Here is a 72,089-nt window from a genome sequence, read left to right on the forward strand (position 1 = left end):
TTTGAAAAGTTGTATTTATTTGATTTGGTATCATTTGAGTTTAAGTAAATATCCTTTTGTGATTTATATTTCCAATTTTGTAATTCATTTTTGGGATGTGAATAGAAAGGTGACGTGTAGAATTTTTTTTTTTGGGAGGGGGGGGGATTGATGGCTGAGATGTTGATTGTCGAGCGTAAAAATCTACATTTTTGTTAGTGTGGTTTTATGGTGTTACATGAGAGTGCTATATTAAAGTATTGTATTTGGAAAAAGTGTACTAAGGATTTTTTGTGTGTTATATTAATTAGAGTGTTACGTTTGAGAAAATCACACGAAAGAGTCTTTTTGGAATGTTACATTGTTACATTTGAGAAAAATACACTAAAGAGTTTTTGTGTGTTACATTGATTGGAGTGTTATGTTTGAGAAAAATACACTAAGGAGTTTTTTTTGAAATGTTACATTATTAAATTTGAAAAAAGTATACAAAAGAGTTTTTTAGTGTGTTACATTGGAGTATTATGTTTTTTTAATTCACATTTGAAAAAAATACACTAAAGAGTTTTTGTGTACTGGATTAATTGAAGTGTTATGTTTGGAAAAAATACATTAAGGATTTTTTTGAAATGTTACATTGATGTGTTACGTTTTTTGAGTGTTACATTTAGGAAAATATATTAAAGAATTGTTTTGAAGTGTTACGTTTAGTAATTTCAACATTATAAAAAAATTCACATTTGTTCCTCAGCACATAACACGTGCATTTATACTTGATTGTTTATGTAATTTATATTAGAATGAGACTTTTGGATTCATAAGAAAAAATGAAAGACCAAACAATTTATAAGATTACTACTTAAAATTTATTGGTGCTTCACCTTATAAAAAAAAAAAGATATGTCTCCGTGTGTCATGCTTAAATAATTAAAATGAAAGTAAATGAAATTCTTACAAATACTATTGTCAAATATTTTATATAGGAAGAATTATCATTTTTTTTTTTGTAGTAGTAGTAACATTGTCAAAAAAATAAAATAATCTCAAGAATAAAAGAAAATTGATTTGTAAGTTAAAATTAACTAATTTGCTCAACTTGAATTGCGCAGAGTAGTGACATTGTCAAAAAAAAAAAAAAAACTCAAGAATAGAAGAAAATTGATTTGTAAGTTAAAATTAACTAATTTGCTCAACTTGAATTGAGCAGTGTTATAGCACATCAACTGATTTTAATTTAATTTAACAAGAACTCTCAAAATAATATATTGCACACAAGTATTAAATTTGACAGATCCACCATCTTATTTCATTTAAATCGAACATATCAAATAATTTTAATTTTGGTGGGGTTATTTGATAATGTTTTCAATTTTTAAAAATAAAAATAAAAACATTAACAAGCAACTTTTCAACAACTTTTTAAACATTAAAAATAAAAATAAAAACATTAAAAATTTATGATTTCTCACATTATTTTTAAAACAAATTAGAAGGCTTTATTTTCTTAAAAACACATTTCCATTCTTCTATGATAGTAGCGGAAATTTATGTGGTCACTCGATTTCTTCCATGAATCTCTTTGATAATTTTTATTTATTTTTTTTTTTCATGGTCATACCTTCGTTTTTTTTTTTTTAAATATGAAATATATATATATATATATTTAGAGAAAGCTAAAAATAAAAAACAATACGAGATCGGGTGAGTATCAAACTTGTATAACCCCGTCTAACCTGACGGATTTTGGACATGTTCGAAAGATGTATAGAGTCGGATGTAAGGATGGACATTGGCCCATTGGCTCACCCAGTTCGGCCCGACTATTTTTTAAGGATTTGGAAATGTTATTTTAACCCATAGGGCAGGGTTGAGCCAACATTTCCAACATGATATATTAATGAGTTTGTACTTGGGATGTATTACTTTCAACTCCGCTTGCTATTAAATTAATTAAGAATAATGTTTGAGAGCTCGAAATTCTTCCCCCCTAATCCCCCTAATGCCCAAAACGACGTCGTTTTGGGCATTTTTTTTTCCCCCCTTTTTCCTTCGTCTTCTTCATGCAGCTCTGAGACCAGAAGAGGGAGAGGGAGAGAAAGAGAGAGGGAGAGGGAGAGGCAGGTCGAAGCTCGTCGCCGTCGCAGGGAAGAGCTCGTCGCCGGGATGTCGCAACTCGTCATCCCCGTCGTCGTTTAGCCCAGCCCGATCGCCGCCCAGCCCAGCCCCGCCTCCGCCTCCGCCTCCTCCTCTCCTGTGATTATGGCCCCCTCCAGTTCCTCTCCTCCTCCTCCTCCTCCTCCTTCCTCATTCCTTCTCTTCTCCTTCTTCCTTCTTCTTTCTGATTTTCTGCTTCTGAAAAAAAAAAAAAAAAAAATTGGGGGATTCGAGGAGCTCATTTTCGAGCTCCCTAGCACGACCGATTAATTAATTAATTATAATATATTAAAATATATATTTTTATTGAGATCTATATTTTGTTTTTATTAATTTTATTAAAACTCACATTTGCGATTATGTGTAATTAAATTTATTTAAGAAATCTTTCAATTTATAATGATGTCAATATATTTATTTAAGAAATATAGTATATAATTGTGTGTGTCAATTTCCGATCACACTGCCAATCAAGCACTCGGTTGGAGAACACTAACAGAATAGATTAAGTTCGAACGACCTGTCACAGAAAGAAGAGATTCCGGCAGTGGTTCGTCCATCCAGGGGCACTCCGACAATCAAGTCAGTTATCTCTCAAAGATAACAAAAAGTGTTTAACTCACTATTCAGAGCATAAAAAGCATACCTTAGACTCATGGAGGTGCCTCTTTTATAGCCAACACTTACCTAATCTCAATAGAAGTCTAGCTTTAATGCACTTAGAATTATTGCTAATCTTGGACTCCAAGTAGTATTGGGATAAACTCTCTAAAATCTTATCTTTATCCAAACTAAATTCTTCTCCCCTTTTAGGACTCTTGTCCCTTATTCACTTATTCCGGATTCCGATTTTTTCGCAGATAACTTCGACCTAATCGAGATTACCTCAGCATCATGACTAGGACACGTTGCACCTCGGTTGACACTTCAATGACACCTCAACCACGTGTTGTCACCTAAAAATTATGTCCCCACAATAATTTAATTTAATTATAAAATATTAATTTTTTTTAAATATATAAGCCGATGAAAGAGTTTCAATTTATAATTATTTTTTAGATGAGACTTTAACAAATATACACCGTCAACATTAAGACCGGACCAAACGGACAGACAAAACCTCTTATTGTCTAATGCTGGCCCGGTCCGGCCCAGTCCAAACCCGACCCCTATCGGATGCGAGCCTGATTTTCGTTTAGAAACCGCCTTTCACATAAATTCCCGCGTTCTGGAGGCCTCGAAATTCAATCTCCCTCGTTCCTCTCTCTCTCTCTCTCTCTCTCTGTAGCATTTTTTCTTCTCATTTGCATCGATTTTTTCTTCTCTCTAGAATTTGTTCTGTTCTTCGAAGTATATCTCAACTTCATATCAATCTTCAATGATTTTTGATTCATTTATTTCTCATCGCATGCTCACTTCAATCTACTTTGAAGTTTTCGAAAACCCTATCCCTAGTTTATACCCTTCGAAGAGTTCCTTAGCAGCCTCCGTATCGAAACCAAACCCTAATAGACATCAGAAAATTCGGTTGCTGGATCTGAATATCACTCACCGCTTCAATAAATGTAAGTTTTTTCCTTGTATTTTGCTTTCATTTACGCAGTTCTGGAAGTTTTCCCGACCTCGAGAAACCCCAGTTTTCTTCAGATGTGAAATTCGCATGAATATAACAAACTTTGGGGTTTTTACTTTTGGGGGAACAGTAGGGTTTTCGAGCATTTTAGATTGTTTGTTTATGCTTGTTTGTGTGTGTTTTTTTTTGGATTTTGAAGTTTAAGAGACTCAAAGTTGAACCCTAGTTTCTGGAATTCGGGTCTCTGATTCAAGGTCTTCTGTCTTATAACTTCACATAGAGTAAGTGCTTACCCTATTTCTTGATTTAATTTCGTTACTTGTTTTCATCTTTCTCGCTCTTGCAATTGAATCGTTAATTGAAAAGGTAAAACAAAATTAAATAAATGAAATCGATAAATAAAATAGAAATTAAAAAGCAACTTCGAGAAACCCTAGTTTTGCTTGAGATGTGAAATTCGTATGAATGTAGAGTGCTTCGGGGTTTGTCATTTTGGGGGAAACGGTATGATTTTTAAATATTTTAGATTGTGTTCTTGCTTGTATGTGTTTTTTAATTTTTCTTTTTCAATTTTGAAGTTGAAGAGACTCAAAAGTTGAACCCTGGTTTCTGAATTTCGGGTCTGTGATTCGAAGACTTATGTTTTTTAACTTCATATAGTGCTACTGCTTACTCTATTTCTTGATGTAGTTTACTTGTTTTCATGTTTTGCACCCTTGCAGATGAATCATCAACTGAAAAAGTTTTGAAAAAAAGGGAAAGAATTAAGTAAATGAAATCTATGATAATAATAGAATTAAATTTCGATATGTGTAAGTTTACTTCCTTAGGAGGCTTCTCATTAGAAACTCCCTTTTGTTTATATAATATATAGATATGTGTCTAATAGCAACTCAAACACAGCATTAAAAAGAAAAGAAAAAAACCAAGACTGGATAACCTTGTTCCCGGATCCTATTAAGACTTTTCGTGAGAGTTAAATTGTTGAATTGTTGTGTAAGTTAACTTCTTTTTTCTTTTTCTTTTTCTTTTTCTTTGTTTGTTGTGCAGACTAGTTCTGGAATCAGTAAACCTGAGATGGCAGAGAACAGAAATGGAAATGGCCCACCTGCAAATGGGAGGGCTCCTGGGGCAGGGAATGCTTACACTATTGATTTAGAGGTCTTCAGCAGACGGCTGAAGGCCCTTTACTCCAACTGGCGTGAACACAAATCTGACCTCTGGGGATCTTCTGATGTCCTCGCAGTTCCTACACCTCCTCCATCAGAGGATCTGCGATACCTGAAATCCTCTGCTCTGAACATTTGGTTGCTTGGTTATGAGTTCCCAGATACGATAATGATATTTATGGACAAGCAGATCCATTTCTTGTGTAGCCAGAAGAAGGCTTCTTTGCTTGAAACTGTGAAAAGGTCTTCTAAGGAGGCTGTGGGTGTGGAAGTTGTAATGCATGTGAAGCCAAAGAATGATGATGGGACTGCACAAATGGATGCTATATTTCGTACCATCCGTGCTCAATCAAAGCTGGAAGGTCATGATAATCCTGTTGTTGGATATATAGCAAAAGAGATCCCAGAGGGTAAACTATTGGAGAAATGGGCTGAGAAGCTGAAGAATTCGAACCTTCAGCTTGGTGATATAACCAATGGGTTGTCTGACCTTTTTGCGGTTAAGGAGGGTCATGAGATCACAAATGTGAAAAAAGCTGCATATTTGACTGCTAGTGTGATGAAGAATTTTGTGGTTCCAAAACTAGAAAAGGTCATTGATGAGGAGAAAAAAGTCGCACATTCTTCAATAATGGATGACACTGAGAAGGCCATACTGGATCCTACTGGAGTTAAGGTGAAACTGAAGGCTGAAAATGTAGATATCTGTTACCCTCCAATCTTTCAGAGTGGTGGGAATTTTGATCTCAGACCTAGTGCATCAAGTGACGACGAGTATCTGTACTACGATTCTGCCAGTGTGATCATTTGTGCCATTGGATCTCGGTATAACAGCTACTGTTCAAATATTGCCAGGACTTTTCTAATTGATTCTACTCCAACACAGGGTAAGGCTTACGAGGTTCTACTCAAGGCTCATGAAGCAGCAATTGGTGCATTGAAACCTGGGAACAAAGTAAGTTCCGTGTATCAAGCAGCCCTATCTGTGGTTGAGAGGGATGCTCCTGATTTGGTTGCCAACCTCACAAAATCTGCTGGGACAGGAATTGGTTTGGAGTTCCGCGAGTCAGGCTTAAGTCTTGCTGCCAAGAATGAACGAGTGTTAAAACCAGGCATGGTTTTTAATGTCACACTTGGTTTCCAGAACTTACAAACACGAAGCAAGAATCTGAAGAGCCAGAATTACTCTCTGTTACTTGCAGACACTGTTATTGTTACTGAGAAGGGCCATGATGTGGCAACTATGTTGAGTTCCAAGGCTGTTAAGGATGTGGCTTATTCATTCAATGATGATGAGGAAGAAGAGGAACTGCCTAAGGTGAAAGCTGAGGCCAATGGTACTGAGTCCTTATATTCCAAGGCAACTCTCAGGTCAGACAATCACGAGATATCGAAGGAAGAGCTCCGAAGGCAGCACCAGGCAGAACTTGCTCGCCAGAAGACTGAAGAAACTGTCAGACGTCTTGCCGGTGGGGGGTCTGTAACTGGAGATAATCGTAATTCCACGAAGACTTCGAGTGAGCTAATCGCCTATAAGACTGTCAATGACCTGCCCCCTCCTAGGGAAATGATGATTCAAGTTGACCAGAAGAATGAGGCCATCCTCCTCCCTATATATGGCAGCATGGTCCCTTTTCATGTTGCCACAGTGAAGACTGTCTCCAGCCAGCAGGACACCAATCGAAACTGCTATATTCGCATCATATTTAATGTTCCTGGCACGCCGTTCAGTCCTCATGATGCAAACTCTTTGAAGAATCAAGGATCTATATATCTGAAAGAGGTCTCATTTCGCTCCAAGGACCCAAGGCACATAAGTGAAGTGGTACAGCTGATAAAAACACTTAGGCGGAATGTTGTAGCTAGGGAGTCTGAGAGAGCTGAGCGGGCAACTTTGGTTACTCAGGAGAAGCTTGTACTAGCAGGGAATAAATTTAGACCAATAAGGTTGACTGATGTTTGGATACGCCCCACTTTTGGGGGGCGTGCAAGAAAGATGCCTGGTTCACTAGAAGCTCACACAAATGGATTTCGGTATTCAACCTCAAGGCAAGATGAGCGTGTTGACCTTATGTATGGAAATATCAAACATGCATTCTTCCAGCCTGCAGAGAAGGAAATGATCACTCTTCTTCACTTTCATCTGCATAACCATATAATGGTTGGAAACAAGAAAACCAAGGATGTGCAGTTCTATACTGAGGTGATGGATGTGGTCCAGACTCTTGGAGGTGGAAAGAGATCTGCATATGACCCTGATGAAATCGAGGAAGAGCAACGGGAAAGGGACAGGAAGAACAAAATCAACATGGGTTTCCAGAACTTTGTGAATCGGGTGAATGATCTCTGGGGACAGCCCCAATTCAAAGTACTTGACCTCGAGTTTGATCAACCTTTAAGGGAACTTGGTTTCCATGGAGTTCCCTATAAGGCCTCGGCTTTCATTGTCCCTACGTCAAGCTGCTTGGTTGAATTGATAGAAACTCCTTGCCTTGTGGTCACTTTAAGCGAGATTGAGATCGTGAACTTGGAGAGAGTTGGTCTCGGGCAGAAGAATTTTGACATGGCTATTGTATTCAAGGACTTCAAGCGAGACGTTCTTCGAATTGATTCTATTCCTTCTACGTCACTTGATGGCATCAAGGAATGGCTCGACACAACAGACCTCAAGTATTATGAAAGCAGGCTGAATCTGAACTGGCGTCCCATATTGAAGACCATCACTGATGACCCACAAAGGTTCATAGAGGACGGGGGGTGGGAGTTCTTGAATTTGGAGGGTAGTGATTCGGATTCTGAGAACTCAGAGGAGTCAGACCAAGGTTATGAGCCATCAGATGCCGAGCCCGATTCAGAATCAGAAGATGAGGATTCTGACAGTGCATCGCTGGTAGAGTCTGAGGATGACGAGGAAGAGGACTCTGAGGATGAATCAGAGGAAGAAAAGGGCAAGACATGGGAAGAGCTGGAGAGGGAAGCAAGCAATGCAGACAAGGAGAATGGGGATGAATCAGACAGCGAAGAGGAGAGGAGAAAGAAAATGAAGGTTTTTGGGAAGTCTCGGGCTGGTCCTAGTAGTGCTGCCCCCAAGCGAGCAAAGAGGAGGTAGATTTTGAGGGTAGATCTCTTTTATTTTGTCATCATGGTTTTGCTGTGGTTTAAAAATTCAGCAAGAATTGCTGTGCATCTAGTGGTGGTTCTTTTACTTTGGATAGTCAAAACCTGTCTTGTTTTCTCATGATTTAGTTGCTCAGCAGGATATGCTTTAGATGATAGAAGTTGCTTGTAAATTGGTGGTTTGAGTTTTTTCTTTTTTTTGTTTAATTTAAAAATGACTTCTCTTTATTGTGGTGTGCTCATTTTTGTTTTCAAATTGATTTCTTTAGTTGAAGCTAATTTCATGCAAGTAATTACTTGATCATCTTCATGATAGAACTATGTCTTCATTTTGGAAGTTTATATGATTTTGGTCCCATTTTGGGTTCACTTTCTCAAATATTAATCTTTTTAATGTTTCTTGAGTAAACATATTTTGGATGGGGCTTCCCTCCAATGCAGATAGGGTCCAATTTAGATGATTTTAAGCCCATTTTGGGTTCATTTTGTTGATGTGAAATGTTTATTTTTTAGTCTCTCAAGTAAAAAAAAAATTATGTTAATTGAATATCGTGAATTGATCATAAATTTTTTATTTTTATTTTAAGTAGATGGTTTATTTTTAAAATTGTACATTTCATCTATTATTTTAAAAACAAATGTGATGTAAACAAATAACTATTGGTGTTCGATCAATTTACTTTTTGTATAGATAATCTACTCAAGATGTACTAAAAATGAACCGTTTGAAATTTAAAATGAGTCCAAAATAATCTAAAGTGGACCCTCGACTGGAGGAAAGCTGTGAACCATGGTTATCCATGAAGAGGGAAATACCTGGTTGAAATAGGTTTGTTGCAGTTTAGGCAGCCACCTAGCACTGTAGATTTGAGCACTTACTACTGTGTTTCCCAGATAACTTACTATTGCTTTGTCTGCTTTATTTCCAAACATCTTATTATTACGTCAATTCTAATTAAACTGTTATGACTCGAACTTGTTTCTAGAAGTTTGAATTATGATCAGCTAGTAATGATAGATTATTTTCGGCCTTTTAGACAAACACAAAATATTAATTAAATATCTGGGCTTAAAGCAGAAGCAAAAACAGAAATAACATTATTCATTGAACTGTGTTTACATAATAAACCTCAAAAAAATTAAACATTGCATCCAAACTTATAATACTAACAATAAGTTTAAACTTCTTATATACATACAAGACCAAACAAAAGACGAAACAAAATACAACAAAGCTTAACAAAAGCTTGGCTCTTTACAAGTCCAAGCTAATGCCTCATCTTGGAAGCACTCCACAATTGGCTTCATGAAAGGCGGACTCTCGAGGCAACCTCTACACCTAGTCTCCCAAATGCTCACCTACATAGATATAGAGAAACGGGTGAGTTAAAGCCCAATGAATAACATCAATATAAAGAGGTTAATGAATGAAATCCAAACATGTTACAAAACATATCTTGCATTTCCAAAACGAATCATGTATCGAATTCATAGCAAAGCAATTGCAATAAACAAAATCCATTATCGAAGCGTAATAAGTGATAACCTCCAATAGAGTAACAATGGGGCCAATAGGCCAAAATGAATGGGACCATGTAGGTCAACACAATGGGACCATAAAAGTCAGACAATGGAACTACTCGGGTCAAACATCAGAGATCTCTGTACTTCAATCATTTAGTGGGCCACAATATTATATCCTCCAGGCAGGACCTCACTATAGGATGCCACGAGTACATTTACAAAAAGGATCTTCATTAATATATAGAAAATAAGTTTCTAAAAACACTTGAAACAATTCTAAAATACGTTTCAAACATATCTTTATAGAGATATTATTAATAGTGTGCTTGAATGATTGTTAGACCTTAGGTGTCCAACCCATAAATGAATACACATTGAACCACGCTATTAAATCAAATACTTTTAATCTAATCCATTTTCTTATGTTTGGTTTCTAACTTATTACTCTCTTAATGAGGCTTAAACCATGTCCAAGAATGCTCTGAGGAAGAAGGGAACAAAAATATGCACATGAAAGTGTTGTACAAAGCTTGCTGAAAACAAAGTGTTCGCTCAAGTGGTGTTTTCGTCGCTCGAGCGGTGAATGTTGTTCGCTTGAGCGGTGCTTTCGTCGCTCAAGCGGTGAATGCTAGCTCTCAGTATCTAAGTCTGCAAAATGAGATTCTGGATGTTACAAATGTAGGCTATAGTGAGAACTTGTTCGCTCGAGTGGTATGGAAAATCTACAAAAATGTTGGATGATCGAAATGTGCGCTCGAGCGGTCTGCACGAATTCTATTTTTCAAAACTAAAAGATTGAGTTTCCAAACACTTTCAAGACTTGAGGACTTGCATGGCTTATTCAAAAACATAAAAACTCTTTGAAAAAGAGTTCGTGACCAATTTTGAAACCATTAACTCAAAACATTATCAATTACCAAAATTGATATCGAAACCTTCATGCATGTGGAATTTTCAACACCTCACCTTGAAGAACATGATCATGCAATGGAAAACAAGCCTCATGGAAATTTTCTGAAAATATGCCAAGTTAAAACTCTCATGCATGTAAGGATTTCAAAACCAAAACCAAAAATGATGAAACAAAGCACAATCTTCCATGAACATGCACCTAGCTTACTATTCATCATCTTCTTTCATAATTCCTTGCAAATTTCATGTAAATCTTTCTAATTACTTCATGAATTCAACTCTTAAGTGAATCAATTACAAGAGTTAGAGGTCAATTACTTACCTTGAACTTGAATTGATGATTTGCTAGCTAAATTCCCTTAATTGCTCTTCTTCCTACTCAATTCTACAATCTCCCTCTCTCTCTCTCTAAATCTCAGCTCAATTGTTGAAAATGAGCTCAAGTCTCTTCTCTATGTATTATATATATAGGTAGGATTAGAATACGTTAATTAAGCAAGCTTAAAACTAATTAATCACACATTGCCTAATTGATTATTTTTAATTTGAATCAAATTTTTAATTAAATTCCCATAAAGTTTTAAATATTAAATTAAGCTATTGAGCTAATCATTTATCGTTTTCTAAGTCATTAAGTCTTCCATTCTAATTCAAAATTCCTGATTCAATTATAATTCCTACCAATGTATCAAATGCAAATCAAACAATTAAAACACATATTATGCAAATCACATTCAAAATCACATAATCAAATAAGTGCAAAAATGATATGCATGATATGGTTGCCACATAAACTGTCTAATGCTCTGGGCAGCCTTGGAAGTTCTTGGATAAATATTTTAGGCTTTGTTTTGGATCATGAATTTAGGTAGAGTAGAGATTTGAAAAGAACAATAGAAAATGTGAGAGAGATCAGAATGAAATATAAGTTTTTTTTTTTTTCTAAATTTTTTATTATCCATGATCTAAACATAGGTGTAGTGTCATATATGTTTCTCCATAGCCCATTGGCTGATAAGCTTTTCTTGATTGTTTTTTTCGGTTTTTCTCATTTTTGTTTTTGATGATTTTTTTCCACTTAATTATTGAGAAATTTTAATGGGTTGTCTTATTGATATTGATTCAGTCATTTATTGTTGTAAAATCGAGATCACTGACAATAGTGTCAAATATGTGTTTGATACGAAGACTTATTATAAATTTATATTTAGGTCAAGTTTGGCAAGTTAAAAAAAAGTCAAAAAGTTACTCAAAAAGTTAAAAAGTCATTACTATTCATCAAAAGTCAGAAATTACGGCTGCACAACTTTCAATTCTAATTTTTCCCTACACACTAATTTATACAATTTTTTAATACACATTCTTCCATAAAAAGTCAAAAAGTTAACTCAAACATCCATATTTTTTTCCTCAATTTTTTAATCCAAAAAGTACACTTATTTAAGACACCCCAAACAACCCCTTAATATTATCATAATATATATATATATATGTTATTGTATAATTATTGTAAAATGAAAAAATACCTTTTAAGTTACATATAATATAATTTTATGTTACATAGTAGGATTTTTTTTTTTTTAAACACAATTGTATTATAGATTGAAAATACAAAAATAACTACTTGTCACCACCTTCAGTTCCCTCTCATCTTGTCATAGCCAACTCCCCTCCCGTGATTCTTGTTTCCCTAACCTCCACCTCCGTAATCCCATCCTCGCATCACTTTGAAACCATAGATTTAGGAAGAAAACCCCATTCCCATTGCACCTTGAAACCCTAGATATATGAAGAAGAAGAGGAAGGAGTTGGGGAGGGAGTGGCAGAGAATGGGAGGACGGTGGAGGAAAGAATCACAGGAGTGAAGGGGGTTGTTGAAGCTATATCATGCATTTTGTATTTCTAAATTATTCTTATATATAAATTTCACATTTGATTTCCTTACTTTTTTTCATGCTATTCATATTTATGTTTTTTTTATCAGATATCAGTTAGAACTGTATATTCCCTTTATTCATGTGAGGTTACCATGGACCTAGTGTAATTGTAGTTAGACATACTAATCTGTTTGGTGCGATTGTGGAATCATGATTCCACCCTTATATTTCAACTCTTTATTTGATTATAGTTTTCAAAATATGATTTCAAATTACATTTCAAAACGTGTTTGGTAACTAGAGAGTTTTCGAATTTTTGGATCTACTCGGTCGTCCGTCTAGACATCCTCCCAACAGTTTTTGAATTTTTGGGTATACCTAATCGTCCGGCCAGACATCCTGTCGAACGTTCGACCAATTGACAGGAACAATGCACTTTTTTTTTCTTTTTTTTTTTTCAATCTTCACCTGTTATTTGAAGAAAAAAAAATATTTGTTTTTGATATTTTTTAAATATAGAAATTATTATTTTTAGACCAAAATGACAAATTATTTGGCTATTTATTTAAAATTAACAAAAAACAAATTAAATAAAAATTAATTTGTCACAATAATTTTTTAAAAATAAAAAAAACATTTTTAAACAAAACAATTAAAAAAATTTCAATCAAATATACACTCAAAAGTAATTTTAAAGTACTAGTTGAATATTTTTTTAACAAAAAAATAATATACATTTTTTAATATTTTAAATAAAAAAATATTTTCAGAATTTTTTGAATTTTTTAAATAAAAAATTTATTTTTTTCAATAATTATTTTTTTGAATTGAATTTAAAAAAAAGTTTGGGTATGAGTTTTGAATAGAATTTTCAATAGAGTGTTGAATTGTGCGTTTGGTTATGAGTTATAATTTTTTGAATTAAGTTTTGAAAAATCTTTTTAAAACTCAAAACCAAACAACTTTTCTTATTTCAAAACTCATTTCAAAAATTCAAAATTCAATTAAATACTTTTTTCAAAATTCATACCCAAACAAATTTTTTCTTTTCAAATCATGATTCAACAACTCATAAACTCAAAATACAACTATATTCTTGAATCATGATTCTAAAACTAAACCAAACGCTACCTGTACGGGGAGGAAATAATCCTCCTCGTATAATCCTGTTGACCAAGTCCACGCTCCTCCGTACGACGTCGCTTTGTCACCTGAAAACACAAACGTGAGCTAGCTGGCGGGTGTGTGCCGGAAACTTCTCCGATGCCCAAGTCAGAAAACTTGACAAATAGACAAAGCTCTATGTTCTCAGAAAAAATTGTGTTCAATTACCTCCTCCAAGGTGATGTTTGTGAGCTTTTATAAGTTTCCTGTGGCACAATCCTAGTAGGACTTGTATTTCTCCATGCAGAGTCCTCCTAGGATTCATACTCCTAAGGATAATGCTTATCCTTTTTCACCCTCTCCCACTGCTTAAACCAAGTGGGATGGTTTTCACTTTGGCCGAACTACTATATGACCGAAATAAGCTTGGCTATGCGGAGCCACAGAGAAGGCCGACCTGTCCTTAGCTCGGTTTTCTCCTCCAACTCCTTATCTCGGCTTTCCCTTCAAATTGCCACTGGACCGGAGTTGCTTTACACATTCTTGAACCGGAGTAACCACACTTCTCCTGGGCCGGAATAACTACACTTCTCCTGGGCCGGAGTATCTATACCTCTACTGGGCCGAAATAACATTACGGCTTCTTACCGATTCCTTCACACTTTGGGCCGCAGGGCCCAACTCACAGCTCGGCCCAATTCTTTCCCAAAAATTACCCTCTCAATTGCCCCTTAATTTCATCTGCACAGCATGATTGAGATTACAAATCCTTCAACCGAGCTGAAGTTCTACAAGTCTTTCCAGCCGAGATAAAAACCCTTCAGCGTATCCAGCCGAGCTGGTTCTACTCTGAGCTCTGCTTTAATCCGGTCAAAACGTCTCTTCAATCACGACTGTAACGCTTCCCTTTCCTTTGCCACGTGGCGGGCTCTGATTGGCTGTGAGCTGTTATCACGCCGCCTTCGTACTTCGAACTTTTTGAACAGTCCCGCCCCTTTTTGCCGCTTTTCTCTCTTTCCTCTTTCACAAAATAACCTTTCTTTTTCTTGAATCATTCAGCTTCCATTCTTCATCTTCTCTCTCTGTGTTTTTGCTGTTCTTCCGGTGCTCCTGAAGACTGACTTTGCTGCTACTTTCCTATCATCGGATCCCCCTTCTTCAACCTTAGATCCAAAATTAGGTAGTAACCGAACTAGGATCCTGTTTGCCCTAAATAGGTAGATCACTGTATCCAGTAACCGAACTAGAACTTGAAAGTCTCAAAGAGTCACCAACGCCTGACTCACTTTAGCCGAAATAAGATCACCGAGTTTTGAACATATCAAACTAGGAACCTCGGTTTCAACCGAACTAAGCTTTTGGGGCCAAGCCAGCTTTCTTAGTTTCTAAACCGAACTCAGAAAGCTGCCCCTAGAGGCTTAACCGAAGTAACTTTATTCACACTACAACCGATTTAGGCCTCGAGGCTAAACCAGCTTTCTTAGTTTTTTAGACCGAACTCAGAAAGCTGCCCCTAGACGATAAACCGGTCTAACGAGCAAACTGCTCAAACCGAGCTATCAAAACTTTTGATGAACCGAGATAGGACCAGTTTTTTTTTGAGGCCGAAGTAGGGCTCTTATACCTTGCTTTTAAATTGTAGCACGGTCCAATGATCAGTGCTTTAACCCCCTCTGTTTTCTACTTTGCAGACTTAGGTTACCCAGGCACTCCTACGTGCGCTCAACCGAGCTACTGAGCACGATTTTTGCACCGATATAAATTATTAGTAAATTATACACTTGATGGGTAAGTATAGGTATCTAGTTGAGACCCCTGGTGGTATGGCCGAATTTAGGCAAGATTACCATATTCCTGATGATGTCCCTCTGATGTTGGCCGAAAAAAATGTTATTCCTTGGGAAAAAGAAGGCTTCGTCCCTTTTACCCTTCAGTCCATAATAGAAACCGGACTACGGTTTCCTGTCCAACCATTGATCTGTGAATTTCTTAGGCAGACTAGATTATGCCCCACCCAACTGTCCACCAATACATACCGTATTATTATGGGAATAGCCGCACTGAACCACCAAATCGGACTAAACCTTGGCCTGGCCGAAATTTTCCATCAATACTCCATCGGCTCAAAAGATGACGGGTGGGTCTACTACCTTAGGATTCGCCGCCGCCGAGAGAAGATAGTTAAATACACACCGGACAAAGACCTTAATGACGATGATTTTTTCTGGGTCTCTGGGAACTTTGAGGATTTTCAAGCCCAAATTCCTGGCCGACCTATAAATTGGAAAAAGGGAGAGCCCGGTAATTCGACTTCGGTCCTCTTCCATGTATTTTATTTCGGTTTTTTTAGTCTATTAACCGAACTAACAGTTCTCTTTTTTGCAGATTTCGCCCACCTCCGTTCCCTATATAGCTATCCCAACCTTGCGATTTTGCGAGCCGCACTACGGTGTAAAGAAAGGAGTTGGGCTAAGCTTCTAAACTTTGAGCCGACCTACCGGTATAGCGGTCGCCGAAAAGCAAGGGTAACCGACTTTCTTCTCGAAGACGCTCCGGAGCTGGACCCAAACTTGCCACAAATAAGATTAATTCCTTTAACTGCTGAAGAGGAAATGGCCAAAAAGAACAGACTGAGGGCACTTCTGACCGAGACAAGCAGGCCCGAAGTACCGTCACCCAGCCAAGCACAGCCTGTCGTTGTGGCCCTCCCCTCTTAACAGCCGTCTTCATCGTGCTGAACCAAGCGTGCACGAACCATCGAGTCTGAACCAAGTTTGGTTGACGAAGATGAGACTGCTGTTTCACCGGTCTTGCCGCCGAGCCCCCAACCGGAGCCCAACGACCGAACTACCATCAGTTGGGCACCAAGACTTACATTCAACAACCGAGATGTCTCAGATGCTGATTCGGTTGTCGCCGAAAAAGATCACATGTTGGCCTTTAGTCTGGCCAAGAGTGTGTGCCTCCCTAAGGATATGGAGCACCACAAAAAGCAGCTAAACACCGAATTAAAGTCCATTCGGTCTGCAACGAAGTCCATGATCCTGGTAAGTATCTCCGTCCGTTTTTTCGTCTAGTTTTTTAAGCTTTTACTTCGGCTCATTATAAGTCCTTGTTTTGTCAGGCGATTCAAAAAAACTACAACACTCACAAGAAAGTGCTGGAACTTAGACAAACTACGAGGGACGCAGTGGCCGAAGCCGAACTGATGTCGGCCGAGGTAGAAGACATTAAGAAGCAAATGGCCGAGCTGCAGGCTGAGAACAGCAGGCTGACCGGACTAGTTAGCTCGACAGAGGCAGAAAGGCAGAAGACTGCCATAGCTTTGAAGGACAAATACCTGCGCGAGCTGGTGAAGCTTGAAAGGAAGAAAGATGCCGAAATAAAAGAGAAGGCAAAGGAGGCTGACAAACAAGGCTTCAAGAGGGCAGAGGATGCTTATGCCCAACAATGCAATGCTGCCAAGGAGCTGTTCTTTAAGTGCGGCTGGAGGGGAGCCGTTGAGAAGCTCGATCATGATCCTCAGACCGAGGTTTTCAACCCTCCAGCCTACTTTATACCGAACTCCCTGATGGAATACGCCAATGCCATGCAGCAGTAATTCCTTGAGGACTCAGACTCAGAAAAAGACTCTGCCCCTGAGGATACTCCGGTTGTGAATGTAGATCAGGTAGTTCGGTCGGAGCCCATGGTGCAAGATCTAACTATTAATCAACCAAGTGAAACCGTGGTTCCGGCCGAAACCACTCTTCCGACTGAAAACGTCCTTGCGTCTGAAACCGGTCTTCCTGCTGATGCTGATGTCGCATTTGATGCCGAAATTGAAGATCTTTTCTCTTGACTTTGTACTGTTTTTCTATTTGTTGCCTTTTTTCTTTGTAACCGAACTATGCCCCTTTGTAATGACTTTTCATTGAATGAAAATTTTACGCAATTCTTACTCCGGTTTTGATGTGTATGCTTGTATTTTGTAATGCCTTCAGTTACTCCAACTGTTATTTCGGTTTTGGCTGGTTAAACTATGCGTACTAGCCAACCACTCCTTAGCCGACATAATCACTTCGGCTGAGGAGTACAAAGTGTTTAATCTAGCCAATCCAGTTTCAGTCATACCTTTACTTAGGCTGAAGAGTAATAAGAGTTGGTTTATTCCAGCCAACCACTCTTCAGCCATGCACTTACTTCGGTTGAAGAGTAACAAGTGTTGGTTTATTCCAGCCAACCACTCTTTAGCCTTGCACTTACTTCGGCTGAAGAGTAACAAGAGTTGGTTTATTCCAGCCAACCACTCCTCAGCCATGCACTTACTTCGACTGAAGAGTAACAAGTGTTGGTTTATTCCAGCCAACCACTCTTCAGCCTTGCACTTACCTTGGCTGAAGAGTAACAAGTGTTGGTTTATTCCAGCCAACCACTCTTCAGCCTTGCGCTTACTTCGGCTGAAGAGTAACAAGAGTTGGTTTATTCCAGCCAACCACTCTTCAGCCTTGCACTTACTTCGGCTGAAAAGTAACAAGAGTTGGTTTATTCCAGCCAACCACTCTTCAGCCATGCACTTACTTTGGCTGAAGAGTAACAAGTGTTGGTTTATTCCAGCCAACCACTCTTCAGCCTTGCACTTACCTTGGCTGAAGAGTAACAAGTGTTGGTTTATTCCAGCCAACCACTCTTCAACCTTGCGCTTACTTCGGCTGAAGAGTAAAAAGAGTTGGTTTATTCCAGCCAACCACTCTTCAGCCATGCACTTACTTTGGCTGAAGAGTAAAAAGAGTTGGTTTATTCCAGCCAACCACTCTTCAGCCATGCACTTACTTTGGCTGAAGAGTAAAAAGAGTTGGTTTATTCCAGCCAACCTCTAAGTTAGTTTTTTCCAGCTAAATTAGAACAATGCTTGCAATATACCTAATGTTTACTAAGGCTAACTTTTACAAAGAACATCTTGTGCTGAAAAAGAATTGCTTGTTTTATTGAAGGAAGAAAAAATTACACATATTTGAAAAAAGAGAAGCTAAAGGTAAAATAACTTGAGATTGGCCGTGTTCCATGGCCTAGGGATTGCTTTGCCATCCTTGTCTTCGAGGTGGTATGCCCCTTTGCCTGCTAATCCAACCACCTTATAAGGACCTTCCCAATTTGGGCCTAACTTGCCATCTCTTGGGTTTGAGGTGTTTCCCATTACTTTGCGCAGTACCCAATCGCCTATCTTGCATTGTCTTGGATGCACCTTTTTGTTGTATTTTCTGATCAACTCTTGTTGGTATGTGGCAATGTGAACCAGTGCTCTTTCCCTTCTTTCCTCTGCAAGGTCAAGTTCCAATGTTATGGCTTCTCCATTCAAGTCAGGATCAAAATTCTCGCTTCAAATTGTGGGGAGGCCAACTTCTAGTGGGATTACTGCTTCCATTCCGTAGGCTAAGGAGAATGGTGTTTCTCCTGTTGATCGCCGAGGTGTGGTGCGGTAAGCCCATAAAACATGAGGAAGTTCCTCCGCCCACTTGCCTTTTGCTTTCTCTAGCCTTTTCTTTAGTCCATCCAAGACAACTTTATTTGATGTTTCTGCTTGCCCATTTGCTTGAGGATATGCCAGTGTAGAATTGTAGAACTCTATCTTGTACTCTTCACAAAAGCTTCTGAAGATTTTGCCGTCGAACTGAGTACCATTGTCTGAGATCAGTGCTTTTGGTATGCCAAACCGAGTGATGATATTCTGCCAAACAAACTTCTTCACGTCTTTCTCTTTGATTGATGCCAACGCTTCTGCTTCCACCCACTTTGTGAAGTAGTCTGTTGCTGCGAGAAAGAACTTCCTGCCGCCGGGCGCTGTTGGAAGTGGTCCTACTATGTCCAAGCCCCACATTGCGAAAGGCCATGGGCTTGTCAGTGGTAGGAGTTCTCTTGCTGGTTGATGTATTTGGTGCGCGAATTTTTGGCATTTCTCACACTTTTTCACATATTTCTCTGAGTCTGCTTGCATATAGGGCCACCAATATCCTTGCGAAATAGCCCTGTAAGCGAGCGACCTTCCCCCTTGATGACTTCCGCACACCCCTTCGTGTATTTCAAACAGGAATGCTTCTACTTTGCTGGGATGAACGTACTTGAGGTAAGGCCCAGAGAATGACTTCTTGTATAATGCCAAAGATGGAGATAGCCAAAATCACTGTGACTTTGCCCTTATTCTGTTGGCTTCTTTTTTCTCTTCCGGTAGGATGCCGTCTTTTAGGAACAGGATGATGGGATCCATCCAAGAAGGGCCTAATTCTGTGCAACATACTTCTTCTGCTTCGGGATCTTCTATGCTTGGTCTTGGTAAGAAGTCGATGAGTAATGGATGAGGGATTGATGTATCTGCCATTGAGGCAAGGCCTGCTAGTTCGTCCGCTCGGCTGTTTTCCTCCCTGCCAATTTGTTCTATCCTTACTACATCAAATTTCTTGATCTCTGTTCTGACTAACTCTTGGTACTTGGCCATTCTGTCGTCCTTTGCTTCGTATTCGCCAGAAATTTGGTTTACCACTAGCAGAGAGTCACTGTATACCATTAGTTCGGTGGCCTTCATGTAGTATGCCGACTTGAGTCCTGCGAGAAGCGCCTCATACTCCGCTTCATTGTTGGATGCTGGGAAGCCAAGGTTGATTGCTTGCTCTACAACCAAGCCGTCTGGAGAGATGAGGACTATGCCAAGCCCTGCACCATGTCGGTTGGATACTCCATCGACAAAGAGCTTCCATATCTCTCCAACGAATAACTTCCAGCAAGTGGAAGGATCAGATGATGTCGTGGGGTCTAGAATGGTGTTTTCTTCAAGGTCCATGTTGGCTGTCTGCCCTTCGTCCTCTGTTTGAACTACTGGTGAGCCTTTGTTTGTCTCTTCCTTGTTGTCCTTAGTATGGTCTACCCTGGTGCTTGATTGACTACCTTCTACTAGGGGTTGCGCTATTCCGGCGTCAACTTCTATCCCTAGTTCGGTTGTGTCAGTTAAGTCGACTGGGCAGATATGATGACTTCCAGGAGTAAACTCTGCGACGAAGTCTGCCAAAGATTGGGCTTTTATTGCGGTCTTGGGTTGGAACTTGATGTCGAATTGTCCCAATTCTACTGCCCACTTCAAAATTCGCCCACTAAAGTTCGCCCTTTCAAACAGAGCTTTTAATGGAAAGGCTGTGAGGACGACTATGGTGTGGGCGTGAAAGTAGTGCGCCAATTTTCTGGATGCCATCATCAATGCTAATGCTAGTTTTTCCAAGGGCAAGTACCTTGTTTCGGCTCCCAACAATGTCTTGCTGACATAAAAGATGGGCAAGTGTTGTATTCCTTCTGCACGAACCAACACTGCGCTGACTGCGTGCTGAGAGACTGCCAGGTACAAAAAGAGCTCTTCACCAGGTACTGGAGTAACAAGTAGTGGTGGGGAAGACATGTACTCCTTCAAGCTTTCCAGAGCTCGGTCGCATTCTTCATCTCACTCAAATTTGGCCTTTAAAGCTTGGAAAAATGGTCGTAGTCTGTCTGATGACCTGCTTATGAACCGGTTTAGCGCAGCTACCATACCAGTGAGATGCTGTACTTCTTTGACTGAGTTTGGTCTCTCCAACTCCTGGATTGCTTTAATCTGAGAGGGGTCTGCTTCTATACCTCGGTTGGTCACCAGGAAGCCCAAGAATTTGCCAGATCCAACTCCGAATGCACATTTGGACGCATTGAGGCGCAACTTGTGTTTCTTCAGGATCTGGAACATCTCGCCTAGATCTTTAAGATGGTCATTCTCATCCTTGCTTTTGACCACCATGTCGTCGATGTAGGCCTCCATTGTTCTGCCTAACAATGGTTCAAACATCTTGGTGACCATCTGTTGGAATGTCGCCCCTGCGTTCTTTAGGCCAAAGGGCATGACCTTGTAGCAATATAATCCCCTTGGTGTTGTGAAGGATGTGACCTCCTGGTCTGGTTCATGCATGGCGATCTGGTGGTAGCCTCTGTATGCATCCAGAAAGCTAAGTCGGTTATGCCCTGCCGTTAGGTCCACCAGTTGATTTATCCTTGGTAGAGGAAAGCTATCTTTTGGGCACGCCTTGTTGACTGTTTTGTAGTCGACGCAGACACGCCATTTACCATTCTTTTTTGGCACTACGACTGTGTTGGAGATCCATCTTGGGTAGTGCACTTCTCTTATTGCTCCTGCCTCCAGCAGGTTGCCTACCTCTTCTGCCACTATTTCGGCGTGGTGGAGTGCCGATCTGCGTGTGCGTTGGATGACTGGTCTGGCGGATGGGTGGACATTGAGTTGGTGACTGATGAAGTTTGGATCAATGCCTGGCATGTCGTAGGGCGTCCAGGCAAACACTTCGTTGTTAGAGGTCAAGAATTCCAAGACCTCTAATCTCTCAGTGCTGGACAACGATGAGCCAAGAAGGAAGAACTTATCCGGGTTCTTCTCATCTATTTTTACCTCCACCAATTCCTCCACCGCTTTCTGATCAGCCTCTTTACCGACGTCCGCGAATAGTTCATTACTTTCTGGTTCTTCCACCGAATGAACATATCCTTTGGCAGCGCGGCTACCATTCACCGTGGCGAAACATTGTTTTGACATTATCTGATCTCCATAGACTTCTTCAATTATACCGGTGTCATTGGAGAACCTCATTACCTGATGGTATGATGACGCTACCGAACGCATGGCATGTAGCCATGTTCTACCCAAGATGATGTTGTAGGTGGAGGGGACCTTCAATACCCAGAACTCCACTTGTTTCGTTACGCTCCCTGCTCTGACTGGAAGAATTATTTTGCCGACAGGCCACTCTGGCATGGAGTTGAATCCAATCAGGGGAGAAACTGCAGGCGCCAAGTCTTTGTCTTGCAGCTTCAGCTGTTTGAATGTTTCGTAGTACATGATCTCACATGAACTACCCTGGTCGATCAGAATCCGCTTGACGTCAAAATCTTTGACTCGGAGAGTGACAACCAGAGCATCATTGTGAGGACAGTATATTCGATCCAGGTCTTTATCCGAAAAAGACATGACGTTTGTTGCCTCTGTCTTCCCTTTCTTGGTGGTAGGTTGGGCACCTAGCACTTCTCTAAAGTGCTCAGCCTTTTTGATTGACCCTCTGAGCTCGCATATGCGCTCAGGTTCAAAAACTCCATGTATGACATTGATAATACCTTGAGGCGGTGTGTCAATTGGCATTCCGTTGGGATGGTTATTATGATTTTGGAGGGGTGGTTGCATCCTTCCTTCAATATATTTGTCCAAGTGGCCTGCTGCCACCAACTCTTCCAAGTGTTGTCTTAACGGTGTGCAATTCTCAGTTCGGTGCCCCTTTTCTTTGTGGTAGGTGCACCGTGATCTGTCGTCGTAATCTTTCTGAGCTTCCCCTAGCTTGGCTGGCCACTTGACGAAAGGCTCATCTTTTATTTCGCTCAGAATCCGATATATTGGTTTTTTGAACACCGTTGTTATGGCAGTGCGGATTCTCGACCATCTTTTGTCTGGGTCTTCTCCGTTATCTCGTCTGCCACGCCCGTTTTTATTCTGCCGATCTACTGCATTGACCTTTGCTGAGGTCTTCTTTTCTGGTACTGCGGTTGCGCTAGATTTTGCTTTGGCACGCGCGCCATCCTCTTCTACCCTGATGTGCTGATGCACTCTCTCCATCAGGGCTTCCATGGTAAGGGGTGGCATCATGGTGATCGAGTCCCTTAGTCTGTTTCCGACTGGAAGGCCTCTTTTATACTGCGCAATGGCTAGATTGGTGGGGCAATCTCCAATCTGGTTGAATGTCTCCCAGTAGCGACTGTTGTAAGATCTGAGGGTCTCTTTTTCACCCATGTCGATGGAGAGCAACTGGTCTATTTCCACCGGCGTTTTAGTGTTTGTTCGAAACCTTGTTACGAACGCTTCTGCCAATTGGGCCCAGGAGGCTATGCTGCCCTCTGGGAGCTTTTCGAACCAAGTCAAGCCTAGGTCGCCAAGGCTTGATGGGAAGAGTATACACATTAAGGCCTCGTTTCGCCTGTACACAGCCATGACTTGGCGAAAGTGGCTTAAGTGTGAATACGGGTCCGTCTTCCCTTCATATGTAGTGAATTTCGGCTGAAGGAAGCCTGATGGTAAGGATGCGTTTTCAATTGCGGGAACAAACGGCGAAGTCTGTAGTCTTGCTAAGGCTTTGTCCGTTGGTTCATATGCTGGGCGCGGTATTGGCATTCCAACCTTGACGCTTCCACGCGTCCGAGGAGCCAACCGTTGTAAGGCAGAGACTCTGTGTGGATCGCGTGCCCTGGCATCCTCCTTGCATCGTGCTTTTTCTTCGAGCACGGTTCGTAAGTCGGATGACCTGGGCAGCTCTGTCTGTCTAGATCTGGTTTGGTGTGAGTGCGAAGGCCAATACGTGCTTCCTTCAGTGTATGATCTTTCGGATCTCGTCCTCTCAGACCTGGAGTGACGAGTTCTGGAGGATAAGGAATGAGTGTCGCCTGTCCTGAGGCTTCTGCTCTCTCCGTGGGAGGGTGTAGTATTCCTACTACGATTCTCTGAGTGGCGAGGGGGCGTCTTGTGCTTGTGCCCCTCTCCTGTCGCCACATCTTTAGTCTTCATCTGGCGTTTCAAAGCCTCCATGTCCGCTGCCATCTTCCGGATTAGTTCATCTTGCTCCTTCACGCGATCTTCCAGGGCGTGAGGATCAATCCTCCTCCTTTGCCTGTCGGGACTTTGAGAGTGACGAGGGCTATTATTCCGCCTTCCCCTGCCACTCCTCCTGGAGTTATGTTGTTGGGGCTCCAGATCTGCCATAGGAGGGATAGAGGGTAATCCTTCTCACCTTGCGCCCCCGTCTGGAGTTAGCCCGTCGACAGCGGACTGCGGTAGTTCTTCAATGTGTGCCATTGATTGAGTAAAGGAGAAGCTTGGTCAAGAGGTTTTTGTTCTTGTCCGTTTGTTCCCACAGACGGCGCCAATTGTACGGGGAGGAAATAATTCTCCTCGTATAATCCTGTTGACCAAGTCCACGCTCCTCCGTACGACGTCGCTTTGTCACCTGAAAACACAAACGTGAGCTAGCCGGTGGGTGTGTGCCGGAAACCTCTCCGATGCCCAAGTCAGAAAACTTGACAAATAGACAAAGCTCTATGTTCTCAGAAAAAATTGTGTTCAATTACCTCCTCCAAGGTGATGTTTGTGAGCTTTTATAAGTTTCCTGTGGCATAATCCTAGTAGGACTTGTATTTCTCCATGCAGAGTCCTCCTAGGATTCATACTCCTAAGGATAATGCTTGTCCTTTTTCACCCTCTCCCACTGCTTAAACCAAGTGGGATGGTTTTCACTTTGGCCGAACTACTATATGACCGAAATAAGCTTGGCTATGCGGAGCCACAGAGAAGGCCGACCTGTCCTTAGCTCGGTCTTCTCCTCCAACTCCTTATCTCGGCTTTCCCTTCAAATTGCCACCGGACCGGAGTTGCTTTACACATTCTTGAACCGGAGTAACCACACTTCTCCTGGGCCGGAATAACTACACTTCTCCTGGGCCGGAGTATCTATACCTCTACTGGGCCGAAATAACATTACGGCTTCTTACCGATTCCTTCACACTTTGGGCCGCAGGGCCCAACTCACAGCTCGGCCCAATTCTTTCCCAAAAATTACCCTCTCACTACCTAATACACACACTCTCTCTCTCTCTCACACACACACGAATAAGCTATTATATGGCTAAACCATACACTATACATGTGTTGGAACAATCTTCTATGTAGAGAACTGAAACTTAAATAATAATAATAATAAAACTTATAGTAATATTTAGAATAGAAACTTTTAATTAAGTCGAGTGTGTGACACTCTGTCTTTAAGATAGATTTGCTGCTGCACATGTGCTTACGGGTTACCGACGACGTCTATCTTCCAAGATACAATGATCACTTTCACAAATTGTAGCAGCACTACAAACAATTTGTCTTGCAAACAAAACCTGTGTTGTGTAACTCTGAAAATTCTATAAACTGATACAAAGAATATATATCCAGGAGAGAAGAAAAACGAAAGCGAATTAATTGGATTGAAATTTATTTTTAGGCTGCTAGAAAGGTTTGTATTTATTGGCAAGGTGGTGACTATTCGGAAGATCCGAACAGGTCCGAATTTGAACTAAACGGATGGAAGATTAAATCTGTTGAAAATAGTTTGAATCTGTTGGGAAAAGAAGAAAATTTCGAACTAGTGTGTATGAAAGGTCACACTAGTTGGAGTTTGAATTTTCAATTTTGAAAAAAAAAAAAGTAAAGTTAGGACCTGACCCACAACCGCACCCGGCCAAACAACGACGACAACGACGACACGCTTAGTAATTTGGGCTAAAGCCCACTTTGTTCATAACTCCCCTCCTTACAATTGGGGTGTCCCTTGGGGCCCAACCCAAGTATGTCCACCTAGGCCTTATATACAAGCTCTCTGAAAGTTTCAACATGGGACAATTAATTCAAGGAAATCCACATTTGACTCTTCAACTTTCCATTTCACAAATTTGAAAACGACATCAATTTTTCATTCACTCATAAATAGTTTTGACGAACCGTTTTCATCGTTTGACTTGGCATATGGTAAGGAATACGTCACCTTTTCGGATTCACCTCAAAAGACTTGTGGGTCCCACTTAAATTTAGACTTAAAATTGACCCAAAATAAATCTATAGAACCCACAATTTCCAACATGTCTCTTAAATAACTTAATGAAGGACATTTGTTTTTTTAATTTCTTATGTATGGCTTTAAGCTCCTGCGCTGGTGATTTTATAGGCCCCTATTGTAACTCATTCATATAAAATAAATAAATTATATGAATTCAATAACTAATATATGATATTATCATATTTGTTATTAAAAAATGAATAGTATATTTGTTATAATTGTCAAATTTTTTAAAGATAAATGTAACCAAGTCACGTATCTACTATTATTGGATCACTTTGAATTTTTTTTTCATAAATGATCTATACATAAGTATTATAAGATGAATAACTCAAATCATTAAATAGAATCCGAAAATTCGAAATGGACTCAACTAAACTTGACCAGTCTAGTCTTATAAGCGAGTAGAGAGAAGCCATCCCATTTTCCAACGCTTAAGGATGTTTCAACATCTTAGCATTGCAGATATCGTTACCTAAATCAATGAGAGTCTTGTGGATTGAAATTCTTATAATTCAATACTTCATCTGCTTATCGACTTTCATCAGAGTGTGGAAATTGAAATGTTAGCTAATAATAATAATTTTTTAATTATTTTTTGTAATTATTTAAAAATGGATGAATTATAATTTGGGATAAATTACACTAAACCCCCTTTAACTATGACTCATTTTTTAGTTGCTCCCATCATGTGTAAAATTAACACTTAACCCTTTTTATGTATGTGAATTATAAATATTATAGCACTGTTAACAAAAATTATTAATTTACCATTGCAGCCTTTGACCATTATCTTCTTAAGCCAAACCCAACCACCTACTTTTTGCAAGTCTCTTCTCTCCACCTCCCCTTCCCCACCACTCCCCACCTCCACCTTCACCTTCACCTCCACTTGTTGCCACAACTTTCACCTCACTTTCTCCCAAACTATGTTTTTTGTGATTCAATTTGTATAAAACTGACTACCAACATTTTTATATTTTTCAAATTTGGATTGCAGCACTCCGAATGAATTGCTACTTTATATATACTTCCAGTGTATTGCCTCATCTCATTGCCAAGTTAAGGCACTGATACCTCATGAGTAGAGAGCAACAGAACACCAAGAACTTCATTAATTTCTTGTCAATCTTAAGTCGTCCATCTTAAGGTAAACCCAGTTACACAATGCACCCAGATTTTATGCACATGGACCACATATGTGAGCTGGGGAAAATGATCACAAAGAGACAATCATGAATATATTTGAGGAACATAATGTTGATTAAATGCATAGCCATGGTTAGCCAATGCCATCTTCCCCCCACCCTCCTCATTTTCCCTCCACCACCCAATTCGACATCTTCCTCTTACCCTCCCTTGCCTCCTCGTCCTTGCCCTTTGCCTCTCTCTCTCTCTCTCTCTCATATGTATGTATAGATAGATAACTATACAGTGTTAAGGTCATGTTTGGCTATGCAAAAATAAGTGGTAAGGATATTTTTATCCTAATGACTCGATTGGTCAGTCATGTGTGGCTCACATGTCATGTTTCTGTTTAAAACCCTAACAAATTGTTAACAAACGGGGTTTAGTATCAAAAGATGAAACTGAGAAGGTTGAGTGTTTAGTTTTAAACATTAGGGGACAACTAAAACATAGGTCATAGTTGAGTTGAGGGGATGTAATGTAATTTACCATTTGATATGCCAATGAGTTTGTATTCAGTTTCATTAAAAGACAGAACAACATTTTAACAATGTGATTAGAAGTTCTGGTGCTGAATTTCTTTTGGTTGATCAATGAATTTGCAAAAATGTGGGAGGCTCTTAGATAGAGACTCTCATAGATGAGAAGTTTCATAAAAACTGTCATGAAGATCTAGTGCGCCGATTAAACAACCAACCACATAGTTAGGGGAACAAATGCTTAAGCTAATGAATCAATTTGTCTCTTGCATTGGCCAGGTTTTGACATAATCTTCTTGAATTATGAGTGTGAAGGCTGAATTTTCCAGCACTGGGAGAATTGAAAAGCAAACCGAACCAGATGAAACCCTAATTCACTGAAAGTAGAACCTCACTGTCAAATGCACAAAATTATCATACCGAGAAATAGAAGAATCAACACAATTGACAACTTGAATCTGTTCTTGTTTCTTGAATAATTCCAAAATGGTTTGCAAAATACAGACTATATATAAGTTGAATTTGCAGCCTCAGATTGGAAAGAACTGTGAACTGCATGGATCCTCCAAATACTTAGCTTTGGGGCTGCAGTATGGCGGTGATAGAGCACCACAGATCCGCCGGCATATCTTTCACCACCAATACTTCCATATGGAAACTTCATAAGCAGTGTGTCAAAACCTGTAAAATAAAATTGCACAAGCATATGCAGAAGTCAAAGGATGCCAAGCAATGAGAAGAAAATGATGTAAACAAATCCAAAGGAGAAGAAAGGGATAAAAAAGTAAATAAAAATGATGTTAGAGAATCAATACTGTGAAATGATGGGATAAGCTAGGTATCCTCTTCCATAACAAGAAACAAAGGAGAACTGAATTTATTGTGCTCATGTCAAAAAGAAAATACATGGTTTTGAAGAACATATCAAATTGAGACCCATATATGCTTTACACAGTAAACAACAAAAAAGATCTCAAAAAACATACGGCAAAAGAGATTATTCAGTTGTTCCGGAGTATCCATGTGCACGAGGTGTTCCCGATCAATGGCTGACGTTGTCCCACTCTTGGCCAACCAAAATGACTCAAGTTGACTTCAATTATCCATAACTATTGCTTTTATTGGTCCAGATTTGAAACTACTGAATAATTACCCATGGCTAACATAAGTAGATGCAACTTTTGCATTGCATTGTATTCATCCCACACTTCGAAATCACCTTTGATAATTAATTGTTTGCAGAAGATAGTGCTATTGCAAAGATGCCTTTAACCTCAAACTTATACACATGATAAGCGTGATATGTGACATTAGGACTTCCTAGTAAATTTTAGAGACAATACAGACATGGAAAACCTAGGGATGGCAATTTGAAACCGGCCCGACGGGGATCCCCGATCCCGACCCCGACCCCGATTTAAGCGGTTTTTCCCCGAAAAATACCCCCGACGGGGAGGTGACGGTATTTGAAAATCAATCCCCGATCTGTCACGGGCCGGGGACGGTGATCAGTGTTTGATCCCCGGCCCGGCCCGATCCCCAGCCCCGTCCCCGTCCCCGGCCCCGGCCCCATCCCCGAATTTCCCCGAAGTGAAATTACTTTTATGCCCCTTATATTTATATATTTATATATATATAATAAACCAACTCTCTCCCTCACTCTCATCTCAACTCTAACTCTCTCGTTCATCTCTCTCTCCCTCACTCTCATCTCAACTCTAACTCTCTCGTTCATCTCTCTCTCCCTCACTCTCATCTCAACTCTCTCCCACTCTCTCGTTCATCTCACATCACTGTCAACTCTCTCTCTCTCGCGGTCACCGACGAACCCACCGACGGCGTCACTCAATCCAGCCACTCTCGATCACCGACGAACCCACTCGCGGTCACCGACGAACCCAGCCACTCTCGATCTCAATCTCTGTCACCACCACCACCGAACCCACCGACGGCGTCGCTCAGATTTGTCTGTGTTAGATCTGTCTCTGTGTGTGTGTGTGTGATCTGATCTGATCTGATCTGTGTCTGTGTTAGATCAATTTTTTTCTGTGTGTATGAGTGATCTGATCTGATCTGTGTCTGTGTTAGATCAATTTTTTTTTTTTTTTTTAAAGTTTAAATCTGTATTTGTTGATGATGATAAAACATAGTATTTTTTGTTTCAGATCTGTGTGTGTGAGTGTGAGGCATCTGAATTTTTTTTTTTTTTTTTATAGCCGGGGAATGCTCGGGGTCGGGGAAACCCGATCCCCGTTGGGGGCGGGGGTGGGGGCAGTGATAGAATTCCCGTCGGGGATCGGGGCCGGGGAAAATTCGACCACCGGGGATCGGGGACGGGGAGTGTGATCCCCGGCCCCGCCCCGCCCCGCCCCGTTGCCATTCCTAAAAACCATACCGTTTGCATTTATCGCATCCTTAAAGGAGAGTGTTTTTCTTGAGGGTACCCATAGAGAAGACATCCGGTAAAATTAGTATAAACTTCTAGAGGGCGGCTATGTTACATAGATTTGGGTATGGGTACGGGTACGGGTGTCAGGTGTCAAGTACGTATCTAGAGATCGGATTCGTCAAACCATAAATTTAAAGGTCCGCAAACTCAGCAAAATATGTTATATTTTTATATTTTTAATATGTGAGATAAAATGGTGTTACATGTAACTTAAAATGTCAAAAAGATATTTATAGCAATTATACAACAATATGTACTCGCAATAATAGTGTTAAATACAATTATATAAAAAGTATCCAATGCAAAGTATTCGACACATATCCCATATCCATATCCGAGTGTCTGGTGTTCGACATTGTAGTTGATTTATTTTGAAGTGTACATGTAACATAGGTTCAAACCATGGAAACATCCTCTCCACATACAACGGTAACCAGGTAAGACTGCCCACGTTTTACTCTCCCCAGATCCTGAAGTGGCAGGCACCTCGTGCATTGAGACTGCCCTTTTCTAGATACTTTCATCTTAGTCTCTTCTGCTGCAAACAAGCAACACATGTATGAGACATATCATTCTCTACACATGCATCGTGGGCTGTCCCATGGATAAGCCAGGGACAGAGCAATAACACAAGGACAAAAACACATGATTTTCATACCCAGATATATAAAACAGCAGAGGAAGTATACATATGTTACTATCAAACATAACATACCAAAACAATGACTTCGTATACACAACCTACTAACAAAGTCTCAGCTGAACCATTTGAGGTTAGCATCAGGAATACTGTTTCACCACTGTGATCTATCTAGGGGCAAGCAAATTGTATGCATACCCAAACAAAAAAAAAAGGGAAAAAAAAGAGGTATGGATCAATCCCTATAGACATAGAAAAGCTAAGTGTGTCTCAAAGAAAGAAAACCGTTTTGGTTTTAATTCTGAGGAAAGATAAGGAAAAAGGGGAAAAAACCTTTCTCAAGTTCCAAGCACTCACCTGAAACCATAGCATCTGATTCCAAAAAGAAGTAATCTGAAGACAGCTCCGGCTATAAAAAAAAAATTCTGCGTATTTCAATTGGACTGAGCAGAAAACTAACTAATGATTTGAGAGGTCAAACAAATTACCTTTAAAAGACTCTTACACCACTGTATACACAGTAAAAGTGTAGAAAATTTAATGTATAAAGAGAAATAGAGAATTGTATTATTGATTGATATAATGTTGATGTATTACAAGATTGATTAAATTACAATTCCTATACAATCTATATATAGAAGAAAATGTGGTAGTAGGTGTAGTGGAGGTGATAGTGGGTTAGGTGAAGTGGAGTGTGTGGTGAAGTGGAGGTAGGTGAAGTGGAGTGTGTAGTGGAGTAGGTGAAGGTAAAGATGGGAAATTCTAACAGCCCCCCGCAAACTCAAGGAGGAGAGAAACTAACCAACTTGAGTTTGGAGAGAGTAACAAAACAAGAAAATACATAAAAATAAAAAAGGATAGGAGACACTGTATGGTCGTGTCAGACCGTTGGTGAAGACACTGAATGGTGGTGTCATAACGTTGTAGAGGACACTGTATGGGGGTGTCATAACGTTGTAGAGGACACTGTATGGGGGTGTCATAACGTTGTAGAGGACACGGTATGGTGGTGTCAGACCGCTGTAGAAGACAGTTTATGGGGTCATGTCGGACCGTTGTAGAAGACAGTTTATGGGGTCATGTCGGACCGTTGTAGAAAAACAGTTTATGGGGTCATGTCGGACCGTTGTAGCAGACAATGTTGTGACAGTTTACGGAGTCTTGCTGGACCCTTGTAGAAACTAACCGGAATCAATGTCGGGACAGTTTACAGAGTCTTGTCGGACCCTTGTAGAAACTAACCGGAATCTATGTCAGGACAGTTTACAGAGTCTTGTCGGACCCATAAAGGAGCTAACCGGAATCAATGTCGGGACAGTTTACAGAGTCTTGTCGGACCCATAAAGGAGCTAACCGGAATCAATGTCGGGACAGTTTATAGGGTCATGTCGGACCGTTGAAAAGTTGCACCCTCAAAAGGTGTGCCCAATTTTTCAAAAGGCGTGCCATCAAAAGGCGTGCCCAATTCATCAAAAGGTGTGCCGGACATGATGGCGAGGCACGTGGGCGCCTTGGCTTGCGTGCCCGTTTGTCGGCTGGTGGTAAGAGGCGCGCGATGCGCGTGGCTGCCTCGGCTATAAGACAGAGGCTGAGGCTGAGGCAAAAAACCTGCGAGAGATATTCTGAGAGAGATTTCTGAGAGAGATTCTGTAACACTCTGTTTTCTGAGAGAGATTGCTGAGAGAGATACTGTGTAACACTCTGTTGCCTAGAAAATGGCTGCATCGTCTTCCCGCGGGCTGCTCACCCTCTTTCCCGACCTCAACGAGTCAACAAGAGAGAGAACTGGTGCGGTGGCACTGGAAACTCAACCAAGCGCCCCGGAGTTTGCTCCGTTGAACTTTCCGATGCGGTCTGTGGAGCAAAGAATGGCAGTGCAGTCAGATGTGGAAGCCAATCAGTATACTTTGAAGGTATGTGTGGAAAGCATGACGGCGGTCACAAACTTGTCGAACCGGCTGCAGAGTAGGACAAATGAGGTGCAGCAGTTAACCGCCCAGCTGGCTCTGCTCCAACGCATGTATAAGGATGCGCGAGCAGAGATAAGTGTACTAAAGGCAGAAAATAAGGAGCTGAAGCGGAAGGCCACCGTGATGTTCCGATTTGGAGGGCCGCCATATGCTGCAGTGGAGGAGCAGGGAGGAGGCAACTTGCTTGGTGGTCTAGGAAGCACGGAGGCAACACCGTCAAGGGCCTTCCAAGACAGAGGCAAGAAGAAGAGACCGGCTGCAGAGTAGAGAAGAAAAATCCCACTGTGGGTGTGGTTGTTTTGTTGTTTTTGTTTTTTTTTTGTTTTTTTTTGTTTTTGTTTTTTTTTTTTTTTTTTGATGTAAAATGGGGATCGGGGTGAGCCCCGACATGAATAAAATGAGTTTGTGGAATGATGATTTTTTTTTTTTTTTTTTTTTTTTTTTTTTGAAAAGTAAGGGAATCGAATAATAAAAAAAAAATATGGAGATAGTGATGAAATGATAAGCATGGTGATGATGAATATTAATAATGAATAAAAATAGAGCACCAATTAAGTTTTATAATAAAAAATAAAATTTGGGTGGTGAATGGGTGTGATTAAAAAAGAAAAGTAAGCATGGTGATGATGAATATATAATAATGAATAAAAATAGAGCACCAATTAAGGTTTATAATAAAAAATAAAATTTGGGCGGTGGGACAAAAAGATGGTTTATAATAAAAGTGCACATGGGTTGGTTCCAGAGTTATATTGGTCTCTTCAACCACTACCTCTGTCTCGTTGAAAAGTGAAAAGCTAGTCATCTCTCTCTCTCTCTGCACCTGGTCTCTCTCTCTCTGGCATGAACTGGTTTGGAGATGAAGAGATCACACGCATACACACATGCATCTCTCTCTCTCTCTCTAGATCCATGAGTCTCTTCGGTCTGGGCAGGAACCAAAGGATATTTCGCCCGGAGTAAGGGGGCACAGCTGAGAAAGCACATTGATGCAACATTAGGGAGTGGAAATCTGAGAGAAGCAGTAAGACTTCCTCCAGGGGAGGACGCTAATGAATGGCTGGCTGTCAACACTGTGGACTTCTTCAACCAGGTGAACTTGCTGTATGGTACCCTCACAGAGTTCTGCACTCCAGAAAACTGTCCTACAATGACTGCAGGCCCCAAGTATGAGTACAGATGGGCAGATGGTGTACAAATCAAGAAACCAATTGAAGTTTCAGCTTCAAAATATGTTGAATATATTGAAAACAGGGAAAGGAAAATGGAGGAAAAGATGGATGTGGATGGTGGAAATAATAGAGTGGATGATTCTCCGAGCCCAACCCCGAGAGAGAGAGATATCAAGCATCTCTGGTGTATATGAGCTGGTCTGTGGTCTGTGTGGAGGATGGGTCTGGAAAAACTTGGTCTTCGTTGGCAGCCATTGTAAAGGCAGAAAAGAGCTTAATTATGGAAGAAGGTATGTGTAAAAAAAAAAACAAGCAGACTAGGTTGAGGTCCGGCGGGCGGCTAAGGTGAGGTTGCCGCCCGCCGGGAAGCGAAAATACTAGAAGAAAATGTGGTAGTAGGTGTAGTGGAGGTGATAGTGGGTTAGGTGAAGTGGAGTGTGTGGTGAAGTGGAGGTAGGTGAAGTGGAGTGTGTAGTGGAGTAGGTGAAGGTAAAGATGGGAAATTCTAACAAAAAGACTGCATGAGTTGAGCAGAAAAATAAAAGTTACCTGACGAATGTGAGAAGCTCCAGCACTAATTATTAAAATTCTATATCTTTAAGAGTCCGCAACACATGAGAACAAAGAAACAACCTTGTACTCTTCATATATCTTTGCGACAAGACCCGTTGCGCATTTGGTTAGACAAGCAACTTTCACACCTGCAGCCTGCTGATGACACTGCATAACTTGAAGAAAGGAAAAAAAAAAAAAAAAAAAAAAAAAAAGAGGAGGTAAGTGCATGGTTATGGGTGACCGTTCTTCTCTGTCTACCTCAACTTGGGCCTTTCAGAAAGGCTGCCACTGGGAGGTCTTTTATCAGGCACCCGAGGCTTCCCAAAAGGAGGCTTAATCTTCCTTCGCTTCCTCTCGTCCTCACTGTCTGATTCATCCCCCTTCTCTCTATCTGCCTTGCTTGCTTCCCTTTCCAACTCTTCCCATGTTTTCCCTGCTTCTTCCTCCGAGACTTCTTCAGAGTCCTCTTCATTGTCATCCTCAGACTCCACCAATGACTCACTCTCATCATCCTCTTCCTCTGACACTGAGTCCGATTGCACATCTGAGGGCTCATACCCTTTGTCTGACTCCTGCAAGTTGTCGGTATCTGAATCACTAACTTCCATGTTCAAGAATTCCCATCCACCATCCTCAATGAATTTTTCTGGGTCATCAATGATTGTTTTCAGTATGGGTCGCCAGTTCAGATTTAGCCTGCTCTCATAATACTTGAGATCTGTTGTGTCAAGCCACTCCTTGATGCCAGCTAGTGAGGTTGAAGGGATAGAGTCAATCCGAAAGACATCCCGCTTAAAGTCCTTGAATACTATGGACATGTCAAAATTCTTCTGCCCAAGACCTACTCTCTCTAGGTTAACTATCTCAATTTCATTTAAGGTGATTACCACAAACGGTGTCTCTATGAGCTCAACTAGACAGCTTGAAGTTGGGACAACAAAAGCTGAAGCTTTGTGTGGTACACACCATGGAAGCCAAGGTCTCTAAAGGGCTGGTCAAACTCCAAATCAAGTGCTTTGAATTGGGGTTGCCCCCATAGATCGATCGTTCACCTGATTCACAAAGTTCTGGAAGTCCATGTTAATTTTGTTCTTCCTGTCCCTCTCTCTCTGTTCTTCCTCAATCTCATCAGGGTCATAGGCAGATCTTTTTCCACCTCCAAGTGTCTGGACCACATCCATCACCTCAACATAGAACTGCACATCCTTTGTTTTCTTGTTTCCCATCATTATGTGGTTATGCAGATGAAAGTGCAGCAGAGTGATCATTTCCCTCTCTGCTGGCTGGAAGAATGCATGTTTGATGTTAGCAAACATAATTTCTGCACGTTCATCTGACCTCGAAGTTGAATACCAAAACCCATATGTGTGAGCTTCTAATGTACCCGTCAGCTTTCTCCCACGACCACCAAACACGGGACGGATCCATAGATCAGACAACCTTATTGGCTTAAATTTGGCCCCTGCAAGTTGAAGTTTCTCCTGAGTAACTAAGGTTGCTCTCTCAGCTTTCTCAGACTCCCTGGAGGAAACCTGCCTGCGGATGGTTTTAATGAGCTGTACCACTTCACTTATGCGCCTTGGGTCCTTCGAGCGGAATGACACTTCCTTAACATAAATAGAACTATGAAATTTCAGGGAGTTTGTGTCGTGTGGATTGAAAGGGGTGCCAGGTACATTAAAGATGATTTGGATATAGCAAGAACGATTTGTGTCCTGCTGGCTAGACACTTTTTACCATTGCAACATGGAAAGGGACCATGCTTCCATAAATTGGTAATAGGATAGCTTCATTCCTCTGGTCAATCTGAATCATCAAATCTCTTGGAGTTGGTAGATCATTAACATTCTTGTATGCAATCAATTCAACAGATGGCTTCGCTGCACCACAATTATCCATCATCCCAGAACCCCCACCGGCAAGCCTCCTAGCAGTTTCTTCATTCTTCTGCCGGGCCAGTTCTGCCTGGTGCTGCCTTTGTTGTTCCTCCTTTGACATCTCATGATTGACTGACCTGAGGGTTGCCTTTGATGGCAATGCCTTGGATCTATTAGCTTCAGCTTTGACTTTTGGCTGTTCTTCTTCTTCTTCTTCTTCATCCTCATTGAATGAGTATGCCACATCCTTCACAGCTTTAGAACCCATAGTTGTCACCACTTCCGGACTCTTTTCACCAACAATAACTGTGTCAGAAAGCCGAACAGAAAATTTTTGGGTCTTTGGGTTCTTTGTCTCAGCCTGCAAGTTTTGAAAACCAAGTGACACATTAAAAACCATGCCTGGTTTCAATACCCGATCATTCTTTCCATTAAGACTAAGCCCGGACTCCCGAAACTCAAGGCCAATTCCAGTCCCTGCAGACTTTGTCAAGTTTGCGACCAATTCAGGCGCATCCTTCTCAACTACTGAGAGGGCTGCTTTGTATGCAGCACCAGCCTTGTTCCCAGGTTTCAAAGCACTGAATACTGATTGCTGCATCATGGGCCTTGAGAAGAACCTCATACTCTGCAAAGCATTTGCATCAATCAAAAAAGTTCAGGCAACATTTGAGCAGTAGCCGTTGTGACAGGATCCAATAGCACATATGATCACACTAGTAGAGTCATAGTAAAGGTTCTCATCATTGCTAGAAGCACTTGGTTTGAGATCAAACTCTCCTCCACTCTGAAAAATAGGAGGGTAACATATATGAATATTTTCTGCCTTCAGCTTCACCTTAACTTTTGCAGGTTCAAGAATGACCTTTTCTTTGTCATCTATCAGTGAAGAATGGGACACTTTCTTCTCCTCATCAATAACTTTTTCAAGCATTGGGATCACAAAATGCTTCATCACTGATGAAGTTAAGTATGCAGCTTTCTTCACATTCGTAATGTCAGCACTGTCCTTCACCGCAAATAGGTCTGAAAATCCATTTGTAATGTCACTGAGCTGGAAATTTGCATTCTTTAGTTTCTCAGCCCACATCTCCAGAAGATTCCCTTCAGGAATCTCTCTTGCTATATATCCAACTACAGGGGTATCATGATCATCCAATTTTGACTGAGCACGCACAGCACGAAATATGCTATCCATTAATGCAGTTCCATCATCATTTTTGGCCTTTACATGCATCACAACTTCTGCATCCACAACCTCCTTAGCAGTCTTCTTCACAACTTCAAGTAAAGAAGCCTTCTTCTGGCTACACAAGAAATGGATTTGCTTCTTCATGAATACCATTATTGTATCAGGGAACTCATAACCAACCAACCACACATTCAGAGCTGATGATTTCAAATACCGCAAGTCTTCAGATGGCAGAGGCGTTGCAATTGCAAGAACTTCAGAAGCACCCCACAGATCATTATTGTATTCATTCCAGTGTGAATATAACATTTTTAACCGCTTCCAAAAAGGCAACCAGATTGATGGAGTAAGCACTGGCCCCTCCTGATGCCTTGCCAATAGTAGTTTTTGCATTACCATTTCGGTGTTCAGCCATTGAAAATGGTATAGGTATAGTACTTGAATCCTGGATGATTTAGCAGTTTGAGTTTTCCAGTAAGCATATACTGTAAGAAATAACAAATAATAATCAGTTCCCTGCATTCTTTCCATATGGAAATAGGTTGACATGAATTGAATTCATTTTGGGTTAGATTTAGAAATCAGTGTTTAAATTAATAAAATTTAAAATTTCTAAAAATCTCAAAATGGCAACTTTTGATGTCAAAATGACTCCATCCACTATAAATCTCCATGAACAAGAAACAGTCAAAGCACATTCAGAATAATAGATAACACAAAAATAATAAGGCAGATGACACATACAAATGACATATATGCTAAGAAGCATGGACACGAACACATAACACAACATGGGGATGCCAACACAACAATTCTCAAAAAATACTAGACATGACACATGGGGACACACAGAATATATGATTTTATATATTTATTATATGTCTTATATATGAATATATCATTATAAGACAATAAATAAAACACTAATTTCTATAAATTGATATTATTATTCTTTTATCATTTTATTCTAAGTTATTTTGTTCAAACTTATAATTAGTTTTGTGTATGTTTAATCAATGGACACGTGTTTAATCAATGGACACGTGTCTAAGCAATGGATACATGTTTCCTCTAAGTGTCCAAAGAGTGTCCGAGTCTAAATTCTTTTTTAAAAAATACGGCACATTTGAGTGAGTGTCTGACATGTGTCGCGAAAGTGTCCAACAAGTGTCGGTGTCCGACATGGACACGACACCAACACACCACCCTTTTAGAAGTGTCTGTGTTTCTTAGCATATATTATATAAAATTGATTTTTTATGGCTCGTAACGCATGCCGTAAAAACTCTTTCACGGCATGCACACGAATGTTGTTATATGATATGCCATGGAAAGTTGATTGTCATTTATGACATGCATGTAAAGTCATAAAAAATAATAAATTACGTCGCATAAAACATTTTATGACATACTTTTTATGTCGTATATAACATTTTACAACATTTTCTATATGTCGTAAATAACGACATTTTTCACGACATACTTTTACGTGTGTTAAATAATTACTCTTATCACAACAGACTTTTGCAAGCCCGTAGAAGGTTATTTTTTATAATATATATGCCTCATTATGTTGTTTCTATACCTTCTGTTACATTTTTTTCATGTTTCATACAATTCCAAATATCATCACAAATTCATTTCTCGCTCTATATAATAATACCAAATAACACTGCAAATTCTAGCATATATATACACTACATCAGTTTTGAAGCTAAACTGTCAAGTGATTCGAATCTTCCTCATAAAGAGACACACAAATAAGAAGACCTCACCCCAAAAACTAAGCACAAACCACTACAAGAAAAGACATTTTTGGCACCTAAAAATTTAATCGCTAAAGCTATTTTTATGGTCGTTGAAGTTATTTGGCACCCAAAAACTTGAGTCGCCAAACTAATCGTACAACTAAGTCAAAATAACACAAAACCATAATGTCTATATGCCCATGTCATGAGTCCAATGTCAATTTGTAATAAAGAAAACAAAAATTAAAATACACAAGAATAAAATATACATTTTAGTATAAAAGACTAGTAAATGAAGGCACTCCCAATTCAAAAAAACAAAATTTTAAACTATGCACTCCCAAATTTTTTTTTTATTTTTTATTATAATTAGTATATGGATATTTGTGCTCAGAAATCTAGCTCAATACTTAATGTTGAATAATCACAAAATATTGAAAAAAAGGGCTATGCAGCACAGGCCTATAAAAAGAGATGAAAATCCATTCCAACCTGAAAAATAAATTAGTGTCCACCACCTCTATGGCTTTCAAAAACATGTAATAGCTGAAATATGAGTTCTTAAATCAAAAAGAACATAGAGGGGGAGAGAACATTTAAAATTCAGGTTTGATAGACTGCCAAAAAACAAAACAAAATAAAAGCTGACAAAAAAACAATGAAGCCCTAATTATGCTAACTCTAGTTCTTTCCTAGAAAGCCCATTTGACCTTGCTCTTAAAACATGCTATTGTTATTTATACTTATTTCATAAAGAGCCAACTTGACCTTTACTTGGCAAAGCAGCATACTAGCACCCTTCACCCTTCAACAAACATGTAATAACTGAGAATGTTGTAAAGTTATTAAAACATCATAAACCAAGCCTTGAATAAATGGAAAATTAGCACCCTTCACCAATAAACCATCATATATATGTTACATGGACTCTTCTATTTCCCCCAAAAGTACCCGTATCCACCAGATGTAACAAGGGTAAGAGTGTGGGATATGTGTCCGACACACATACCCAATTTGGACACTTGGATCTTCAACTCTTTACAATGTTTGAAGAATAAGAAACTCTAATTTGCTAGAAAAGAAACATTTGTAGTCTCTAACAAACATGAGAGATAGAAATTCTATATTTTCCTTAAATTCTATTTGATTTCAAACACATTTATACATAATTTATAACATTATATTAAAGAATATTATACAATATGTAACATATATAATTATCCATAATGAGTATCCATACCCATATCCTATTTTGGATACATATCCCAATATCCTAAGACTGAAGTTTATAAAGGTCTAACACTAGACGCGCATCCGTACCCAATACTCATACCCGAGTCTATGTAACAATATATCTGAACCCCCAAGGTGCAAACCTGTTCTTCTTTTACCCCCTTAGCCACTGATAAGTGTTGTCAAGGTACATTGATAAGTTCTAGTCGTCGAACCATAAATAAGTTAAAGGCTACCCCAACCTAAATCGAAATCCATTATCTATGAACTCTTGCAATGATCATCTAGACTGCCTTGGCGTAAGTTTTTTAGGGGAACTGAAGTCTACATTATATATATATACACAATGAAACAAATGATGTCATCTAAATTTGAAAAACATGATGCAAGATTTAATGTATAAAAATATAGAGAGAATTGTATTATTGATAGATTGTATTGAATTATGTATATTACAATTACAAGGATTCCTATTATATAGGAGTGTGTTTGGGAGTAGGTGGAGAGGTGGAGTAGGTGAAGTGGAGGTGGTAGTGGTGTAGTGGGTTAGGTTTAGTGGAGAGGTGGAGTAGGTGAAGTGGAGGTGGTAGTGGTGTAGTGGGTTAGGTTTAGTGGAGAGGTGGAGTAGGTGAAGTGGAGGTGGTAGTGGTGTAGTGGGTTAGGTTTAGTGGAGTAGGTGAGGTGGTAGTGGTGGTAGGTTTATGGTAAATTCTAACAGCCCCCCGCAAACTCAAGGAGGATAGAAACTAACCAACTTGAGTTTGAAGAGAGGAACAAAACAAGAAAATACATAAAAATAAAAAAAAAAAAAGGATAGGAGACACTGTATGGTCGTGTCAGACCATTGGTGAAGACTGTATGGTTATGGCAGACCGATGTAGAAGACAGTTTATGGGGTTATGTCGGACCGGTGTAGAAGACAGTTTATGGGGTCATGTCGGACCGTTGTAGCAGACAATGTTGTGACATTTGCTGTGACAGTTTACGGAGTCTTGCTGGACCCTTGTAGAAACTAATCGGAATCAATGTCAGGACAGTTTACAGAGTCTTGTCGGACCCTTGTAGAAACTAACCGGAATCTATGTCGGGACAGTTTACAGAGTCTTGTCGGACCCTTGTAGAAACTAACCGGAATCTATGTCGGGACAGTTTACAGAGTCTTGTCGGACCCTTGTAGAAACTAACCGGAATCAATGTCGGGACAGTTTACAGAGTCTTGTCGGACCCACAAAGGAGCTAACCGGAATCAATGTCGGGACAGTTTACAGAGTCTTGTCGGTCCCCTTAAAAAATCGCATCCTCAAAAGGTGCGCCCAATTCATAAAAAGGCGTGCCATCAAAAGGCGTGCCATCAAAAGGCGTGTCCACTTTATCAAAAGATGTGCCATGAAAAGGCGTGCCAGTTTGTCGGGCGTCAAGAGGCGCGCGATGCGCGTGGCAGCCTCGGCTATTTAACCAAGACGAAGGCAGAGGCTGAGGCAGAGAAAAAACTGAGAGAAACCTCTGAAAAATCCTTCGTGTTGCTGAGAAAGATAGTTCCGTTTGCGGAGAGAGATAGTCTGTAATACTCTGTTGCCCAGAAAATAGTCTGTAACACTTTGTTGCCCAGAAAATGGCCTCGTCTTCCCGGAGTCTGCTCACCCTCTTTCCCGACCTCAACGAGTCAACAAGAGAGAGAACTGGAGCGGTAGCACTGGAACCTCAACCTAGTGCCCCGGAGTTTACTCCGCTGAACTTTCCGATGCGGTCTGTGGAGCAAAGAATGGCAGTGCAGTCGGATGTGGAAGCAAATCAGTATACTCTGAAGGCATGTGTGGAAAGCATGACGGTGGTCACAAATTTGTCGAACCGGCTGCAGAGTAGGACAAATGAGGTGCAGCATTTAAACTCCCAGCTGGCTCTGCTCCAACGCATGTATAAGGATGCGCGAGCAGAGATAAGCGTGCTAAGGGCAGAAAACAAGGAGCTGAAGCGGAAGGCCACCGTGATGTTCCGATTTGGAGGGCCGCCATATACTGCAGTGGAGGAGCAGGGAGTAGTGATCGTGCCCAGTGGAGTGGGAAACACGGAGGCAGCACCGGCAAGGGCCGCCCAGGACGGAGGCAAGAAGAAAAGACCGGCGACAGAGTAGAGAAGAAAAATCCCACCTGTGAATGTGGTTGTTTCTTTGTATTTTTTTTTTTTTTTTTTTTTTTTTTTTTTGTATGTGGAAACATGGTGATTGGGATGAGTCCCGACATGAATAAAATGAGTTTGGTATGCAGATCTTCCTCTGCGCTTTTTTTTTTTTTTTTTTTTTTTTTTTTTGAAAATAATAATAATAAAAAAAAAATAAAAATAAAATGAAGTGTTGGAAGCCAGTGGAATCAATGAAGGCTAGTATAATATATTTGAGTGGGAAAAAGAATGATGGGTATGTGGATTATATAATAAAATAAAAGTGGGTGGATGATATGGTGCAGAGTGGCATGTATTGGTGCCTGGCACCCTGTCCGAGAATCATGCACTGGTGGGGCAAAAGTGGGTGGTGGATGACCCAAAGTGAATTGGCATGCTCTGCGTAACAGTTGCAACCCCAGTTCCACCACTGGTGCCAAAAAGAGAACCCTGAGACTGAGAATAACAATAATCTTCACATTAACCCATATAACCGTGGGTGATGGCCAAGAAACCAATTACCTGCAACATTAATGTCTTACTTCTTCCGGTTCTTGTGTTTTACTTTGACAATTTTTCGACCAGACTTGTCAGTGGTCGCACCAGAACCCAATGAAAAGCTGTCTCCAGCACCAAATTCTAGACTACCCGATGACTGAAATAGAGATGGATTTTGCGGAGCGCTCTGATTTGGTTGTTGGCTACCAAATTGAAAGGCGAGCCCTGGCGATGGAGCGGTTGAACCAAACATCATAGGGGCACTGTTGGTAGCAGCAACAGAAACCGAGGATGCTCCAAAGGAGAACCCAGTTGACAGAGACGCAGAACTAAATGTTGAGTTAAATGAAGGCTTGGTGGGCTGCCAAGTGGAATTAAATAAGCTTGAAGTGGCACCACTGGTGCTAATGGAGTTCGTCTCCGAAGAGGAAGCTGAAGAACTGAGACCAAAAAACAGTGCTTGAGCCAAACACATTAGGAGTTGTCGAAGAACCAAATACAGAACTACTAGTGAAGAAGAAATGAAGGAAATTTGGGTTTGTCCGGCGGGCGGCCAAGGCGAGATTGCCGCCCGCCGGTGAAGCGGAATTACTAAGTTGTTTAACCTTGCTCTGATACCATGCAAGATTTAATGTATAAAAATATAGAGAGAATTGTATTATTGATAGATTGTATTGAATTATGTATATTACAATTACAAGGATTCCTATTATATAGGAGTGTGTTTGGGAGTAGGTGGAGAGGTGGAGTAGGTGAAGTGGAGGTGGTAGTGGTGTAGTGGGTTAGGTTTAGTGGAGAGGTGGAGTAGGTGAAGTGGAGGTGGTAGTGGTGTAGTGGGTTAGGTTTAGTGGAGTAGGTGAGGTGGTAGTGGTGGTAGGTTTATGGTAAATTCTAACACATGAGAATCCCAACAAAGCAGAATTTTGAATGCATTATTCATAATAAATGTGGAGTTGTCTAGTACCTAATTGTGGATCTGGGGGAGCTTAAACTGGAAGGGAAAATGAGGATCTTTGTGAGGCTTCCGCTTTGGTGAGAGCAAAGAGTCAGAGAGTCAAAGTTGCATAAGACCAAACTTCTTTAAAATTGGATACTCAAAGTACAGTAACTTTAAAACCCCAAAATCTAAACACAGTAAAATGTAAGAGCAATCAAGTAATTCTTATAGCTTATTCTGACCTAAAGGTAACATAAGTAACATGTATAAAAGTACATTGGAAAGGAAACTATAGTTCAGTAGCTGACAAATTATGTTGATGAAGTGTGCAGCAGAAATGCCGATCTTTAGATGGATAGCAAGTCGACACTAATTAAGCAAATTCATGAGAGAGTGGGAATAGCATCAGCTGGACATAAATAATATCTGAGAAAAAGGACTATAATGTGAATTTGCATTTAATAGTGTCTGCCAGTGTTGGGAACCTGTTCAAAAGCTTTATTGGAACAGTACAAAATGATGGTGTAGTAAAGTTTATCCACAAGCACTCAATTTTCTTGATTATCTGCTTTTGCCTTTCACAAATTTGTCCTTCCCTTCAAGGGTATATTCATATATTCCCAAAATAAATGACACCCTTATAATTAGAAATGGAGTTGGTGGCGCTGTGGGTACATCTAGTGAGCAGAAGTAAAAAAATGCCAAAATAACTTTAAAATATATGAAAATATTTCAGCTCTGTACTTCTTAAATCCATACAACAATATAATGCCAAAATACCAGTACATTTCAATATAAACTTGCCTAGAGGCTAGAATCATACTCAACAATGTGCAAATCTGAGTTTTGGTAATTGTCCCATCAACATTCAGTCTTTAGGTAACAAAACTAATTTGCACAACAACAATAAGCAAACCATACTAACTAATGGTTGCTACAAAACAAAAAATCAATTGGCATCCCCTTTGGCACTGAAAATAAAAAAAAAATGCTAGAGACCAGGCAAAAAAAATCAAGAATAACTTTGTTTATATAAAAAAAGTCTCCACTTCCCCTACCTGAAAATGCATAATAAATTCAGTACAATGAAAATAATAAAAAGAAAAAGAAAAAACAAGAAGCTTCAGAAGAACCACCACACACAAAAGTAACTATTCACACCAAAACTCAAACAGAGCCAATGCATCAAACTCAAACAGAGCAGAACCATTGCCCTTGAAATTTCTAACTCCAACATGTGATTCTTTTCACACCTTCTAGATAGCAAAGTTTTTCCATGATTTCCATCATAAGCTTAAGATGAGAACAAAAAACAGATTCAAGAAAAAGGGCATTGCAGAGTTGACTTCTTTTTGCCAACTTGAACAAGCAAAAGAAAGAAAGAAAGAAAGAAAAGAAGTGTAGAGCTATTCAAATGTAAAACAAAAAAGAAAAGTAAATTATGAGTCATTGAATTCAAATGTAAGCCTAAACAGAGCTATTCAATTAGCAACAAAGAAATGTGTGTTTCTATTTACAGCCTATATATATGATGCTGTGAAAGAGAGGGAAAATCATAAATCATAATTTCCTAACCTGTGAGTATGAGTAAGACCATTTGAACCCTATGAATCATTCTATAGTGTAAGAGAGTTAGAATGATTATCATATATTAAATTTTAGAAACTTTCTTTAAGTACCTAAATCACTGAAGAAAAATGCATATACAGTTTCTTAAATTTAGTAACAGAACAACATATAATTAAAGTATTTGAAAAAAATTTAATTCTAAATATAATTTCTCTATCTCTCTTCTCTTCTTCATGATATGAAAATTTTTAGATAATATTTTTCAGTTTTTTCTTTCTCTACTCAAATCCAAGTTGATAAAATTTCCATCAATACAAGACCAGAATTACAGATCCAAAAAAGAAGTGTGAAAAAAAATTCCCTCCATGAAGCATTTGAATAAGGACAGCAACTAAAGTTGTAAAACAAACCAGACTACTCAAGTCCGAATCGTGTTTGACTTGATAAAACCAAGCCTCCAGTGTATATAGTTTGATTTTTTTTTTTAAGCATATTAATATTTGAAGCTTGACCCGATAAACTTATATGCTTTTGCATTATCTTTGATTTTTTTTTTTTTTTATAGTTTTTAATTTATTTATATACATTATAACAATAATAAATAAATAAACTACTCAAGCTTGGCCCGATTAAAACTCGTTTAAAATTGCTAAAAAGATAAACAAATCAAACTTGAACACATATTAAAAATTCATTACTACTCCTACTCAGTTCATTTAACAGCAGTTAACCTATCAGGTTACTGTGATATAATTTAAAAAAATAAAACATAAAACAGTAGTGGTAGTGGATCCCAGATTTGATAAATACTAATAAATGATACACACATTAGTTACAAAATAATAGTCCCTAAACTATATGTCTGAATTGTAATGGCAGAGTATGGCAATAGATAAACCAAACAGTGAGCTTCATGAGGTTGGTTTTACAAAGAAGTTAAAGTCTTTTTTATTTCATCACTGGATTTGATACAATTCATTTAAAGAAACAATCCAATCTGAAAAAGAAAAAAAAGGACCTACCTATAAACAATCACCACATGCTCTAACATGCAAATTTTCAAACAACTAACTCGCAGGCACAACATGAACATAATAAGAAAGAAATTTGGGACTTAACATTACAGATAAGAAAATTTACATTTGAGATCTTTGAAGATGTTGTATCCACATCTCTGCAAGGCTTTGAATCAATTCAACGAGAGAAGAACTTACCAGATGATTACGAATACTGGTGGTGGTCGCGAATTCTAGTTCCAGTCGCTGGCTGGAGAGAGAGAGACACAGAGGTTTCAGTCAAGTTTGATTTGGGGCAAAATGTTTGGTGCTTCCGAATTTTTATGGCTCGGTTCGTTTGAATGTGGTAAAATATTTTGGATGTTTCCAGCCATTTAAAATATGATTTTTCGGGCTAGTTAGTATCCTTGAATAAAAATCTATAATAAATTACCCTTCATTTTTCCACTTTGTTGTTAAAGATCATTTTTTTTTATTTTAATTTCACCCCTTATATTTTAATTTTTTTCAATTTACTCATAAAACTAATTATTTTTTAAAATTAGATAAAAAATATTATAATAATTATCATATAACATAAAAAATATATTACTATATTAAAATTTCAATTTATATTAAAAGTATTAATCCTATATAATAAAATATTTTTATATTGTGTGACTATTAATGTGTTGTTCTTTATTTAATTTTGGACAAAAATTAACTTTAAGGCTAAAGTGAGAAAAATGTAAAATATAAAAGGGGTTTTTTTTTTTAGGGTCCCTAATATTAAGACTTTATAGTATAAAGGACATTCAATATTTTAATGATGTCTAAGGTCCCTCAAATTAAACCAGAGAAAATTCGACTTCAGAGAGAAAATCTTAGCAAAATTTCTCCAGACTTACTTCAACTCAAAAAAATTCACAAAAACTCAGAGAAAATTTCCTTCCAATCTAGAGAAATTCACAAACCTCCTTAAGTAGTACCTTTCACTTTGAGGGAAAAACAATAGAAATCAAAGTCTTGAAATCATTGAACAGAGAATATGAATATAAATACTATGATATCTATGTGATGGAAAAAAACAAAAATTCAAACACGTTTCACAGAGATTTAGAGGAGAATCTTAGTATCATATGCATCTTGCTAAGGACCAGGTTTACAAAAAAACTATCCCAACAAAAGAACCAGACACTCTCAATTTATTTGCTTAGATAGTAAAAAAAAACAATAATGATAATTACCCATGATATTATTGATCTAGAGAAAATTCAACTTCACATAGAAAATCTCACCAAATATATTCTAGGAAGAATTTCTCTGAACTTGAAAATTTCTCTGACATTTCCTAGAATTCCCAAATTTCCCTTCTCTCCAGAGAAATTTCCCTTCTCTAGCCTTCATTAGGCATCTCACTCTCCAGAGAAATTTTGAAAATTTTTCTAAAATTTCTCTGGCCTTCCCTTCTCTCCAGAGAAATTTCCCTTATTTGGCCTTCCCTAGACATCCCACTCTCCAGAGAAATTTCAAAATTTCTCTGGCCTCCTTGGACTTCCTAAAATATTACCTTTCTAGAGAAATTTTGAAAATTCTCTAGCCTTCCCTGGACTTTCACAAACCTCTTAATATGCATATGTGAAACAATATCAAACAGAACACAATTCAATTTCCAAATCTTAATCACAACAAATCGAAGTAATTCCTTAATTATAGACCTCTCAACTCCACACACACAGTGATTTCAGAGAACGAATCACACAAAATAAACACAAAATCAAAGGTTGTGAACATCGATTAAGGAAAAAGGTGAAGATGCTCCTCCGATCACCGACCTTAACACCCTGCTCAACGAGTTCCTATTGGCTATCATGATTTCGCCGATCTCCGTCGCGCTCAACGTCACTATGCCCTGAAACACCTCTTCAACTTGTGGAAACAACTTGTGATCCTTGAGCCCTAGATAGTTATTCGCTACGCTCTTGAAGAAATTGAAATCACAGAGGGGAAAATGAATGTGAACATCGATTCGCCCTGGTCTAAGTATCGATGAATCAATATGTTCTTTGTTGTTCAACGTGAACGCCATCACTCTCTCATCTCTGCAACATGAACTCACAAGTCCATCCATGAAGTTCAGTACACCGAACAAGGTCATCGTTGTCGATTTCTCAATACTGAAATCATGATCGGACAACTTTGCAAGAAGGATTCGGAACCGAATCAGTGTTGAACAACCCTTTGAATCGGTGTTGAAACTGTTCATGGTTGATCAAATCACAGAGAGAGAGAGAGAGAGAGAGAGATGGATAAATTGAGGTCAGGTCAGTGAATCAGAGAGAGGGAATAAGAAATTGTTGGGTAGAAAGAGAAAGAGGAAGAGGGAGTGAATTTTCTCTGTGATATATGGGTGTAGGGTTAAGAGATCTTAGACATCACAAAATAAGATTGTGGATCTCTCCTATCACAAAAAATGAGAGAGGAACCTTAGATTAATTTTCCCAATATAAAATGCTAAAGTGGGAAAAAACAGTTTTAAGGGACAAAATAGGAAAGTGGCCAAATATATAGGAAGCAAAGTGTAATTTGCCTGTAACGCCCTCAAAATAATAACATTAAACCTATCAATATAGACATGCATTGATATATAAAAGCTTCACATTCTTCTATTCATCAAAGTTCCATTACCAAAAAGTATTACATGTTAACGACAAAAGCAAATGCCCTAAAGGCTTACAGCTTTCCAAGTTAACACTTGGTTACAACAAAAGAGTGCTAACTCATTTACACATTAGGTCCTTGGCTTGAATATACATGTAATACATCAAAGAAACTAAACAACAAAAGTCCGCCCGCCTCTAGCCTCCCAAGCTACGTCCTTGGAGGTGGCATGCTACCTGTACCTGAAAAATGATATTCCCATATAGGGTGAGCCACAGCCCAGTGGAAATACACTAAACCAAATATGAACAATGACTAAAAGATTAGCAGTTGATAGATGGCCAACACTGATACTTTCCCTTATCACACTTTACAATTTCATGACATACAAGTCCATGTTACAATCCATTTTCCAATTCTTTTCAATTCTCAATTTATAACCATGGCTCAGAACCTGGCCAAACAACTTATATGAGACAGTAACTCATATTAAGCACTTTTCTATTTCATAATAGATAAGCATATTAGCTATATCACACACCAACCGATAAGCATACAAGCTATATCATCACTTCCATAGATATGCATAAGAGCACTATCACACTTCCAAAGACAAGCATATGAGCTCTGTCAACATATTACTAGATAAGCATATGAGCTCTATCTATGGAGTCCATCCCCTATCTTCTCCTAACAACATCCGGTTTAGAGGTCCATCCCCTATCTTCCCCTAAACCGTGGAGTACATCCCCTATCTCCTCCAACACGACACAATGCATATAAACAATAATTATACATATCATCACACAACACATAAATTTAATGTATTCTTTCAACCGTCATACTCAATGACACATTCCAGTGATTAGTTTCAGTTTGCCTAATCATCATGCATTGTCTACAACAATCAAGACTATCCTCCACCGATAGCCCAAAGCAGTTATTTTTATACAGAAAATAAATGCAACAATGGATATATATAATCAACATTTCAACCAGGTGAGTGATAAATAATCCAACTACACCTTTTAATTCCATACATTTCCAAATCAATTGCTCATTCCTCATAATTAATTATGCGAATCAATTAACCAATGTAATTAGGGCATATTCCATAATTAACATTACAACCCTTAGGTTCCATTTTCATTAATGTCTCAACATTAATTTCGCTTTTCTATGCCAAACATGCATCTAGGTTTTTATATAGTTAAAACCCCAACATTTGTAAATTTACACAAAAGCCCCAAACTTTCACAAAATTACCAAACCAACCCCAACATCTCAAAATGCTAAAATTTAAAGACAAAACCCATAGTGAGGAGTAGGTTATCCCTACCTCAAAAGATGACTCCCAACCAAGAAGGTAAAGAAAATGAAAATGCTCCAAACCACGAATTTCCTGGATCAAAAGATAGCCCTCGACGATCAACAACCTTTTTGTAAAGGCCAAAGGTGAGGAAATCACTCCTACTAGATCAATACCTAGAGAGAAGTCAAGGTTTTAGAGAGAGGAGCTCTCAAAATGGGTTTTAGAAAAAGTAGGAGAGAGAAAGAAAAGTAAAAAGTGATTTAAAATCACCCAGTAGATAACTCATACACGCATGACCCGCTCGAGCGGAGAACACAACGCTCGAGCGCCAAGAACAAAAATCTGAACACGCTCGAGCGCAATAAGGCCCGCTCAAGCGCCAAGACACAAGAATAAAGCACTTCCGCTCGAGCGCGAAAACCAGTTTGCTCGAGCGTAGATTTTCCCCGCCCAGAACTTATACCCAGAAAGTACTACCCGCTCGAGCGCCACCAAACCTGCTCGAGCGCTACCGCTCGAGCGTAAACAAACCCGCTCGAGCGTAAAAATCACATCTGCAGAAGTTTTGCAGGAACACGAAATACTGGAGGTGTGCAATCCCCGCTCGAGCGCAAGAAGACCCGCTCGAGCGGATCACTTAAAAACTGGACAACAAGGAATTGAAACCAAGGCCTAACCAACCTGTAACAACCCTGCTCAAAACATCCTAAAACTCAATCAAGTGGAATTAAAGGACGGCAACAAGATAGATACCACTACCAACTTCACGGAACCGAGTCTGGAATACAACAGAACAGTAAAGGGACAACCGGGATCGTTATATTGCCTGAGTAAATTAAAGAAAAAATTACAATTCAATCTATCAAAAACAATTTCAAATAAATGATGAATTTTATAAATATTAATAATTAAGTTTATAATTTTTTATGAATTTGTACTTATTTTGTATCAAGCTCACTAAAATATTTTTTTTCTTAAATTAAAACCTTAAAAGTGATAAGTTTACCTACTTCTACGTTTATTTAACAAAAAATATATTATTTTTTTAGTATTTCTACAACATGCTAACGCATGTTGTGTAAAGTTAGGCTATGAACAATATTCAAAATCAATCCGAATAAGCAAAAAAGATTTAAAATTTAGAAAATTTTTGATATAAAACATTTTAATCTCATTTTGTAGTAAGAGAGATAAAGTTGGTCATACAAGATTTTCAACAAATATAGGGTTTTATATATTTATTCTAGTTTATTTTTTTCATTTGAATAATATATTTTTGGCACATTCTATGAAAACTTGCATTTAATTATTCTTAAAATAAAAATAAATAAATAAATTAATTAATTATCTTTATCCAGAGTCTATCTGAAAATATATTAATGTATAAGCTAGTTTTAAATTAACCGAATTGAATCACTAATAAAGACATTATTAAGAATAATATATATATATATATTTTGATGTTCAATATCTGTTGTTTATAAATTATTTTAATTAGGATTCAATATGATAATTATTCTTACTAAATACCTTAGTTAAAAATCTGTGTATCAATTTTAAGAAACCCATACGAATGCAAAAACAAAAAAAAATCTAACTTTTGCAGATTTTTCGATGGCAACATTGCCACTTGTTTGTTTGCATGTTAATATAGAAACCATAACTTCATCATACTTCTTGGAATTGGAAGATACGAAATGACTAGAGAGAATGATGAGAAGAGAGAGAGAGAGAGAGAGAGAGGGGGGGGCTCAGCAATGCATTGTATATATATACATGCATGCTTGCATTCGGTGAAGGAGGGAATAAAAGAAAATCTGTGAAGTGGAGTAAGCGAATAAGAGGAGGAGGTTAAGAATGTTGCATATTTTCCTACCATTTCACTATCCCATTTCAATCGTACAACTAGGTAAGAAAACCCTCTCATCCCTCTTATTTTTTTCAATTGTTGAAATTTTCAGATTATGTTCATATGATAAAATGACTAAACTTGTAAATAGAATTTTATTTATAGTTGTTGGTAAATTTATGATTTGTATATCAAATATTTGAAGATATTGGTAGTTTTAAAATCATGATAATATTGTGAAATTTGGACTTCCATGTGTAGTTTATGCCATTAAAAAAAAATTATTAAAGATTTTATTTAGCACTTAAATCTGTCAGAAAATTTGTACGAATTTTTAGACAATTTTATACTCAAAATTTTAAGATCATCTCTTTAAAAAGTTGTTGATAATGATGTCTAGTTCATCCAAGAATTTTTGCAACAATTACTGAGTTTTTTACGAATTTATATAAATTTTTAACCAAATCTGGAATTGTAAGACAGATTTTACTGCCGTTTGGTAATACTTACGTTTTCAGGTTTCTATTTATATTTACAAAAATTTTAAAAACTCAAATAAAAACTTGTTTGGTAAAATTTTTAATTTATAAATCAGTGGTCTTAGTTTATAAATTTGGCCAAAAAATAAAAACACAAAAAATGTGTTTCCATTTTGAGTTTTCAGTTTTTTTTTTTTACCACCCAACACTAGCCACCACCCGCCACCATGTTCTACCACCGTCTTCCACCACCACCACCCACCCCACCACCACCTGCCACCACCTACCTACCACCACCACCCACCACCCACCAGCCACCCGCTACCACCACCCACCTGCCACCCACTTGCCACCACCACCCACCCCTCGCTACCACCACCCACTTGCCATCCACCCGCCACCCGACATTACCATCCACCGCCCGCCACCACCACCTACTTGCCACCACTACTCACTACCTATCTGCCACCACCATCCACCACCTAATTCCACCAGCCATCTGCCATTCACCCGCCACCACCACCCACCACCACCACCACCACCACCATCACCCACCACCCACTCGCCACCCACCTGCCACCACCACCCACCACCCACCACCACCACCACCACCACCGCCACCACCTACCACCTACCACCCGCCACCGTCACCCACTCACCCACCACCACCACCACCACCAATCACCTATCCGCCACCACCAACCACCACCCGCCATAAGCCACCCACCTGTCACCACCACCCACCACCCACCACCACCACCACCACCCGCCACCACCACCACCACCATCACCTACTCGCTACCACCCACCACCCGCCACCGTCACCCATCCACCTACCATCACCACCCACCACCCACCCGCCACCACCCACCATCCGCCACCCACCACCCGGCACCACCACCCACTCGCTACCACCCACTACCAGCCACTATCACCCACTCACCCACCACCACCACCACCCGCCATCCACCACCCACCTGCCACCACCACCCGGCACCACCACCCACTCGCTACCACCCACTACCAGCCACTATCACCCACTCACCCACCACCACCACCACCCGCCATCCACCACCCACCTGCCACCACCACCCACCACCACCCGCCACCACCACCACCCACCCGCCACCACCAGTTACCCACCATCACCACTTTCCACCACCGTCTTTCGCCGTCACTTGCCACCACTTGCCATTTCTCACTCTTTTTTATATTTTTAAATTTTTTTAAACATTTTGTCAATTACCAAACGCGTTTGTAGTTTATTTTTTTTTTAAATAAACAAAAAATAAACAAAAACCAGTTTATAAAATTTTTGTAAATATAAACTGAAAACGTAAACGTTACCAAACAGTGTTTGAAAAATCATTAAAATTTTTATATTAAACCAAATCTGGTAATTTCTAAATAAAAAAGGAAATTTGAAAAGTCTAGTTTCATAATAAATTTTTACATTATGGATTTGATTTATAAATTTAAGTGTGGAATTAATTTAAGAAAATGTGATAAATCTGTGTCATCAAATTTCTGGGAATTTTACAGAATTATTTATAACTTATTTTTGGGAAATTATTTCTGAAAAATGGCCTAAACATGTTTATTGAATATTCCATAGATTTTCATGAATTTTAGAATTGTATAAATAATTTATTTATAATTTTTATTACCTAAGGTATATCTTGAAAATTTCTGGACAGGTTTAAGATCATTACTTCAATTAATTATTTAGATAAAAATTAATTATTGTGTTGGTCTAATTCATTAAATATTGTAAATTAGTAATCCATGTATGGGTGTATTACGATTTATTTAATATTGTGCCAGTCTAATAAATTAAAAATCCATGCATGTATGTGATGATGGTTTATTTTCTTTGTATCTAAATTATTATTTCATACCATGGTCTAAATAAATTGTTTATTTAAATTTTGTACATTTATTTATTATTGTGTGACATGTGTAATATTTTATGTTGAGAATTTTAATGAGTTGGCATAACATTATTTGTGATTAAAGATTGGAATTATTTGTGATTAATATAAAAACTAACTGACATGATTAACGACATATACAAAGTTAACAATTGAGGGTTAATACCGGTTGTTCAGGGTGAGTTCTGGTTTTGAGAATTCTCATGTAAATTGTGTCGCGAAACCCTAAGATGGCACGGGACTTATTTGAACCCTTATCGGTATTCGATTTTGGGATAAGGGTGGATGTACGGGTGGCATGCAGGGAAGTTACGTACCCCTGGCAGACCGTTCCCTTGGGGTAGACCATGGATGACACGACTTGGGTACATAACTCCAGGCGTGGGCATCTTTGGTAATTCTTGAATATTTGACCAAGGGGGGGTTTCCAAATTAACCATAGCCATGGCTTAGTGGTTGGTAAGAAAATCTCTTTGGTGAGATTTTGAGTGTCATCTAAACTAATAAAATTGTTGAAATTCTTTTAAATTGTTGTCATATCATCATGCTATTAATTTCGTCATTTTCTCTTAATTGTCATGATTATTATCTGATTATTTTCTCTTAAAAAGAATGGTAGGTTGGTTATGTTTTCTTACTGTGTTGCAAAACTCATGGCATATATTTTGTTGCCCTGGCATTTTATGCCAGATTATGACGAGGAAGGGACTGAAGCTGAAATTGGGGCCGCTACTAATATAGAACCGTTGCTAACTTGAAATCAAGAATATAGCAAAATAAAATTTTATTATCCTTGTTTTAGTAATTAAGAATGTTATAAAGTTGTTGTAATATTATATGCAGACTCGTAATTTTGTTTTGTTGTTAAACGTTGACTATGTGAGAATTTAAATTTTCCTAATTAGTTGTGCAATTTTATTTAGCAAGCTATTTGTTATTTAAATTTTATGATGTTCCAAAAAAAAAAATTTTGGGGCGTCACAGTTTGGTATCAGAGCCTAGATTCGAACCTTTGGGCCATAGGTGGCAATTATATTTTTTTACGAAAACCTTACATTAACTTATAATTTTCAATGACTTAACTAAGTTAGAACCTTTTTAATCGTAGGATGCTAGGGTCATCAGATATAAACTCTAATGATGAAAGTTCAGTGGGAAACTATGACATAGAACCTGACCCAAGTGAAGAAATGGAGTCGCGCTGTAGAAGACTATGAGCCTGAGTTTGACCCTGAAGAAATTGCACCAATAGAAGACTACAAACCTAAGCCTGAGCCTAAACCTGAACCCGAAGAGATTGCACCAATGTATAACCCACTGGAGATAATTGTGATTGGGTCAGACACTGAAGAGGAGTCTATAGAGGGCAATACTGATGAGAGCACTGGAGATATAGGAGCTGTGTTTGAGAATTGGGACATTCGAAATGGGCTACAGATTGGCTCATTTGTATATGTTAGAATTTATCTCCTAGGAGGTTATGCTTAGAAATCTAAGAGTTGGGTCGGTACCTACATTGGACCTATCCAAATTTTGAGGCAAGAGACTCCCTAGTTATATTAGCTAGGTCCTTTCCCGGATGGTTTCACCGATAGGATGAGTAACCTCTTTGACATTTGAAGCCTCCAGTATATCATGCCCGATCCAAACAGAATTGTGAAGAGAGATGGGTTAGTGGATTTCAAGGACTGGAGGATCTATTGGGAGGAGCCAGTACAGTTGCTAGGGCATTGTGTGTAGGAAACTGTTGTCTTTGTGAGAGTGTTGTGGCGATTCATGGGGCTTTTCCAAGCCACGTAGGAGCAGGAAGCCCTTGTGAAGAGAGACTTTCCTCGGTTGTTTTAGAGATCTTAAGGGAATTACTACTAAGCTAATCAATTGTTTTGTTTGCTTACATGTAAAATTGCCTAGTTTAGAATTGTGAGTGTAGAAGTTAACTTCGATTGTAGGGGTTATCTCTTGCCCGTAGTATTTTATTTTATTTTATCTTTTTATCTTTTGTTTTATTTGGATTTTGCTAATTGTAGCTTATTTAATCTAATTAATGAATTTTTTTTATTATTATTACTATCCTTGCACATAAATAAAATAATATGCAATAATAATAATAATGATAATAAATAAATGAATAAATCACAAATTACTAAAAACCCCATCATGTAGAATGGCTAGACAAACAAGAAATAATAACAACGGTAATGGTGATGGAGTGTCTGATGGCGATGTCGCTCGAATTGTACGTGCAATTGCTGATAGGGTAGGCAATATATCACCCCGAAACAAGATCAATGGTAATGTTTTGACTTTTTCAAAACTGGCTTAAATACATCAAAAGTAAAATTAAAACGGAAAAAAATTGTAATTGAACGAATCAATTTATCAAACCATAAGCAAAAAAAATATAACTTCAAAAAAAAAACCAACTTAAGGCCAAAATATATTTAATTCACATCCAACATCTGTATAAAAAAAATAAAACAAAATTCTGAGGCATTCAAACTTCAAAATCTTCTGCCAAATATCCCAAAATCTGTCTCAACCATTCTAAATCATCCAAACAAAATTATAAAGACCTTCAATTTCAATTCTCAAAACAAAAACTACAAAGTGGATCCCCATGTCAATTTTATGGAGGCGATTGGCAATAAATAGAAAAATCAAAAGAACTCTTATTTCTAAATTCGGTCTCCATTGGATTGTGCCTCGCTAGATTAAGTGATATTCCCTTAAAAAAAATAAAAAAATAAAAAAATTCATTAGAATAAATTTTATGGACTAAATTACATTACAAACATATATATATTACTTACTTGAGAACTTTGTGGACTATGTGATACTTGGAAAGAGGGAAATTCTATTTCCACCCACCTAGAAAACTCAGAATACATCTTTTCTCAATACACATCCCTATTAATTTATTTATGAATTAATTTTCTCAGTCTACACATTTAAGATTACAATTATAACTTCACTCAATATTATTGTATACAGTCTACACATTACCACAGACCCCTCATTTCCTTTCCATACACTGTTTGAAAACTTGAACTGTCACCCATGTGAATCTTTGAAGACCAAAGTCTGAAACATTTACTTTGTCTGAAGTGAAAACCTCCATTGAAGACATCCATGGAAGGAAGACTTGCATTGAACATGTATTGAAAACCTCCAAAACAGTGTTGAAGGTAAGGAATCTTCTCATTTTTTTTTTTACATTTATCATTTTGTTATTACATTTTACCATTTTCAGATTTTTCTACACTCCATTGGCATGAAATTGACAAACTTTTCCATGTTGGTTGCGGTTTGGGGATGTCGGCACTGGTTTGCCGAATTTGTGCACAAAATTCGGAACTCAAGAACCGAAAATAGATAACATAGTTAACAGTTATATTCCGAATTCAGAAAATAATTTCAGTTACATAGTTTCAAAAAGTTTCAGTTTTTTCGATAGTTCTCTTCCGAATTTAATAGATTTATTTGGTTCTGTAGTTTCAAAATTATTGTGTTCTTTCGGCACTGAAGTTCTGAATGCTTTTTTTTTTTCTTTTGTTGTTAGACCAAGTTACATAGGCCACCAAGATATACTTGTAAAATTTTTGTACCTAATTCATACTCATAACATGAATGATGTGAGTGTCATTTGTGAAATTATAAGAATAATGGTAGGTATTTTCATCGTAAATGAAGTGAACATAAGAGGAATCAGAAATTGTTTCCAATTTGAAATTTATGTTTTTAATACAATTTTATTTTCTCTAGAAGCAGCCTTTGTGACAATGAACTTTCCTTATGCTAGCTTATGAAGTTTTCTTGTTTATTCTAGTAATCCCAATTCTGATTAACAATTATAGATGTGAGATAATTTATATATATCACGGTATATTATATATACGAAAGATGTCTACTTTAGATGTTGACTTTAGTTTTTGGATAGAAGTTCTGAGCAGATCACTGATTGTTTTTTACTGCTTGGTTGGTATTTGATTCACTTTCATTTGCATGTGTCGAAACTTTTTTATGAATTGTATTATGAGTGAAACATAAAATATGATGAGTTTTCTTTCAACATTTATGATGGAGTCATGTGCTTCTGACCTTTAATTTCTGAGTTCAATGAAGTAGTCAGACTAGAACACAAATTGATTCTTAATTTGATATAGTCAAACTGCTTCAAACCAAGTTGGTGAGGTAAAAAACATGATAAAAAAATTGTTAACTGAACTTCAGCTACGCTTAGTTTGGCTGAATATTAAATTCATGAACTCTGGTACTATATAATATATAGTTTTTTTTTTCTTCTTCCTTTTATTATTTTTCATATCACTGTAAGTGCTATATTGAATTGATGCAAACAATTTTCCGTATGCAGATGGATGCCAATCCCAGTCAACGTCGGTCAGTAACAATTTCGAACAGAAGACTTCGTGAATTAGAGAATGCTGAATGTGGATGTGGATGTGGATGTGGATGTAGACGTGGACATGGACATGCTCGAGTATGTGATGATGACACACACATTGCTATGGATGATGATCCTATACCAGTCATGGATGATATTGCTATAGATGATGACCCTGATGATGCTGACATTGTTGATGAAGATATCCTTACTCAGCCATTTCTAGGAAGGCCAATTGATCCATCAATCCTTAAAAGTTTTAAAAGTCATGTTGCCGCAGCTATTTGGAATGGTGCTGATGAAGGGGGACCCTTGAAGTATCATAATCACTCGTCTAAGATTTGTTCGTGGTCGTCGTGGGAACAAGGAAGCAACGCTACATTTGTAAACATTGTGGAGATGTTAGGACTTGCACACTTAGCTCGTTGCACGTACCGCTTTGTTAACAAAATTGTAGTGTCTAGTTTTGTTGAGAGATGGCAACCGAAGACAAACACCTTCCATTTGGCTGTTGGAGAGATGACTATCACATTGGATGATGTCGCCACTATCTTAGGGCTTCCCATTGTAGGCAAATCTATTAGTATGCGTTAGTTGTCCGAAAGGCGGGCCATTGCATTAGTAGTTAATACCTTGGAAATTGATGAGCAAGAGGTCAGACATGAGATGTCTAGTGCTGGAGGCAATTCAGTGTAGCTTAAGTGGTTGAGGGCACACTTTCATAATGTCACAGACAATGATTCAATGGAAAGAATTGCATGTGCATGTAGAGCATACTTGCTATTTTTGTTGGGTTATACACTTTTCAGTGACAAGACTGGTGCTAGGGTCCCCATTGTTTATTTGAGTTTGTTATCTGATTTGATGACTATATCTTCATATGCTTAGGGTGCTGCTGCATTGACATACTTATATAGACAAATGGGTACACTAGCAGGTCCGGCGTGAAACAAATAGCCGGTTACGTGACACTCTTTGAGGGATGGATTTATGAAAACTTTCATGGATTCCAACCACATTTGAATATGTGTTACACTCGAGACATGCCACATGTTTACCGTTGGACTTCTCAAAGAGAGTTTGGTGAAGAGATACAGTTGCAGGCTTTTCGAGAGGAGCTTGATAGGAGATACAGTTGTCATATCTTACAGTTGTTATTTTTTGTAGGTTATTTGGGACCCATACCAAAGTTGCAAAGATGTCCATCTGTGTCACCCAGTTACGTTCTACCATGGTTGCCTAAGGTGTTTGGAAGTAGTTAAACCATATCACCCTGATAAAGTTTTGAGACAGTTTGGCAGAGTGCAGACAATCCTTAATCCACCACTTGGCCTTATGCGTGCTTCTCGATGAGCCACAGCTCCACGCTACAATGTTATGTATGCATACTTGGACATTATTTAGGAGGCATGGGACAACCATGTGTTATCTAATCGGATGAGGAGTACACCGGTACGAAAACCTAGGGGATTATGTTCTTGGTTACATGGATTGGTACCAAACCATTACCCATATGTATGTACAAAACCCATCGCGTCGTTCTTAAGTGGACCTGAATATCATCATTATCCTAGCTAAGACGCACAAGTATCCATTTTTTCATTTACATTGCAAATTATTTATGTAAACTATTACAAGTTTGTATATAATGTTATATTTATTCTCGTAATACAACGTATGTCACAGAGATATCAGATTACTCATCCTTTCGTTGAGGCTGGCTACGAGGATAGTGTTCAACATCCTGATAGGCTTTACTACGCAATTGATACAATCGAATAGCTTCTTCAAGATCAGCACATTAGTGAAGCTGCACCCAACACATCCACTCAGGGTCGGTTTGCACCTAGCTCTTCCACTGCATATCATTTTGGAGCACATTACACTCGTCGATCACATAGTTGATAGTAGTTCATAATGCTAGCACAAGTAGTTTCTGATGGTGTTAGTGGATGTATAAGGAGACAAATATTATTATTATCTTCGGATTATGTACTTTTTAGATTATGTACAAGCACACATGTAGTTTGTGATGGTGTGGATGGATTAAACTACTATTTAATATTATTATTATTTTTTCAATACTTGTGTTTAAACTTATTACTTTTTAGCAGTAGCTGCACTTGGTTAATATTATTTTCATTACGTTTTGTGTTTAGACAATGTAAAAATAATATGACACCCATTCCATAAATTAGAGAACTATAACGCATATAATATTCTATTAAAAAAAAAACTGACCATTACAAAATCTAATGGCAAAATGATATCCATCTCGTTACTCCATGCTAGTAAATCATAAAAACTAATGTTTTAAAGCTATCATTACTACTCTCTAATACATCAATCTATGTCAACTATATCAAATGTCTCTCAAGTAGCTATATTAGGTCCTATGTTGTCTTTGAATTTTGAATGCGGCTAACATATGCATTCTCCCATTCTGATGCATAAGGGTGATGGTGAACTCGCCAAAGCACGACAATGGAAGGAACTGGATGATCGGCCTCCAAAACTACCTGCACCTACATCCAAAAAATTATATATCTTTACCAAATACATAAAATTTGCAACTACACAAATATTAGACAACAATGTTCGGTTATTTTCATAACTTATACTTGCACAAAATGATTTCCATTGACAAATCCAATGGCAATCGCGCGACGATCAGCTAGGGTTACTGGCGGTGATCTCAAAGGTAAGAAAGTGAGACACTGTTGCAATGACAAGTGATACAAGACTACATTATAAAATGATGCAATAAGATACCCCATGTCAGGCATAGTCATCCAACAATCAAAGCTTGGGCTATCTTCAAAATATGAAAGGATGTGTGTCAGCTCCTCAAACCTCTTATGCGATTCGTGTAGTACGACGTATTCATCTCTGTGATTATTCAATTCAAGTAGCAAATCATGCCTAACTTGCACCTAGTCATTCTCTCAAAGACCAAGTAAACCCGCAATAGCTCTAAAACCACAATTGCCATCACCATCTACATACTTCATCAACTTTATGAATGGTATTAACATAGGTAGGAAGTCACTAGCATATGTGGTAAACTTGTTCTTGTATGATATGTCTTTATCTTCACATTCCGCTTCTTCTCATGCACTTTTGAAGCTCTCTTTTTCTTTGACTGACTGGAAGTTAATGTGCTCTAGCTATCATGGTCATTGTCAAGCAACTCAAATGCACACGGGTCACGACGACAAGATATATTAATTTTCTTATGTCCTTGACGTGGATTAGGTTTCACATCAAGCTTAATAAGAAAAGTGCTCGCTGGATTTGCAATTTTTCTCAACTTCTTTAACATATCCAATTGAGTGGCAATATCAGACTCATTGAACCGCTTCAAAGTCATCTCAAGTTCTAGGATACAAGTCAATTCCAACTTTTCAACCTTCGGATTATGCACACATATAGTAAGTTGCGTCCAATGTACATGTATGCTACTGAGTGGAATATAACGGCCTTGTTTCATGTAATCTGCAATCTCGTGAGCACAAGGTAAACCATGCGTGAGCCTAAGAACACACCCACATGCTGTAACATCAATTCCAACTGAATTTGCTCTCTTACTCTCTGCCAACACATACTCCAATGCACAAATAGACACATTATCCCAGAGCTCTTTGAATTGAGAAGGTTTGAATTAATGTTGCATAGTTGTCAAACTCTTCTCGAATGATGCTTTAACTTGAATGTGCTGCAACTTAAGTAGACAATGTATTTTTTCAAATGAAATCTCAAATGTCGTTTGACTTGAACCTAATTGCCTCTTCAATCTAGCATGAGCACTCTCAACCCTGTTCATATGGATGTAAACTAAAGTAGTCAAGCATAATAATTAAAAATAACAATATGATTTATAATGAATTAAAAAAAAAAATCTTACTGATTGGTTGTAATATTGCCAAAATGCATACACATGTCTATATGTACTGCAATGAATTTTTCTTTATACGGATTCAACCAACACACAGTAACCTACTTGATTGCCTCCGAATAGTTATTGAAATCCTTATGTAGTATTGCAAGGTGATCATTATATTCCTCTTCAGTCGATGACAATATCAAATAGTTCCATGCAGTGTTAAACTTGTCCCATTTTTCTTTTGTCTCAAACATTTTTTTGCATTTTGTCAATACATTCTTATTAATATGCCAAAAACATAAAAAATGTCGAGCATTCGAAAAGGTGTTGTTAATGGCATTCATCAAAGCAAGCTCTCTGTCAGTGACAATGACTTTAGGTAAAACACCGTCGTCCATAAGATCACGCAATGTTTGTAACACCCATGCATAATTATCAACCCACTCAGTTTGCAGGTATGCGATAGCCACGAAGAATGTCATATGAATTGATGTCACTCCAACAATTTCAAGAAGAGGAAGCCGATATCTATTCATCTTATATGTGCAATCCATAATTAACACACGAAGGAATGTACAAAGCAAATCCAAACTCACCGGATGTGCCCAAAACAAGTTCGTGACAGTCATAGAGCCTTCCTCACATTGATGACGCTCAATGTACTTATGTTTCGCTAATTCACCCAGCAGTTGTTGCATTTGGGATCTACTAGCATTTTGTAGAACCCTACATCGATGTCGTACATTGTAAACTATCTTCATTGTGCTCATATTAAGGGCATCCCTCTGTTTGAGTGTAATGAGTATCTCTTTTGGTTTTACTAGGCTCTTTGACATTTCTATTAACAACGACTTTTCATTAGCTGACAATCTCCCTATATATGAATTTCCTTGGAGATGCTTCGTAGCTGGATGATTATACAGCCCACAAACTACATTCAATGTCCATTCATCGTTTGTTTTCAACTTGAATGCCCTCAAATCAAATGGACATTTGCACTTCTTCGTACCAGTTTGTCTCAATAAGTCTTTTAAGCCATTTTTCAACTTTTACGCGATCTATACTTCCCACTCCGCTCACAAGCAAGATAAATTCTTGGTCTCTTACAACTGCCACCATAGCCCGACGTCCTTATAATAATAACAAAGCCATTTATCCTTCCAATGTCACGTACCCAAGTGAGCAATTCACCTTTATTGTGGAAGATTTATATATAATGTCACACAACTTTCATAAGAACAAACTAAACAAACAAACTAATACAAATTATGAACTTACGAATTTTATGTTAAAAGTTACTCGTTTAGCTGTAAAATGACTAGTACAATCCACTATAATATCCGATCGAACCTCAATTTCTTCAGTGCATGCCATCTAAAAAGGAGGGAGGGAAAATTTCATTCAGTTTTACAAAGCTGAAATAAATAAATAAAAAATTCGGCACTACAGGGCCGAAAATAAAACAAAAATTCGACACTAAAAAACAAAAATAATAAACAATTTCGACACTATATAGCCAAAAAAATTAATTATATTCGGCCCTTAAGTACCGAAATAAATTAAAAACTCAGAATTGAAGTGTCAAAATATATAAAAATATTCGGAACTTTCGTATCAAAATATTAATGTTATTTTGGCAGTTGATTTCCTAATTGATTGCTAAAATTCGGCATTGAGACTTCGACTAAAAAACGCAAAAAAACAAAAAATTTCTACATGATTTTACCTTTTCATCACTGATTTTGCTGTCACCATTACTTGAGTTTGAACTTCCATAGGTTTGCAACTCTCTTCCATATCAAAATCAAGTAAAAATTGTGGAACTAATAATTAAATGATGTAAATAATCGAGTATAAACCTAGAGATTAAAGCAATATGAGAGATGTTTTAAGAGTATTGCTCTTTGCAATTAACAGAGGAGTACAAAGTGTATAACAAGCAAAGTGACCACAATAGAAAAATTAGGGTTTAATTGTTTTCATTCAAAAGGTATATATTGAGATATTTTTGTTCCTAAAAGATATGTACAGAGAATTTTTGTATATAATAGTAAGGGTGTTGATAGATGTCTATTATAGTAATTTTTAATTAGGATATAATTATCATTAAGTTAATTTTTCATTAAGTGTGTGCCCTGAGTTTATTAGGTGGGTGGAAATAGAATTTCCCTTGGAAAGACAGAGTTTGTGATTGTGAATACCTTGGTGAGTATGAATTAGTATCACGTGTGAGAAGATTATACCATAATTTATCAATTGTGGCCAATAGAGACTCCCAACATCTTACTCCATAAAACATCATGAAAAGTAAATACACTAGTACAATGTAGTCTTAAAAAAAACCAAATAACATAAAACAAGAGCTAACCTGTGGTTTGCCTAAAGATGAATTTTGAGCATTTGTGATATTGCTTGATTGACTAATAGTCTAAATAAGTTGTAAAATTTATCAATACATTATACAATTTATAAAAAAATAATAATAATAATAAATAAATAACATAAATAATAATAAATAAATAACATAACACAATAGCTAACCTGTGGTTGGCTTGAAGATAAATTTTGAACATTTGTAGCGTTGCTTGATTGACCAATAGTCTAAAGAAGTTGAAAAATTTATCAATACTTTACACAATTTATAAAAATAAATGCATGCCATTTGAAATTTCAAAAGTACGTAGGTATTACCTTACTAAGGCGGGTAGGTTGTGAAATAACTTTTGTCTTCTTATTCATCATCTTATGCCAAGGTTTTAATCTACCCCTCCCTTTGTGTCAAACATCTTTCTTCTTTATGCCCTTAACTTGTGCAAAGTTGGGGTGATCCACATTTAATTCGTTGGTACCAAAATTTCCAACTCCTTTCATCATATTATTTATTTTTACACACAATTCCTTAATCCCTTCATCAACCAATTGATAGGCAGGTTTGCACATAGATGCTTGAGTTGCTAGTTTCACCATTCTTGGACAAAAATCTCTATAGCGTGCTAATATTAACAACTTCGAATCATCCTTATCCACTATAACATTTTTCTTTTCAACTTCATAATCTTTTGCATCCAATCTCCATTGGCCTAATATAAACCTATCAGGAATTTCCATAACATTCATTCTATCAAGTGCTTTGATTGCATGACTACATAAAATTTCAAAGTTCTCAAATTTCTTACAAGTACAATGTATTTCTCGACAGCTTTTTTCTTCTCTTAGCCCAGTAACTTCCACCCTACCCTCTACAATATACTCTTTATCATTACCATACAAGCCAATCACGCACTTAACTTCTTCTTCTAACTCATGGAATTGCTTCACTTGACAACAAAGGGACGTATCTAACTCACAATGAAATAAATTAAAGATAGGAGGGGTTTACAAACTCGCAACTTGGATTAAAATGAGAGACTTTTTCAATTTCATTCTTGGCAACTTTTGTCTAGAATCATATATTGCAAAAATTTCCTCATGCCACTTATCTACAACAATCTAATTGAAGTGAGTAAAGAATTGAACAATGTTATGATCACATTTCAAATATCCCCTTAATGTTCTATTTAGATTTTCACTAAGTTGTGTGATTCGTATTTCTCCAGTAAATACCCACTTCATATACATGCACCCACTGCTCTCTTTTTCTCCAAGTTCTTTTTATCCACTCATTCTCTTGCAAGTTGTATTTATCAATCAAAGAATTTCTAGCTTCAATTAATTCATGCTCATTCTCGTAGTCATAAATGCAAGCTTTAAAATCGCTACTAAAATTTGAACCACTCTTGAACAAGTAACCTAATCGCTTCAAAGCATTTTCCATTAGGTGAAAAGTGCACAACCCATGAAAAACCTCAGGCATGATTTGTGAAATTGCCTTAGCCATTGCTTGATCTTGGTATGCGAAAAAACTAACAAGTTTTTTTCCCGACATTGCATCCAAAAAAGTTTCAAATAACCATGCAAATGACTCTACAGTTTCATCATGCAATAATGCTGCACCAAAAATCACTATCATTCTAAAGTGGTTAAAGCCAGAAAATAAAGCAAGTGGACGGTACTCCTTATTTGTTCGAAAAATTGTATCGAATGACACTGTATCACCGAAAAGCCCATAATTTGTTATCATCTAATGATCAACTCAAAAAATATTAGTAATCATCTCATCTACATCCAATTGAATGGCATAGTAAAAATATGGATTTTCTGCCACTTGCTGTTGGAAATATCTTAACAAACTCCTTGCTTCACCATACTGCAAGTTTCGCTGTCTTTTTACATGTAAGTAGGTTTTCTGATCCTCCCGCGTGAACCCTACAAATTCCTTCCTTCTGCTATGGCACTAATAAGATCATGTGAAGCCTTAAAAGATATTCCAATCTCATCAGCTATATTAATATTTAGACCATGAGCATCACATACTTTTTACTAAGATGACATCAAATGAATACATTGAGGAAGATGCAAAGGGTGGTTGTGGTTGTTATCAAACTTTGACACAATCCACTTCGACAAGTCCCGCTTAAAAGATATATGCATAAATGCTTTACAATTTGTTCTTGTCTCACTTTGCGAATTTTTTTTATCATTTTGTACCTTTTATCTTTTTCCCTCTCTCCCTCCTTACAACAAACAAACTTTCTACTAGTCATAACACCATCTTTCTTGTTTTTGTTACAATAATCTCTTCTAATACTAAACCCCACAATTCTTCCGTATTCATTATAAAACTCATATGCAGCTTCTTCTGATAGAAACTCCATACCAAGATATGGTGATTTATCCTTGGCCAACTCTCTCATTTCTTCGATGCATCCCTCAAGTCCACCATGATCCATTATACCATCCTTAATTTCAACACTAACAAATATGGGGAAAAAAATTAAACGAAACAAGAATATGAGCAAAAAAGTTATTAATTAATTTTAAATGCTAAGTAATTAAACAATTCAATAAAATCTAATAAATCAATTAATAATGTAAATTAATTAAAAGGATAGGGGAGAGGAAAAAAAAGATCTGTAATTTGTACAGTAACATTGAAAATTTATTGTGTCTAAGTAGATTATAATATACAATTACAAAATTATATTAGAATTAGTATATTATATAATATAGGGAATCTTTTAGCACACACTTAAAGATGTGAATCATATGCCCTCTTATTATATAAAATTTTGATATATGATTTGTATTTTTGATTAAAAAATTAAATTCACATTTTATATTAAGGTTATAGATTTTTTTTATTGAAACTTTTTTTAAACCATAAAATGCATAACATTATTACACAAATACATAAAATTGTTATAAAAATGTGTAATATTTTCACAAAAATACAGAACATTGCTATAAAAAAAAATTGTGAATTACAAATTATCGTAACTCCTTAAAAAAATTATATAATATTTATACAAAAATATATAACATGTACAAAACAAATTACATAATAAAGAAATTTTCTTATAATATACAATTGTGTTTCTCAATCCATTCACAAAAAACAAACCAAATCATTATACTTGTTGAACCCACTAACACACTATACAAAATAAAATACAAAACATATATACATATATATACATATAGATAGATACACATACATTGTAATACCCCTGTTCCGTAATATGTTAATTGGTCCTTAACATGATGTGATTATGTATTTTGATATGATTTTGTGTTCCACTATGTGAAAATATGTGATTTGAAGTTCTATCTGTTCACCGTAGGAATATCTGTTTGAATAATCAGCTTTGGAAATTTAATTGAGGGCCTTATCGGCCACAGAACCCGAAATCGATTACGCCGTTGTAGTTGGCATAATTTTTAGAGCCTACGGTGAAATTTAATTGAAAATTGATTCTGGTCAATTTAAACTGATTGAAATGATAAATTAAGTACCCCATTATTTTATATTATTATATTGACTTAGTGGGACTTAATATATTTGAGCACTACACCTTATTTCTCTCCCTTAGCTTATTTTGGCTGATTCTTGAACTCAATTTGAGAGGGAGAGCCGACTATAGGGAGGGAGAAAGAGGGATTATGCAACTTTGGTCTTGAAACTTGGAGATTGGAAGTCTAATTCAAGATTTGATCATAGATTGTGAGGATCAAGCTCCTAGGTGAGTGATTCTTGGATTATAATTGTAATTTTGTGCATGTCCAAGATATCTTGGTGATCAAGAACAAGATTGTAATGAAGTTGAGTTGTGTTTGTTGAATTGAAGCTTAATATGTGCATGCATGTAAGAAATACTTTGAAATTTGCATGTTTGAGCACAAATGTGTATAACCCATGTGAAATATTAAAGGAAACTCTTGTCTTGATCACCATTTGTGTTATCTAAGTTGAGAATGTGGCTAATCCATCACATGTATGTACAAATTGAGAAGATATGAGCTTTGAATGCATGAAAGGGTTACATTGGTAATGAGTTGGTGGAAAATGAGCCATGCATGTAAATAAATTATGAAATTGAGCTTCAATGTGTTGTAATTCTATGTTTGTACCATGTTAGTATATGATTATGTGAAGTTTGGCCCGAAATCATGCATTTAGAGCCTTTGAATGTCGAGATGAAGCTCAAGAACTCAATCTGGAAAAACCCAGATTTTTTATGTCCGCTCGAGCGGGTTAAGTGACGCTCGAGCGAAGAAATCGAGCTCCCAGCATTTTCTGCAGACATGGTTCCCGCTCGAGCGTGGAAGTCGACGCTCGAGCGTGGGAGCTATTTTGACAGGCCTTCCGCTCGAGCGCCCTATTTAACGCTGAGCGTATTTTTCATGCAACCAGTACTTTTGCAGGCCTTGAGGGTCCGCTCGAGCGGGTAAATTGACGCTCGAGCGGGGACCCTAATTTCTGGAATTTTGATCATGCGTTCTGTGTTTCGTTTTCCGTTCTCTTTCACTTGTAATCACTCTTAGGCGTATGTTAAACATTATAAATGAGTTAATGAGATAAGAATAAAACCTAAAGAGGAATATGTGAATTAAGTGACGGATTGAATCGTTAATGACCCTTTTGTGTGCATGGAATGTGTAGGGTCAAGCTCCAGGGCGAATCCACAAGCCGATCACTGTGAGTAATATCAATATTTGAATGCTTGCGAATGTCCAATTGTTTACTCCCTTTTAAGCTTTATGAATTGCTAATTGGGATTGTGGACGTAAGTCTGATATGATTGCATGAATGGACCAAAGGTCGTTTTGATGTGAATGAATGGACCAAAGGTCGTTTTGAAATGAATGAATGGACCAAGGGTCGTTTTGATGTGAATGAATGGACCAAAGGTCATTTTGATGTGAATGAATGGACCAAAGGTCGTTTTGAAATGAATGAATGGACCAAAGGTCGTTTTGAAATGAATGAATGGACCAAAGGTCGTTTTGATGTGAATGAATGGACCAAAGGTCGTTTTGATATAAATGAATGGACCAAAGGTCGTCCTGATATAAATGAATGGACCAAAGGTCGTTTTGACACATGTGAGTGGGCCGAAGGCCGTTTTGACATGAATGAGTAGGCCGAAGGCCGTTTTGACATGAACGAGTGGGCCAAAGGCCATTTTGACATAAATGAATTGGCCGAAGGCCATTTTGACAAAAATGAATGGGCCAAAGGCCGTTTCGACATAAGTGAATGGGCCGAAGGCCGTTTTGCCATGAATGGAAACCCAAATGGGCCAAAGGCCAGAATGTTGGAACTACAGTTACTTGATTTGCATTTCGTATAGTCTTATATATTTGCTAATTAGAAGTATGAATTGGGCCCAAGGCCGTTTGGAGCATGTTGTTCTACATATTGTGATGTAACCGTCATATTTGATATTATTCACTGGGCTATCGCTCACGCTCATTCATGTCTTTGTAGGTGAGCCAAGAGAAGTTCAAACCCAGCCCCAGTGAAGTCTGCCAGGAATAACATGAGTTTGGAGAGTCAGCCTTGTGTCTCACGCACGAGACTCAACCTTGTCATTCTGTTATGTATTTCCATTTTGTCTTGTTGGCAAGGATCTTGTGTATATCGGTATGTAGTTGTGATATGGGTTGACTCAGTTTAGATGATCCTGTCTGTAATGAATTTTGTGAAACTGTATTTTTGACGTGGGTTATTAACATAACTGAGCATGGTTTGTTTGATGTGCATATAAGCACGGCTCTATGGACAAAGTTTTTAAATTTTTGCTTCCGTTTGGCCCCTTTACTCTGACAAGTTACGTCTGTATCGGTCTGAGGCCGTAGGTAATCCCAGGATTACTGGCCGGTCATGTCCTTAACCCATAGGGGCGGGTTTGGGTCGTGACATACATATACCAGTTTGTTGAACAATAATGGTCTGTAAATTCGGCAGAAAAATAGTGAAACAAAGACAGAGAACACTGTTCAATCTGCTTGAGAGAAGACAAAAATGTTTAAAAAAAAAATTACCTACTCCATGTAAAGTAGAGACGTTTTGCTTAAGGGGGATACAGAGAAGACGGTGACGTCGAACTAGGTTGATTGTTTTCTTTGTTATAATGAAAGAAGAATTAATGAAACCTTTACATATAAAAAAGTAAAAAATAAATAAATAAAAAAGATAAAACGATGGCGTTTCAACTCACAGCAGGCACGGCTGTGAGTTGTTCACAGTAGGGACCCCGTGTCCGAAATAATTATGATTCTAATTCTTACATTGTAACAATCCTGACCCATGATTAACATTAATTCATGCTTAATTATGCCTAATAAATAATTGAAGTGAAATGTTGCATCATATGTTGCCTTATGTGTGTATATATCTGTTTAACATAGAAAAATCTGTTCACCTTTTCAT

At 38.1% G+C, this 72,089-nt stretch overlaps 1 protein-coding gene and 2 pseudogenes across 3 annotated transcripts; 2 read left to right on the forward strand and 1 right to left on the reverse strand.

Moving 5' to 3' along the window:
• Positions 1-3,276: 3,276 nt before the first annotated feature.
• Positions 3,277-8,220, forward strand: LOC114310672 (FACT complex subunit SPT16). Of its 2 annotated transcripts, XM_028256742.2 has the most exons (3): positions 3,277-3,698; positions 3,906-3,987; positions 4,757-8,220. In XM_028256742.2, exon 3 carries the CDS (start codon positions 4,784-4,786, stop codon positions 7,982-7,984), a length of 3,201 nt encoding a protein of 1,066 aa, XP_028112543.2. In that variant the 5' UTR covers positions 3,277-3,698; positions 3,906-3,987; positions 4,757-4,783; the 3' UTR covers positions 7,985-8,220. The 2 variants fall into 2 exon arrangements, with proteins under 2 accessions (XP_028112543.2, XP_028112544.2); XM_028256743.2 differs by lacking the exon at positions 3,906-3,987 and having other exon boundaries at positions 3,287-3,698.
• Positions 8,221-28,128: 19,908 nt separating this feature from the next.
• Positions 28,129-47,118, reverse strand: LOC114310673 (FACT complex subunit SPT16-like; annotated as a pseudogene). The gene is made up of 6 exons (XR_014361097.1): positions 46,980-47,118; positions 34,813-38,108; positions 34,633-34,707; positions 34,511-34,548; positions 30,159-31,379; positions 28,129-29,124 (listed from the first exon to the last, which is right to left on the reverse strand). The product of XR_014361097.1 is annotated as an FACT complex subunit SPT16-like (transcript).
• Positions 33,558-34,193, forward strand: LOC114301662 (MOB kinase activator-like 1A pseudogene; annotated as a pseudogene).
• Positions 47,119-72,089: the final 24,971 nt, after the last annotated feature.

This window comes from Camellia sinensis, chromosome 2 (genome assembly GCF_055761805.1).
Source record: "Camellia sinensis isolate YWXY chromosome 2, ASM5576180v1, whole genome shotgun sequence".
Classification (NCBI taxonomy): domain Eukaryota; kingdom Viridiplantae; phylum Streptophyta; class Magnoliopsida; order Ericales; family Theaceae; genus Camellia; species Camellia sinensis.

Bases quoted from the DNA above. Each gene is read 5' to 3' on its own strand.
- LOC114310672 (XM_028256742.2), top strand. From the start codon at position 4,784: ATGGCAGAGAACAGAAATGGAAATGGCCCACCTGCAAATGGGAGGGCT.